Genomic DNA, 72,089 nt, shown 5'->3' with positions numbered 1-72,089 from the left:
TAAGGCGCGTCTGCATACGCGTTCGACCGGTAAAACCAGTCTACTTACTAGAGAGTTAATGTTAGACGGTTTCCACTAATGCCATAAGTTGAATGACAGTTTCTTTTTTACCACTTAATATCCATTAAGTAAGAGTTTAACCCTTTTTATTACAAGATTAATTATCTTGTTAATTACAAGATTATTGATCTTGTTTATGACAAACATTAAGATCTTGTTAATTACAAGATTAATATTCTTGTTTATGACAAAATTAAGAGGGTTGAATGAGTCTTGATGTATCTTATTATAAAATGAATATGGTTTATTCATTTGAAGTAGAGAGAAAGATACACAAAAGATTCATCTATGTTCCATGAAAATTTAGAGAAGAGAATTCTCTAAATTGTTTTTCACAACTTAACTTTTCTACTTTAAGAACACCATGTTACCCGGTGCTATCTCGGGCATGAGAGTCATCTCCGGCAGTACACACGTTGTTCCGGTTGTTGTACCCTGGGAGATAGAACCGTCTGAGAGGAGGCGCGGAATCTGTTTTAAGGGAAGCGTGTTGAACATGTGCCTCAACCAAAACCGTCAACGACATTTTGCTTGTCTTGCAGCGGAGTTTCGTACAAGAAGGTGCGGTTGCAGTTCTTCTAAAGACATCGACTTGAATCAAGTTTGGTACAATTATATTGTATTTATATTCGTTTATTTAGTTTTTGTAACCGGTACTGTACTAATCGTATTTCCCACAGATAACGAGAGTCTCGTTATTATATATTTTGTAATATATTTTAATAAAAAAGTGAACCTAGTTCCTACAATCTTAAAACAGACTTTCGTGAAGATTGTTGCTACAATCTTAAATCCCTTCTCTACGAGGATTTAGGTTCACGAAAGTTTAAAATATTAATTGGGATTTTTGTTAAAATCTTGAAAATATTTTTTGGGAAATATTTGTTTAGTACGATGAGTCGGGTTAATTTTGATGATTGGAGTACAATCTTTAATCCGAATACCGTGTTATAAAACCGTACAATATGATTCATGTTTTAGAATGAGTTTTGTTCGTCTTTAGATAAAACCGAACCATATACAAAATACTATGTATTTCAATAGGTTTTTGAAATACTAAATTTTCTAATGAGCGTAATAGAAAACTTTATTTTGCAACCCTTACAGATGTTTTTGTAACGTTTAATTTCTTAATAATAAGCTTTTAGTAACCATAATTGATATACTAATGTTGGTTTTTAAAAGTTTTAAATATTCATATTTTCTAATGGGCATATTAGAAAGTAATTATTTTAACAAGTTTTAATATTTTCTAACGAGCGTGTTAGAAACGTTGATGCTTGAAGAATAACAAGATTAAAACTTTTTATATCTCTAACGAGCATGTTAGAATTTTATAGAATAATAAGTTTTAATATCATCTTTTATATCTAATGAGAGTGTTAGATACGATGATTTTGTAGAACTAACTTGTTAAAAGACGATTAGATTTTCTACCGAGCGTGCTAGAAAATATACGTTTAGATTATCTAACAGCGGTTAGAAATGGTTTGAATATGATAAACCATTTATTAAAACGATGTGTATTCGTTTTATTTTCAAACAAGCGAGTTTGAAATTGTTTTATTTATTAAACTATTATAAGGTTTATTGTCTTGATTTGTAATCAAAACATAAATATATAGTTTAATATTAAAACACTTGCAAAAACGAGAAATGTTTTGAATGAATAAAACATGTCTTTGCGAATTATAAATGATTCGATACTTCCACGAGAAATATAACGTCTTGAACAATATAATAGTCTTGGAAAGACTATTTTGTGAAAAACAACTCGATGTTGTTATAGACATAATAAGTTGATTAACTATTTACAAGTAGTTAATTGTAAACAACTTTATATTTTGGACAACTTGTGATTATTCAAGTTTAGAGTTCCAAGATGAGGGAGTACCTAAAAATATGACACCGAACGATATAATTGCGTTTATTTCGGTCAAAGTTTTGAAGATAATAACACTTTGGCATTTGATGTTTAGACATCTTTAGTGTATCCGTTTTACTTTTATCCACTTTTATTTTATTATAAATGGGTTTATTTCACATAAACAAATGGTTTAAATATAATAAAAATAAATATTTATTTTGGACTACTAATGTCTAATAATTTGTCAAAAGGATACACATTTTGGTACTAAGTGTAAAAAAGTAATTTACACAAACACAATGAGCGGGTTGTGATCATGACTTATGTAATAAGTCACAATTCAAACATCAAATGCATAACGGCGTCGTAAGAAACGTGGTGAATGGTTTGAGATGAAATGCACGAAAACGAGATATGTCATCTAATGTTGAGAGCATAAACATGGAAATGCACATTTAAGTTTTAAAAGAATATAACATATAAAGAAATATAGGTTATTAGTGTAAATGATTTTAATAAATTTAGCAAAATTTATTAATGGAAATTTACAATAGTGATGGACTTGTAGATGCTTCTACCACCATCAATGTTGTTTAAACTATGTGGAGGCTTGGTCCTCAATTTGAGAGAGTATCCCAATACATGGTATTAATGAAACAACAACGTAAATGTATATATCACTATAGGTATACGTGAATGCTTTGTTATTGATAGTCAATCTAATTGGCTATATCTCAAGACTCAAGTGATTTTATAAGATTTGTAATCAAAGTGACTTAGATTAAGACTTATGTTTAAGTCTTTAGGAAGTCAATGGTGAAGCCTTGGAGATAAAAAGGCAAACGAATTATGATCCTAATGGATGAAGTTAACTATGGTTTTGAAGCCTTCCTAAAAACCGATGGATTTGGAATGGTGAAATAAAATTTCATTATTGTGTCTAAACTAAGAAACGAATGTTCGAAAGAGATAGTGCGTTATCTCTTAAGGCTGTGAAGAATCAGAATGATGCATCTTCTGTTCACATGCTAGAATATTGTGGTCTAAAGCATGCTAGACTAATACTTGTTAATTTATATGTTCGACGGAGATTAAATTAACTTTAAACATTCAAAGTATGTGATGACACAAGAACGAATTTTGTGCTAAAACAAAACTATAAAGATAACTTCATTTTAGTCCTAAATGATAGTTAATTAAAATGAAAGCAATGTGGGGGGAGGAACCATTTAAGAAACAAACCCTTTAGGGTATGAAGAAATGATAGTTGAGAAGTTTTCTCAAACTCGAAATGAAAGGGAGAACCTTTCATCACCCCATTTGGATGTTATCCAATTACACTTAAATGTGGGGGTGACTTGCATTTGAATGTAGAAATGGGAGTTGAGAAGTTTTCTCAAAATCGAAATGAAAGGAAGAACCTTTCATAGCCCCATTTGGATGCTATCCAATTACACTTAAATGTGGGAGTGACTTGCATATATAGCAAACGCATGACCAAGTGGAGTACACAATGGTTATGTGGAGTCAATCGAGTAGATTGGACTCGAATACCAATTGGTTAGATTCAAAATCTAGTAAGTTGTCAGTCATGACACACCAAAGGCATGGTGAAAACGTGTCTAGCCATGAATTGAGTTTCATGTCATTCTAAAGACAAGGTACATAACTGGATCCAGGTTGAGATCACGAGTTATAAGTCTTATGAATTGACTAAAAGGCAAAAGTGACTAGCGAGTCAAGAACATGTTAGAACAACTGATCTAAACTGAAAATTATTGTTGTTGACTTAGCGAAGTCAACAAATAATTTTGCATCCAACAACCAGTGGGTTGATAAGAGATCAAGTTGTGGAATGAGACTAAAGCCCATGGAAAAGGGACATGAGGGAACCTAACCTAGCTGACTGGAGATCCCAAGATCTAGGTTCAATAGGACAACTTAATCATGAACCGAAAGGTAATCACTGTGGGGGCATAGCTAATATATATATATATATATGTTTATGTATAAGCTAGTGTGTGTTCATATATCCCCCTAAAACTATAAGAGTGTTTAAATACGTCCTAGTCCATTCCTATAATATTCCGTGACATTGTTGTGAGGCTAAGCATAATATATGGCTAATTGAGTTTTGGAAATCATAGTAAGCCATAATGCTTTTAATGATTCAAAGGAATCACCTATGTGAGAGAGAAGCAGGGTCGCTTCGAATATCATTGTGGGGTGCACAATCCTAGAGCTCTCGCAGAACCAGGCTAGAGTTCCAGGACCATAATAGACACGATAGTGAGGGGATGGCCCAGCTATGGAAAGTATTGTGTGAATGTATATTGTCGTTTACACAAATGGGGGGTTGTTCAAGGACAGCACGTCTACAAACCCCTAGTAGATAAAGTATGCTTCACAAAGGAAGGTTCAAAGGCAAAACCTACCTATCCTGCAATACTCGACTGTCGAGGTTTTATCGGGGAATTTTTGGGAGTTTTAATCGATCTCCATTCATGTGGGGGATTGTTGGAAATTCATTGAAAATGAGTTTTTCACTAAATATTTTGGACATCAATAATATTTATATATGTGTTGTATAAATAATTATTTATGGGTTTGTGTTCAAACTATGTCCAAATAGAGCTAAGATGAATGAGATATCGAAGCTTGAAGTTGTATGTTTGGAACAAACAAAGATAAGAAAAATGGATTAAGATTTGTCACCTTGTCCCATATAGGTGGAATGACAAAACTTAAAGTGGTATATAAGGAGGAGCACTCCTTGAAGGCAAACACTAGTGGAGACCAAAGGGTGCATCGCACCCGCACATATGCGCGCGTGACATGTGCTATGTGCCCAATGTGGTGCACTTTGAACTTCGCACACCGCCTTTGTATTTTTGCCCATGAGCGCGTGGTGAGATACATGGCGGGTCCACTTATGGCGCACGTTTGGGTGGCGTAGGCGGATGCCATGGCATGGCACATGTCGATGCGACGCGAGCTCCTTGGGCGCATGACGCACACCGTTGGCTATGGCGAAGTATGCATAGTGGCATCCGTGTGGCGCGCGAGTATGGATGGCGCATAATCAGGTGGCGTCCTGGTATGCGTAGTGACTTCCAATTAGCGTGTGGCGCAAGAAGGTGTGTCTCCGCGGAAGCGTAGTGCAGGCTTAACTAAGGCGCGCCTGCATACGCATTCGACCGGTAAAACCAGTCTACTTACTAGAGAGTTAATGTTAGACGGTTTCCACTAGTGCCATAAGTTGAATGGCAGTTTCTTTTTTTTTTTCCACTTAACATCCATTAACAAAGAGTTTAACCCTTTTTATTACAAGATTAATTATCTTGTTAATTACAAGATTAATGATCTTGTTTATGACAAACATTAAGATCTTGTTAATTACAAGATTAATATTCTTGTTTATGACAAAATTAAGAGGGTTGAATGAGTCTTGATGTATCTTATTATAAAATGAATATGGTTTATTCATTTGAAGTAGAGAGAAAGATACACAAAAGATTCATCTATGTTCCATGAAAATTTAGAGAAGAGCATTCTCTAAATTGTTTTACACAACTTAACTTTTCTACTTTAAGAACGCCATGTTACCCGGTGCTATCTCGGGCATGAGAGTCATCTCCGACAGTACACACACTGTTCCGGTTGTTGTACCCTGGGAGACAGAACCGTCTGAGAGGAGGCGCGGAATCTGTTTTAAGGGAAGCGTGTTGAACACGTGCCTCAACCAAAACCGTCAACGATATTTTGCTTGTCTTGCGGCGGAGTTTCGTACAAGAAGGTGCGGTTGCAGTTCTTCTAAAGACATCGACTTGAATCAAGTTTGGTACAATTATATTGTATTAATATTCGTTTATTTAGCTTTTGTAACCGGTACTGTACTAGTCGTATTTCCCACAAATAACGAGAGTCTCGCTATTATATAATTTGTAATATATTTTAATAAAAAGTGAACCTAGTTTTTACATTATTCTCATTGAAAAACATCCAAAACGGAGAGAAGAACTGTTCCGTGATAGATAGAATAAACGATGCCGAAGTATCTGAAGAGAATTCTCTGATCGAACGTTAGGAACTGTCATAGTCTAGATCCACTGTCATAGAGATTCTAGAGGAGAAGTTCGCTTTGCGACTTAGGCCTTTGGGTTTAACCTAAGTTAACTCCACCTAAGTGATACATCAACTTTTTTTTTCCTCATTTCACTTTGTCCCAATCTAAGAAAATGGTTTAACATGTTAACACTTAACTCATTTAATGAACTTTAACATTGGGTTTTTGTCTAAAAAAGAAAATTATAATTAATTCAATCTTTTAACATTGGGTTAATAACAATAATAATTAATTAGATAGTATAGATATAGATATCGATGGTTATTATTTCTTATGATACAACTTATTTGAATATATGTTTCTTTTTAATCAATTACGTTTTTTATTCATAACGTTCAACTATTTTGACATTTTGTAATCATTAGTTTTCATGTTATGAATTTACATCGAGATAGATGGCAAATGAGCAACAAGCTGCACCACTACCCCTCTTTGAATAGTATAACTAAGTATTTTAAAAACTATATGCATAGATCTCGGGGCCATAACATTACTATGCATAACCTTTTGAACTCGACTAAGTTGGTCCACAGCCTCTGGCGGTAATAAATCAAAAGTATCAAATGCAAATAGGATAAACACGTACTGGTTGTCAAGGCACGCTTTCTCATGTTTGGTCACTTTGCCCGAAGCAACCTTTAAAGCACCTTGACCCACTGTGAAAGCACTACTCCCTAAACTCACAAGCGGTGAAACCGTTGTTAGATCCACACATACATGTTTTGACATTTGTTATAATTCGCCTGTGCCGGAGATGTTGGTGATAACTCTTATCGTATTGCTTCCTCTAACATTTGTTATTATACTTGGGTTTTAGGCATTGCTCAATGTTATCATTAATTATAGAGTTATACTTTGTTATTATATGGGGGTAGCCCAAGACTAAATAAAGTGACTAAACATGCAAGTGCTTAAAGGGTTAAACGGTTCAATGGTTGAAAAGCTGTGAAATGGGAAAAGCGAGGAGGGAACAGTAATCAATCACATCCGAGCTCGCTTCACCAACCCACGCTCGCAAAAGCAAAGCAGGTCTGCACAATACATGCTATTATCCAGGGGACAAAAGCCTTCAACCCCAAAAGGGGAAACCCTCCACTGCAAACAGGTTTTACTAGTCTTGTACATACTATTTGAGGAGATGTCTTCCCCTATAAGAAGACAGCTCATTCACCCCAAAAGACATTCTTCGATCAGTTGAGATTCCCTCATTTCTGGTCATTCGTGGAGTACTTGCTCACTCTCAAGTTACTCCTTATCACATCCACCACACACATTCTGTTTGCTTTCACTTCTGGATTCGAGCACGTCTTGGAGAAAGAACTCTCAGCAAACAACAATTACATACTAGTGAACCTCCTTCCACGTTTTGCAAACGTGGGGGGACCCCGCGACCTGCGTTAGGCAAGGTTAAACCCTTCAACCTCTTTGCCTAACCAACTCAGCTACCATCTTTGGTCTCGTGTTTGTTGCATCAACAAGTTGGCGCCCACCGTGGGGCTACGCCGCTATTTCTTCTCAAAAAAGACCTAGTAGTGTAGCTCTCTTCACTCAAAGTCACCATGTCTGAAAGTGGATCTCCGGGAGAAGTGAACCAGATCCCTAACACTTCCACCCCGGGTAGTGGCCAAGCTCATACGACTATAACAACACCTTTCTCGACTCCGGGGAGCACACCCGAGTTCCTTACCTTCAACACCCCAACCCCATCCAGATCCAGGGCTCCATCCCCCAATGTCGGTGTATCTAACACCCCGGCGCGTGTTGAACTTACCCCCGAGGGGGTCGCTAATAATTTCCTCGAGTTAAGGTCACTTCTTAACCAAAATGTGAGTAAAGAAAGGGAAAAGGGTATAAGGATTCGTTTAGATTATGACGAACCTGAGCCAACGCTGTCTCCCGGGCCAACCCTACCTCCTTTTACCACAAGAAGTGAGGCTGGTCCCAGCAACCCTCCAAACCCTCACCCTTATCTGTCCACTATGACAAACCCTACGGTACATCCTATCCTCTCTTCCCAACCAATTACTAGTGGTACTCCTCTGGGACATGAGCTAACGCTTGACCAGCTCCTACAGTCCCCGGTGACAAGCTATCCAGCTTCTTTAACAACCACATGGGAGCAAGCTCTGTCCGTGCTTCCTTTAGCACGAAGTGCTGTTACTAGCACCCCTCTTGGAATAAACTGCTCGGGTGGTCCAGGAAGCCTTCAAGGCTTCAACCTCATACCCAATATGATGTCCCAGATGATGGCCAACTTCCCGTGGCAACACTTCATTAATCAAGTGCTAGCCACTCAGGGGAATCACGGCAATAGTAACAACGTGGATACAAGGCCTGAAGAGGACTTGGCTAAACCCTATAAGCCAAGCAACCTCTCATGCTTCTAAAGGCAGATAGCCGATTATGATTTTCAATCAAAGATCAAGATGCCAACCCACATCAGGACGTATGATGGGACTGAAGATCCCGAGGACCATCTCCAGATCTTCACCGGTGCAGCTCGAATAGAAAAATGGTCAAACGCTGAATGTTGCCTAATGTTCATGCAGACTCTTGTTGGATCATCCAGAATCTGGTTCAACGACCTAGCTGCTCAAAGCATTCGAAGCTTTGATGATCTCAGCAGGGGTTTTCTGGCAAACTTCTCCCAGCAAAGGCGATATGTCAAAGACGCAACAGTAATCTTCCAGATAAAACAACGTGATGATGAAAGTCTTGAGCCTTCATTGAACGATATAAGAAGGAAGGTCTGACCTATGTAGGGGCAGATGAGAAAATGAGAGTGGCTGGCTTTATGAATGCTATAACCTCTAAGTACCTCACACGAGATTTCAACAAATCTCTGCCCAAAACCCTGGAAGAAGCCCTTGAAAGGGCCGAAGCTCACATTCGGGGAGAGGAAGCTGTAGACATCAAGGAACAAAGGAAAAGAGGGTTCGGCTGGCGAAGCAATAGCCCGGTTAGAAAAAGGGGAAACTTCAACTCCTACGACAGGCGCCTAAAGGGTTCAGACTCACGAAGGACTGAAGGTCGAAACCTTCCAAGCAGAGACAAAGGCACAAGTTTCACTCCCCTCACCAAGACCCCTCAGGAAATCCTGGCAACAGAAGAAGTTAAACAAAACTTTAGACCTCCCAGGCCTCTCCCCAAAAGCAGAAAAAATGAGAACTCCACACAATTCTGCGAGTTTCATGAAGAAAAGGGACACCACACCTGTCACACCCCCAAATTCCACCTGCGGATAACACCCGCTTCGAGGGCGTGACTGACCAGGATCCAGCCACCAATTATACTGACAACTTAAATTAATAACAAAAGTAATACTTACTAACCATAAGATTAGCAAATATCAAGTTCAGTGTTCAAAGTTTTAAGTTCAGAGTAAATGTAGCGGAAGCATAATTAACAGTTTTAAACAATGTTCATAAAGTAAGCATAATAAATGCCCAACACACGGGCAGACGACCACTACACATCCCAAGTAGCTGCTCCAGTCACTGGCCACCTGCAAAGCATGCAGTAAAGGGGTCAACAATAATGCTGAGTGAGTTCACTAGTTGTCCAGTTTTAATTTCCAAAAACTCGTTTCACCAGTTAATTTATCCGTTTATACATGCCATGGGGAGCTACCCCAAAAGTTAGCGACTAAACTGTTTTTCCAATACCGAACACTAGGTAACCGTTTGCGTTTCCGCAGGATGCCCCGATGTCAATGTTCTATCAGCATTGACGGATGCCTGAGTACATTAGTTCACGACCGATCCCATACCATGGCACGGTGTGAGGCTGGTAAGACCTAAATAGCGCTATCAACTAATAACCCGTTCGCCTGGCACCGGCGACTAATCGGTATTATGTAGTAGGGACTTGAGTGATAGAGTTGCGTTTAGTGCCGTTAGTTGCATTCCGTATAAACAGTAATTAACTAAAAAGGTCTCCCAATACAAGGGAAGGTATAGTAAGTTTGTTCCCAATAACTAGGGAAGGAATGTAGACGGTATCCCTTTACAAGGGGATACGGTTGTTTTAGTCTCGTGTCCCAAACCACCGGGACGCATGCTTTTAAGTTGTGAACTCACCTTGGGTTGCTCGGTATGATACGTTACTTGGTTAAGTATGTTGGTCACCACGTCCTAGCATGGTTACCAAGTATTGGGTCAAGTTGGGTACAAGTGAACACACTTAACATAAATGCAAACAACCACAGTAGCAGGTATATATATGCATCCCAGTCAACAGAAAGTCCAACATACAACAGTGGGGTTATTGGGCCTAAACAGTAACAGATACTCAAGCAGTCCAGTTAACAGATAATCCAACAAGTACGTTGGCCCAATAACAGCCCAGTCGAGACAGAGGTGACTCGCAACCAAGGTTGCGACTCGCAACCGAGGTCTCGGTTCGTCATGCTTTGGTTACGACTCGCAATCAGAGATTCCGACTCGCAACCGGCGGTTCCGACAAAGCAGTTGTGGTCACGACTCGCAACCGGTTCGATACGCGTTGATTACGACTCGCAACCAGGAGGTCTCGACAAATCCTGCTGTGGTTTCGAGTAGCAACCAAAGGTTGCGACTCGCAACCGTGATTACGTGCACATGAAACAGTTTCTAGAACCTGCAAAACAGTACTAGCCAATAGGATTTCATTTTCATGAGAATTATGTACTATACCCACTAAACATGTTTGTTTGTCTATTTTGTGTCTAAATCAGATCAAACAAGGCATATTCAAAATATTTAAGTGACATTCAAAGTGTTCTTACCATATTCAAACACATTCAAGAATTTCTTATGAACAATCAACCCCATTTATCATCAAACCAACCCCGAGATTATGCATAAAACCCTTCATTCCTTCACGTAACATCATCCGAATAGCAAGCCTCAATAATTAACATCATATGACATGTAAACAGATCAATTCGAGACACCTTATATTTAATCAACCATAATCATGACTAACCGTCCTATCTAAACATTCCGAACATAAACATGCTAATCGGTTATCTATTTAACACATTTTGACCCACACAAACATGGCGAACAAACATCATCCATACACAAGGATCATAGCAACACATAATATATATTTATCCTAGTGACCTTATTAACACATGAACATCTAGAAAGAGCTAAAACCACTAACCGGTTATAGTGTACCCAAAGGGTGTTCAAGAAAACAATGAGGTGGAGTCCCGGGTGATGAATTTGAGCCGATTCCGAAAGTGTTCTTGTAGCCGGTTGGATCCGAGAAGGAGAGGAGGAGAGGGTGATGTTAGAACCTTAGGGTTTTAGGGTTTAAGTGTGAGAGGAGGGTGTGAGAGTGTAGTGAGATGAGTGTTGTAAAAATGGTTAAGGGAGGGGTGGGTTGGTTTATATAAGGTTCCGAATTGGGCTAGTGGGGATTCCGGCTTGGGTTTCTCGGTCACAAAGCCCAAACCGGCCCATTGCTACTGTTCACTCGAGACCGTGGTCTCGAGTCGGGTTCTTAGAGGTCTCGGCCTACACATATATAACGCACACTCAATATATGTATATACATATCATACATACACACCAAGCAAGGATCACATAGAACATCAAAACAATACATAACTTTTTCATTTAATAGTATACGTACACACATGTTACATTGAAAGATTGTCCGGGAAATTCCAAAGTGTCACAACACCAACGATTGCTTCCAACTAAAAAAGAGAATTGAAGAGGCTGTTAAGTCAGGAGAACTCGCCCATTTGGTAAAAGGAGTTCGAGACAAGATGGCTGAAAGCAAAGGGAAGGAAGTCAATATGGTGTACTCTGATGAGAAGGTTCCTCACAAAAGGCAGCGGTTGAAAGCTTGGGAGCTTCAGTGTGTTTGCTTCCCCCCTACGAAGAAGAACCCGCTTCCCAGTCCCCTTGTGGTAGAAGCCACAGTGGGAACACTGCAAACATGTAAAGCATACATAGATACAGGGGCAGCCACTGAAATCATGTTCGAAAAGTTCTTCAACCGTTTAAGCAATGAAGAACGTTCAAGGCTTCAACCTTCCGGAGCCTCCATAAAGGGTATCGCCGATATACCCCTCAAGCCTCTGGGGCAGCTAACCCTTGATGTTCGTTTCAGCAAAGGATCGAAAGAGAGAACCCAATCATTAACCTTTGTGGTTATCAACATCCCCTCAAGTTATGACGTAATCATAGGGAGGCCCGGACAATGTGCATTTTACATGGCAGTGTCTGTTGGCCATGGCACAGTCAAATTCCCTACTGAAAGGGGGATAGCAACCCTTCAACCCTCGCAGGAAGCTTACATAATTGAGGGTGAAAGCTCGAACAGTGAGGAAGACAGGCAAGGGTTGGTCATAAACCCTAAATACCCTGAGCAACGAATAAGGGTCAACCCAAACCTTTCCCAGGAGACCCTTTCATACCTTGAAAAGCTGCTAACACATCACAGTGATGTATTCGCTTGGTGTCCTGAAGATATGACTGGGATCCCTCGGAACATTGCCGAGCACGAGTTAAGAATACCACCGGATGTCAAACCGGTGGTCCAAAAGAAAAGAAGCCTGGCACCCGAAAGAAGCCTGGCAGCTTGCCAAGAAGTTGAAAAACTTGTGTCGGCCGGCATTCTCCGAGAAGTCAAGTACCAATCATGGGTTGCAAACCCGGTTATGGTCAAGAAACCCGACAACTCTTGGAGAATGTGCATAGATTTTAAAGATCTTAACAAAGCTTGTCCCAAAGATTGTTACCCGCTACCGGAAATTGATCTCATGGTCGATTCCCTCACAGGATATTCGTTTAAATGCTTTCTTGATGCATACAAAGGGTATCACCAAATCCTCATGAAGAAGGAGGATGAAGAAAAGACAGCCTTTCACACAGACAAAGGTATCTTTTGTTATCAAAAGATGCCTTTTGGCCTCAAAAATGCAGGTGCCACCTATCAACGACTCGTCGACAAGGCCTTCGAAAACCAAATCGGCAAAAACATGGAGGCATACGTTGATGACTTGGTTATTAAAAGCAAGACGGAACACCAAATGCTTGACAATATTCAAGAAACTTTCAAGAACCTCAGAAAGGTAAACATGAAGCTCAATCCGGAGAAATGCTCGTTTGGATTTGAGGAAGGAAAATTCTTGGGTCACATCGTCGGAAAGCAAAGCATCAAGGCCAACCCTAACAAGGTAAAAGCTGTCCTCGAAGCTAAACCACCAAGAACCAAGAAAGAGGTTGAAAGCTTAAATGGGAAGCTTGCAGCCTTGAAGCGTTTTACCTCAAAATTGGCCGAAAGATCTCTGCCCTTCTACAAAACGCTCAAGAACTGCTCAGACAAGAAGGATTTCAAATGGACTGATGAAGCTGAAGAAGCTTTCAATCAAATGAAGCAGCACTTGGCCTCCCTACCAGATATTGCAGCACCAGAAACCGGGGAGGTAATATCGGTGTACCTTTCAATTGCTGACGAAGCCATCAGCGCAGTCCTCACCATTGAAAGAGACAAGGCTCAGGTACCCGTTTATTTTTTCAGCAAAACTCTAAAATTAGCTGAAACCAAATACCCTCCCCTCGAAAAACTTGCCCTAGCTCTGGTTCAAACAGCTAGAAGGCTTAGGAGGTACTTCCAAGCACATCCTATACAAGTGGGTGACCAACCTGTCAAGAATGTGCTTGAAAAACCTGAAAACTCTGGAAGGCTAGCAAAATGGGCAGTGGAACTAGGTGAACACAACATCACCTATGTCCCACGAAAAGCCATTAAAGCTCAGGTTCTGGCTGATTTCTTGGTAGAAGTCCCAAGCCAAACAGTTGACGAAGTAAACACCACAACCACTGAACCCTCCAACCCTGAAGCCTGTAAATTATTCACTGATGGGGCTTCAAGCGTTGAAGGGTCAGGAGCCGGTTTAGTTCTAATCAACCCTGAAGGGTTAGAATTTACATATGCCCTCCGTTTTAATTTTCAGACCACCAATAACGAGGCTAAATACGAGGCATTGATCGCTGGTTTAAGACTGTCCAACGAAATGAAAGTTCAGAAGCTTGAAGTGTTCACAGATTCATTGCTAGTCTCAAGCCAAGTTAACGACAGCTATATTGCTAAAGAACCCAACATGAGAAGATATAAAGAGAAGTCCAAGGAGTTAATGAACACCTTCCAAACATGCAGCATCAAGCAAATTCCAAGGTCTCAAAATAAAAAGGCCGATGCCTTGAGTAAATTAGCATCCCTCACCTTCGCCCACCTCACTAAAAAGGTGTTGGTTGAAGTGTTGAAGGCCCCATCGATCGATGAATTGGAAGTACAAGATGTGGTCACCGAGGAAGATCCAAATTGGATGACTCCCATCAAAAAATTCCTCCAAAGTAATGAACTACCCAATGATCAAATAGAAGCCGAAAGGGTTAAAATCAAAGCAAGACAATATGTGTTGCAAGGAGAAACCCTCTACAAAAAAGGTTACCTTGCCCCCTTGCTAAGATGTGTTGGTCCCGAACAAAGCAAGTATTTGATCAAGGAGATACATGAAGGAATATGCGGAGCTCATTTTGGAGCTAGGTCGGTGGTCGCAAAGCTCATGAACCTTGGATATTTCTCGCCGTCGATGCATCGTGACACCGTTGAACAATTAAAGAAATGTGATGCCTGTCAAATCCATGCCCCAATTCCAAGAAGTCCCAAACATGATCTTGTTCCAATAACCTCGGCATGGCCATTCCATAAATGGGGAATGGACATTGTTGGGCCATTCCCTCCAAGCAAAGGGGGAGTAAAATTCTTGTTAGTAGCAATCGACTACTTTAGCAAGTGGCCAGAGGTTAAACCCCTTACCAAGATCACAGGAAAACAAGTCATAGACTTCGTTTGGGAAAACATCATCTGCCGCTATGGGTTGCCAGGGGTAATTGTCACCGACAATGGAAAGCAATTTGCTGAGAAACCTTTCAGCCTTTGGTGCAAGGAATACAGGATCAACCAGATCTTTAGCTCAGTGGCTTACCCGCAGTCAAACGGCCAGGTCGAAAGAGCCAACCGAAGTATTGTGGAAGGCATCAAGACGAGATTGGGAAGATATGAAAGCAATTGGCTGGAAGAATTGCCTAGCTTTCTATGGGCAATTAGAACCACCGAAAAAAACAAGTCACAAGAAAACACCTTATAGTTTGGTATTTGGATCCGAGGCCGTAATCCCTGCTGAAATAGGAGTTGTAACCCAACGAATTGTCAACATGGATCCCGAAACAAATCAACATGAGACCATGTTGAACTTACAACTCCTAGAGGAAGCCCGAGATCAAGCGGCAATACAAGAAGTGTAGGTCCCTCGGAGGTTGAGGATAAACCTATTCCTTGTTATGTTTAACACACTAGCAAGTGCGGAATCCAAGCTAGAGTGCAAACCGGAGTTTAGATGAAAGCAAAGATTACAAAGAGAAAGAGTAGACAAGCAAAGTATCAAAGTTTTCTCTTGTATTTTAGTGGACACGGTTACAGCCCTTGACCAAACTGAAATGCTCTCTTACAAGACCTTGGGTTCACTCACAAAAGCTCTCCAAACTATCCGAATGACTAACTGTGAAGATGAAACCCACATGGGATATATATATATCCATATCAGACAACCATGCACGAAGGATAAGGTATTCTGGTCGAAGGATCATCTATCGACCAGAATTACCATCGAAAGATATCGAAGGATCCAAACATACCTCGAAGGATGGTACATCCTTCGAGGTCCATAAGTATCCATCGAAAGATCATCTTTCGAGGTCATCGAAGGATACAATCCATCCTTCGATGACATCCTTCGAATCATACAAGTTTTACACACTAAGTGTTGACTGTTTGGCCAAGTCAAACCAGGAGGATGGTTGACTTGGTCAAACACACATTCCAACACATAAACAACATTACAAAAGACATAAACACGACAAACAAAAGACATCATTTTATACATTACAAAATACAGACAAAGTACAGACACAAGTGCACCAACAAGAAGCCAAATACAAACAAAAGATGGAAGCCTACTACAACAAGAGGGTTAAGAATGAATGATTCAAACCAGGGGATCTAGTCCTCAGAAACAATGAAGCTAGCAAAAAGGAAAATCAAGGGAAGCTAGGCCGAAAATGGGAAGGTCCATATACCATCCTCGAAGCACACAAGGGCGGATCCTACAAGCTAGCAGACTCAGAAGGCAAAAGGCTTCCAAGGCATTGGAACGGAAAAACCCTGAGAAAATTCTATGTGTAGACAGAAAGTTTAGTTTGTATCAAAATGAAAACCTTTTGTAAAAAGCAGGTACTGCTTAAATGAATGAAGTTGATTTATCAAACTTGTCTTTCTATCCTAATATCAGGTTGAGAACCTAGCAAAAAACTCCATGGCAAGGGCCATGTAAGGGGATGAGCTCCCAGGCCATATCACTCAATAGGTTCAAGGGTTGAATGAACTTATATAAGGGGTGAGTTCCTAAATCAATACAACTCCATGTCTCATAGACAGGTTTGAACAGCCTACACCAATCGTTCCTTAAGTCTCAGAAATACAATCAACAAATAGGCTTACAAAATCAAGTAAATCACAAAGAAATAATGAAAAGGATAGATACTACGTCTTCTTGTTCATAAACACTAAGGCTAAGTGTCTGCAGCACTGAACCCTTTAAAGTGTAAAAAACAAAAGACAAAGTAAACTCAACAAAAGACAAGGCTAAGAAAGAATGATAATTGACAAAGGGAAAATAAGCAGGCCCATCAATAAAACATGCAAACCAAACCAAAAGCTATCAAGGCTTCAAGCCACCCAGATAATAAGCTCGAAACGTTGAAGGCTTCAACCCAAAAGCAGCTAACCAAAAGGCTTGAAGGGTTAAGAGCCTACTGAACAAATCAAGCAAAGCAAGTAAACAAACATAACACAAGTAACATAATAACCATCATACCATAACTAGGAAGGTCATAAGAGACCTTCAGAAAAGAGTTAAAGCAAGTTCTAGTAACTTGCAAGAGAAACTATTGTTCAAATGGCCATACAGGCCCAACAAACCACCAACAGGAACCTTAAGTGTTCCTGAAAACCTAATATTGTTTAAAACATTACAGACATAAAGTGTTTTGCTAAGAAAGCTACGAATAAATGTCAGATGGCAGAAGGCTTGGAACCTTCAGCTTTGGACTTCTTGGCTTTCTTAGACTTCTTGGCCTTAGCGCCATCACCACCACCAACCGCGGAGGCCTCTAAACCAACATCCTTTGAAGCATCAGGCAGACTGGAAAGGGTATCATCACTATCAAAATAAGATCTCTTCTTTGAAAGGGAGCCCAAAACCTCAGCACACACCTTTTCATTCAGACCCTCAGGTTTCATATCCTGTAAAACAGATAAAGGCTTACCAAAGCAAGAGGAAACCTGATGAACATAGGGATAGGTTAGCCTCTCCATTTGTTCAACTGAGCTCTTGAATACATCAGAAGAATCCGTGCGAAATAAGGGAGACTTTTCCAGAGCATGCCCAGCTTCATGCAGTTTATAACCAGCAACAAGACCTTGGTGTTTTCCCAAGTTGAGCAATTTTGTATACACTTCACCAAGAGCAGAATTAAACTCAGTAGAGTGAAGTAGGTAAGTGACAACCTGTTGAAAGCCCTGCTCAATCAACCACTGGTTATCGCTAGTGGCACGAGACACTGAAGCCTTCAAACTCTTTTTCTCCTCATCAAAGGCTTTCTGGGCAACAGACAAAGCCTCCCTGTCCGCCTTTAGCTTCAACCGATCAGCCTCAAAGTTCTTCTTAAAATCAGTCATTTCAATTTCATGCTGCCTGGATAAGCCTTCAACCTTCTTAGACCAAGCCTCCTCCTTCTCAGCAAAGCTGCTTATCTCCTTTCTCATTGACGCCATTGAAGACTTCATTTTATCTTTCTTTTTGGAAAAGTCTTCATACTCTCGCATCCTTTGGCGAAAACGAGCAACCCCCTGAGGAAGCATGGCTGCAAGGTTGCAAGTACTAAGAATCATCCGGGATAGCATCACATCATCGTCCATCTCAGAGATAGTCTTGTGAACCGAAGGAGGAGCAATATGACTAAGGGCCTCTTCACAGACAGAAGCATCCTTAAAGCTATCATCAACCTTCACCGACCAGCTTGGCACATAAACGGCATCAGGATTCAACCCTTCAACGTCCACACTCGAAGAACCTTGAACAGGTGTAGCAGCAACCTTTCTGGCCGAATCCTTTTTGTCACGAACAACTAACTTCCCTTCCCTTTCGGAACCCGCCTCAACACCTTGGTCCTCAGACTCTTCAATATCATCACTCAAATCCACCGGTTCAGTAGAGGTGGATTGAGGAGCAGCTTTCAAACGACGAGTAGATCGTCGAGTTGAAGCCTTGGGAGCAAGAGGCTTAGAGAAACCTTTCACAGTCGACACACTAACATACCCACCACCCTCAAACCTTTGCTCAGCAGTCCTAACAACAACATTCTCACCCGGAACAGATGGAGCATCCTCAACACAACGTCCGAAGTGTCATCACTCTTGATGAAATCCAAGGCAGACATAACTGCAAAGAACAAACGGACAAAACATGAGACAAAAATTTGAAAGATAAAAGAAAAAAGAAAACAAAAATGCATACCCGTGCCATCTCTCATCAGAACCGGATCCCGGTCAGCTTTTTCCCACAACTTACTAACCCCTAATAGAACCAGCAAATGCTCAGGAAAGGGACGAACCCTCGCAGGGCATTTACGAATACATTGCAGAAAAGCATCGTTTAAATCAGACTCAAGGGGTTCCGGTTCATTGAGAACAGCATCCGGGTGACGCCACACAGTTTTAAACGGAACAATAGTGTCTGAAACCCAGAAAAAACGATTCTTCCAAGTTCCAAGCGTGGTAACCATCGATGAAATAAGGCCAGAATCAACCTTAGATGCTTCAAAAGTAAACCAATCACCATTCTTGGCGAGTCGGAAAAAACGACGGAATAACAATAAAGAGGGATCATATCCGAGGGCACGACACAAAACCTCGAAGTGTAAAACCCTAGCCATGCCCTTCGGATGAATCTGACCAAAGGAAACCCGATAATACTCTAACAAATTCAAAACAAACAGAGAAAACGGATAGCAAAGGTTTGAAAATTCAAAGTGACGGCAATAAAGGGCGATGGAACCAGCCGGACATTTATCAATCGAAGCATCACACGCAGGAGCAGTAGGTGTAAATTCAGTCCCAATGCCATAATCTTTACAAAACAACTCTACTTCCTCTTGGGTTAACCGGGAAAAGGATCTTGCTAAATCCTTAAGGGCACCCATTTTTGAAAGAAAATTATGAAGCAAAAGTAAAGCAAAGGATGAACAAACACTAACCTTGAAAGAAAGGGGAGAGATTTGCAGAAAACACTTGATGCAAAATGAAACGGCAGTAAAGGAAAATATAAAACGAGTTAATATAGGGGCAAAAAAGTAATTAATGTCTTCTGCAAAACCGCCACCCTATCTACTGCCATACATCAATCAAATCAACTATCAATCATTTAAAATTCAAATTCAAATATTAACTGCCTTTAGCCTTTCAACCCATCAAGCAACGAGCCATTGAAACCTTCAAGCAATAACACACATGCATAAAAGTCAGAAGTCTTTGAGTATACTACCCAAAAGCCTCTGACTTGGGGGGGCTGATGACGGGGGTAGCCCAAGACTAAATAAAGTGACTAAACATGCAAGTGCTTAAAGGGTTAAATGGTTCAATGGTTGAAAAGCTGTGAAATGGGAAAAGCGAGGAGGGAACAGTAATCAATCACATCCGAGCTCGCTTCACCAACCCACGCTCGCAAAAGGAAAGCAGGTCTGCACAATACATGCTATTATCCAGGGGACAAAAGCCTTCAACCCCAAAAGGGGAAACCCTCCACTGCAAACAGGTTTTACAAGTCTTGTACATACTATTTGAGGAGATGTCTTCCCCTATAAGAAGACAGCTCATTCACCCCAAAAGACATTCTTCGATCAGTTGAGATTCCCTCATTTCTGGTCATTCGTGAAGTACTTGCTCACTCTCAAGTTACTCCTTATCACATCCACCACACACATTCTATTTGCTTTCGCTTCTGGATTCGAGCACGTCTCGAAGAAAGAACTCTCAGCAAACAACAATTACATACTAGTGAACCTCCTTCCACGTTTTGCAAACGTAGGGGGACCCCGCGACCTGCGTTAGGCAAGGTTAAACCCTTCAACCTCTTTGCCATATGAACATATTTCATATTTAATTTACATGAGTGTATTTGATCGGTGGAGGAACTAAAATAGAAATTCAAAAAAGGTATTTAATTGTGCTCCAAATTTAGGAAAATGAGACAAAATTACCAAAAGAATCACCCTAACATCCATGCTTTCGACATAACCACAACTTGTCAACAAAAATGTAATTTTTTTAACGGCCAACAGAATCAATTCCGAGTATTATTGGGGCACCCACTGGATCAAATGGAGTACTCCAAGAGTAACTCGAGTCCACCACCAATTCTGGGAAAACCCAGTAACACACTCTCCCGTACGCACGACGGTGAAATTAGCGGTAAAACTCATTTGCCTCAAGGATCGAACACAGGTTTCTCTGGGTCTCCTATCATTGCCCACCAATGTCTCACTCTGTATCAATCGTCTAGCTACTCTATTGATGACGTTTGAAGGTCAAAGTAACATAAATTTGATATCCTTTGATACCCTGTAAATAAAAAGGGTTACTAGTCGAAGATTAAACGAGCCTTTTATAATTACACCCAGTGAAATGTTAATATAATTATGATCGCTATATGAAATTTAAAAACATGTATTTTGTATGATTTTGTTGTGAATATTTAAATAATTTCAAAGACATAAAGTATAACGTAAAAAGACGTTCACAATAAATTACTAACCTTCTCGTAATCAATCAATGTTAATAAATAATGGTAATTAATATATATTATTATTAATATATATTAATATTAATATTAATATTAATATTAATATTAATATTAATATTAATATTAATATTAATATTAATATTAATATTAATATTAATATTAATATTAATATTAATATTAATATTAATATTAATATTAATTAATTAATAAACCAAACGAAATGAACAGTGATTTTCATATATTATAATAATATATTAATATAATAATAATAATAATAATAATAATAATAATAATAATAATAATAATAATAATAATAATAATAATAATAATAATAATAATAATAATAATAATAATAATAATAATAATGGTAGAGGATCCTGTAAAAAGTGATCAAAGTGTGAGAAGTGTATTATAACACTATATATAATACTATATAACATCATATAAACATCGTATACACCATATAATACCATATAACACTATGTAACACTTTATATCATTATATATCAAATATAACACTATAGTTTGTCTGATAGCATGTCTATGATAGATGTATAGTGTTATATTTGTTATCCAATAATAATAATAATAATAATAATAATAATAATAATAATAATAATAATAATATCAATAATAATAATAATAATAATAATAATAATAATAATAATAATAATAGTAATTTTCTTTACTATCTAAGTTGGATAAGTTTGGTGTTAACCAATACTGGTATCGAAAATACCGGTACGATCCGGTTCATTATCGGTACATGAAGGTAAAAATCAGTATATGAAGACAAAAATGGGTAGCGAACCGGTATTAGGAATACCAAAAGTCGGTACCGAATTGGTAGTTAGGATCCTTCGGTTCAGGAAATTGGTACTGGTACCCAGTTATTTGATCATCTCTGATCACGGGTTTCATACGAACAACATCATTAACATACAACTTTTTTAGTTGATTTTCTTTCGATTATTTTTTACTTTTTTTTTTACATTTTCTTTTCATTCTTGTTAGTGGTTCCGTGTACAACGCGCTCGTAGTGATTTCAAAACACATGTAAACACGGACTAAATAACAAAAGAAGTTCGCCGCAACGCGGCTAGGGTGATAAACCTAGTTTTATAAATATAACATAGTTTATTTCCAATAGCACACAACTAGCCATTTAAGACAGGAAAAGATGATCACTAAACTAGTGACCAAATAATCGGTCCTAAGTTCAGCAAATGGCTTACAACTGAAATCACAATGGTCATAAATTTACAAACAAACCAATCCATCAAAAAAAAATTGGAGATGAACCAAATTTCGGTCGCAAAACAACTGTATAATTTGGTGACGGTCACAAAGTAATCATGGAAAAAGAAAAAAATTATAAAAGTTATGTATTGATACTAACACTATGTGGATTTGATTTTTAAATTTAAACTGAAATTGAAAATCATTTTCTAAGTTAGTATATTTTTAATGGCTTAAATTACACAAAATTTGTCTTTAGGGGGCTCCAACCCTTCAATTAAGAGGAGCAAGGTTCCCTTCTTGTGGCGTGACAAGAATCTTGGTTTAAGTTCCTGATTTTCTCTTTTTATGAATTACCAAAATACTCTCCATAGTACTAAATGAAAAAATATGTCTTTACGGGACATGATGATAGCATGGTCGTAAAGTGTCTCCTCTTTATTCCACAAGTCCAGAGTCTAAATCTTGCAAGCTTCATGTATCAATGCTACAAACGAGTCGAACAAACATGAACAAGGCCATGTTCGTGTTCGTGTTCGTTCATTAAGGAATGAACTTGCTCATTAACTATTCACAACCGCTTACCAAACGAGATTTCTTGTTCGTGTTCGTTCATTACGGAAATGAATGTATTCATGAACTCTTTACGAACATTACCGAACGTAAACGACTGCAACCGAACACAGGAAAGCAAACAAATTCATGAACATACATGAAAACAACCGAGCGGTTTATGCACACAAACAAATACAAACGAACATATATAATATTACTAGAGTTTCAAAATTTTCAAAAAACTAAAATCAATAAAACAAAAATGTAACATATACAAATCTTTAAGTGAATAAAAAGAAATGAACATATATGAGCGAACATAAATGAACATATTACCGAACATAATTAAACACCCTATCGAACGTTCACCAACGCTCAAATCCTTTGTTCATGTTCAAGAGGATTTTCCTCTTGTGGAGTGACTTAAGTTCAAATCTTGGAGTGGGGAGTAATTTAGGAGTGTAACCTTTGCTGTTAAAAAAAGAGATTGAAGCATGAAATTAAAAGTTTTCATGTTATTCTGTAATCAAGATTTATCGCAATTACTTGAGCATTAAAAGTAACAGTTTTACAATGGAATCCTGGCAGCCATATTTGATACAGGCCAGAAAGACATCTGTAATTGCTTTGCACTCGTAGTAAACTTTAAAATTTGGAATGTTTTTTCTTTATTTCGAATGACATTGTGTTTTTAGCGTATGTTTCCTTATATGTAATGAATTTACATTTTTGTTATGATATTGTATTTTACCATGTTCCTCTCCCTAGCCTGGCCTGACCAGAACCGAACGATAACCGACCCGAAAATTTTAACGTTAGGTTGTGAAAAATTAGAACACTGAATAAAAGGACCCCGTTGGAGAAAAACCATGTGTCCGCCACTGACTGAAGCACAAATCACCATTAGCTTGATTTATTGAATTCAGATGTGTATGCAAATCCGTTTCACTACATTGATTTATTTAAGTTTGTTGAACGAGTATTTCATTCACTTGTCTTTCTAACGAATTATTCTTGCCAGATTGTATGTTTTTAGGTTGAGTAAATTACGATTTTGGCCCCTGTGGTTGTATATCACTTTTACCTTATTAGCTCAAAATACAATTTTTTAACATCTATGTCCTCAATATCTCTGTAACTAACTATTTTGGCTCCTACGTCTAACTCAACCCATAACCTAGATTAATTAAATATCACATGCTTCTCATATGATAGGCAAATGAGTAACTTCACCTATTCGCATTAATAGGAAAAGAAAAAAAATTGCACCTTTCAGTCACATTTCAAAGTCAAATAGTTAACCTCCATCATTAAAATTAATAAAAAAAAATGAGTTAAATGTCATTTTAGTCCCTTTGATTTGGATTATTTTTGATAGTTTAACCCAAAGGTTTTATTTTTTGTCTGTGAGTCCAAAAGGTTTCATCATTGCCATTTAAGTCCACTGAGTTAACTTCATCATTTTTTTATGTTAATAAGAACGGCAATTTGGTCATTTTATATGTACCTCTGTTAACTATAAGGGCAATTTGGCCATATAAAATGACCGGATTGCCCTTTTTGTTAACAGAAAAAATGGATGAAGTTAACCCAGTGAACTAAAATAACAATAGTGAAATCCTTTTGGATACACAGGAAAAAAATAAAGCCTTTAGACTAAACTGGCAAAATGAAACCACAGGGACTAAAATGACATTTAACTCATGAATTCTAAAACTAATCTATTATCTAATACTAATAAAAGAATACTTCAAATGCCACATGGCATATTCATCTTTAATTCATTTATAATATATAATAATTAATATCTAATTCTAATTTATGATAATTCATTAATAATATATAATAATTAATATCTATTTCTAATGATTAAAAAATATACATAAATAATCTATAATATTTAAAACTATGATTTTAGTACTTCATAAAATAAAATAGTTTAAATTACAAAAGAAAAAAAATAAAAATTGTTATCCATATATGAGATTATCTATAAAATCAATATATGAGTTTTTCTAACATATAAATAAAAGCTAAAAAAAAGTAACTAACCAAAGGACTATCTCGCAATAATACTAACATTTTATTGAACTCGGTTTTAAAATGGTAGACAGAGAGAACTTAATGTTTTGAAGTTTTATAGATTAGATAATATTAAGATTTGTCGCTATATTGATTTATGATGTGTTTTCAATTTAATAGAGCTAAGAAATATATTAATTTCATTTTATACTCATTTGTGACATATTCAATTAACCTTTAACAATGAAAAGTTTTATTCATCATCTATAAACATTTAACTTATATCATAACTTTACAAATACTATTTATTAATTAAATTCGCATAACAATTATTAGTAAAAACAAATCTAATTTACGTCATACCAAAAAATTGGCTTTTTACCAATAAAGAGAAAAAGAACAACTTAAATAAGGAATTTTGTAAACAGAATTGAGGTCTTAGAGATTTATTTTGAATAAAAGTTATATTTAAAAGATACACAATGATAAAAATTATTATTATTTATAAATTGTTATATGTAACGTAATACATATTTTCATTAATATATAAATTTGTTTATTACGTGTTTTTACGTATTCAACTTTTGTAATACACGACTATTATGGTATTTTCAGTATTACTAATTAAGATGGGTCAGTTTTTATGATAAAATCTAGTTAGTTGTATGAACCATTATATGGTAATGGAAATTCGTATATATAAAGTTTCGTTACTAATTAACATAGGCCGTTAGTAATATAAAGTTTTTTAAAGATTATATAACTATATCATTTATATTGTACAAACTCGTGTAATACGCGGGTCTATAAACTAGTATATAATAAATGAATACATTTAGGTGATGTGGAAGCTTGTGGTTCAATCTCACAAGGTTTTTGGGCGGGAAAACATGTGAGCAAATTGGGAGGCGGGATTCGTTTCTAAATTGGGTCGGAATAACTGGATCGTATATATTGTCTTTTCCAAACAACATTACTTTACAACCTCACTTTTCTAAACCCTAGCCTCCCTCTCATTCATCGTTGTACTGGATCCATCATTGTCTTCTCCAAAGGATTCACCAAACAGGTAAAAATTCTTTAAATATAGATTCATGTTTGATAATGTCGATTCCTATTTGATGTTCTCTATCATATGTTCATCTTTTAATTTATTTATTTTTTCAGTTTATTCCTTCTGATTTCACTGAGTATTTGATATGTTTTTTCTCTTTTGTCTTAGAAATTATATTGGTATATATCACTGATTATACCGGTATCGTGATAACAAGCGATAATTTGAACCAATATTGTTCCTTGGGTCAGGCGATTGATATCTTCAGTCGAGTCACTGTTCGTTTGCTCTCTGGTATTCTTTATCCTCTTTTCGATTTCACCATTGTTTTGTATTCGTTAGGTTAATTTCATCACAAACCAGATTGTTTTTTTGTAACACCTCGTAAAATCATACCCAATAAAATAAAGACACGTGTCATGTAAGGCAAACGTGTTATAAACCCGGAACAAGATAAAAGATGTATGGTATGATTTAAAAGTGTCGACATGTTAGTTAATACCTCTGAGTGACCTTTTTATAAATCTCAAACCTTAATATATTTTATAAACATCTGATATGTATATATATATATTCGAATCCGGTTATTTTGATAATGTATAATTCAAATTTGCATAAGAAATGGATCCTATGTTTCATACGACAAATTCCTTTCAAAAACCTTCATCAATAAAGTCCAAGGATGTGTAAGTGCATGGCAACACTTTTAAGAGCATGCAAAATTCTGATTCATGGTCCCCTCCTTCTAATAAAGGCATAGGATTCGAAGTTGTAGAGAATGCATGGTTAAACCTAAGAGTTCACAAAATTTTGTCTTCTGATGGAGGCTTACGGACTGCAAAAAGACTATCATACGGTTCGTAAGGTGGCAAAGCTGGGCGGATATAATTAAAAAGCGGATACGGACCGCAAAGCCAAGGGCTTACAGTCCGCAAGGTTGTAACTGGGCATCTCAGATCAGGGTCGGTTGCGGACCGTATAATTTTGGACTTACGGTCCGTAAGAGGTGCATACGGACCGCAAAGGATATTGCTTACGGTCCGTAGGCTGTCGCTGGCAGCAGAAAATGGACAGATGCCTGTTCAGCCTGTTACACCGCCTTTTTTGCAGGTTTTCGAAATACAGGTGCATGGCCAATGGTTTTACATGCATAAGGACATATGGGATGATCAGGGAACTTTTGTAGACTTGGGTGTAATGATCTTGTGCAATTTGGGTTCTTATATAAAGAGTTGAAGTTGCAACCATGGGACTTGCTCATTCAAACTCACTTCAAGGACTTCTCTGGAGCTTCTCTGGTCTTCAACAAGTTTCCTTAGGATCCATAATCCTGCTTAGGACCTTTGTAAGTGTCTTTAACTTCCTAATTTCAGTTTTAATTAGCTTAATGACCATAAGTCAAACTTATCGTAATTAAGGTTTGACTTCGTGATTAATCACTAATGGTCCAGTCATTAGCCAAATTGAAAGTAGTTAAAAGTTGGTAATTGGTAATAAACCCCTAAGAGGGCACCTACTGATTATCACCCTAACTTGCTCAAATGTCAGGTCAAACCTAATACTAAAAAGTCAACAGAAAGCTAATTTTCAAATAAACACATAATTAGCAATGTAGAAGCTATGAAACCTGTTTTATCACTTGTATAACTGGGTAATTAATGTAAGAACATGTCTAAGCATGTTCAACCCGACAATTTCAAGTTTAAGATCGGTTCGCAACCGAAAGTCGCAAAAGTTGACTATTGCTTTGACTTTCAGTTCTGACCCGATTTAGATTATTTTAGAAATGCCTTAGAGCTCTTTTAGGACCAGGTTATAGGTTAGTATAACCCTCTGAGGTTATACAACTTGGTTCCTTAGTTATCCGATTCATTTGCATGTTTCCGTTATATGCCTAAATGTTGACTATTATGCCCTTTTGACCTTAAAACGATATTTTTGAAAATGTGAAAGAATAGAAACCTTTATTACTGATTTATAAACTTGTCCTAAAAATTTGACATCAGTTAGAGGTCTATATTAGGAGTTATGCTCAATAGCGTAAATTAAAAGCTTTTTATTAATTAAACGGCATTATTAGTATATAGCCTATCTAAACCCAAATTTTGACACCAAACCTTTTACCCACTGATGTAATATAATATTTTGTGATTTTTAAAGATTTTTATTTATTTTTAGGCTGAGCATAACATAGGGTTCTAGCTTTGATTCGATAATTGTCGGTTATACCCTTTTCTTGAATAAAATGAGTTTTACATAACATTTTAATACCAAACCTTTTGCTACTTATTTTTTTATGATAAATAAAATATTTTAAGCCTTCTGTAATGATAAAAATATCAGCTTTTCTTATAAAACCCGGAAATCGCTTAAAACCGCCTTTTTACGCGTTTCAAACGCATAGTATGTATTAAAACTATTTTAAATATGTAAGACTTAATACCTACTGATGTTTTTAGTAAATTTTATACTTTAACAGTAAGCAAAAGTTTTAAACTCAGATTTCCAGATTTGACCTTTAGACCTTATGTGAAATTACCAAAATGCCCCTTCGGTGCATAGTTTAGTTATAAGCAATAAATTTCACATATATGTAATACCCTACTGATATAACTTACTAAACTAAGTATTTTTACTAATCAAATCAGACTTGAACCTCATATTAATAATTAATCTCTTTTATAACCTTTAAAATGACCAAAATACCCCTTCGGGGCTAAATTTGAGTTTAAATTCGTTTTGGGCATAATGGAAGGTATCTTACTGATATCACAACATATTTAAGGCATATTAAGTTAGGAAACTTGTATATGACTCTTATGGTTACCCGTGGTGCATTTTTCGCGTTTGGTTCGGTTTATGTAACTAGTTCGCATAAATTGACCAGAACGGGTCAAACCTTATCATTTTTGTCTCAAAATCCAGAATGAGTTTAGTGTACCCATATTATACAAGTCTTTAAACTTGTCGGGTTTAAAACACATTGTATTCCGGTCTTTGCTTAATCGTGCGTTTGAACCGTATAGCTTCCTTTAAAATTAACCGGTCTAAGTTTAGGCTTAATTAATACCCGTTAGGAATCTAATAGATTATTAAAAACCTTCGTTCCAGATTAGGAGCCCAGTAAAAGCTACTTGCACTAGCTGATTGTGATATATATTTGCTTAGGTAAATACTTCTAACTTATTTTCCCTTATATGGGCTTGGGGTACGGTGTATAAAATACCGCTTGGTCGGGCATTGAATTTTTAATCATATGAAGGTTAATTTATTGAAATGGCCTGTTTAAACTGTTTTGTTTGCTTAAAGCCTTTGGGGGGGGGGTTAATGGCCATGTCCCGGATATCCTTGGCATCATTTATTGAAATGGCCACGACCTAAGCACGGGGTGTAGGCATACACCTGCCGGTGCGTATATAAAAAGATATAACCGCCGTTCGAGAATAACTCACCGCGGGATTATATTATGTGGTGTGTCAGTTAATCTTTAACCCGGTATTCAGCCCGGGCTACTGAACGTATAACGAACATGTAATTCTTTTACAAATTTATATATAAATAATTATCGCAAGTTATAAAAGATATTTTGTGCCTCGTGCATTCAAATCAATTTTCTAAACATTTTCAAAATGAGTCAGTTAATTGTATTTACCAGTGTAAACTGATGTATTTTCCAAAAAGGCTAAGTGCAGGTACTAATCGGAATAGGCTGGCCTCTCCTAGCATCAATAAAAGAGTCTTGCGAGCTTAGATGCCTTTAAATCTGTTGAACAATGTTTCCTTTTAATTTTGATCCGCCTGTGGATATTTTACAACCGTTTTGTAATACTTAATATTACTCTCCATCGGTTTGTAATGAAATTTATCTTTTGCTTCCGCTGTGCATTAAATTGTGTTGTTTGACTATGACGATATCAACTACGTCACGATACTCCCCACCGGACCCACCGGTAATACGTGGAAATATATGGGTGTGACAGGTTGGTATCACAGCCAAAATGAGTGAATTAAATACTAGCCTTTTGTGTTTAATCTCAATGACGCAGTTTGCACATTCCTCAACTTTCGAGTCTAGACAAAGAACTTAGGACTAATCCTAATTTGTTTTATTTTGCTCTTTATATTTTCCTTTGTTGTTCTCTTTATTTTGTTAACAGGATTAAATATGCCGCCAAGATTCAGGAGAGGAAGAGGAAATGCACCAATCACAGGCCACAACCATGAAGCCGGGCCTTCTCACAGGCGAACCCCATCGGTCACCATGAGCACAAGTCCCCAGGAAGACTGGAGGACATATCTGGAGCCAGCGAGGCGATCCGTCTAGCTAAGTTCGTCACCCTCCTACCACCATTCCTTTGGGCCGCAGTCGGAGAACGAGCGCCACAACTCACATCCTTCCTTCATCCCTCTCCGGCGCTCAAACTCACACCACTCCTTCAATGACCCAACACCCTATTTCCAGAGCCGGTTCAACCCGGCCAACCAGGTGTAGGAACCAATGGGTTTTAACCCATTGGGACCCAAAGACCACCTCTCCGACGACCATGTCATGGACATGGACGAAGACACCGATCCCGCTGAGCCACCGTCCGGAACACTTACTCACCCCATCGAGATATCGGATGGGTCGTCCTTTCATGGGTCACCTTATCGTGGTCCAGATAGCTACGAGGTGAGCTTTGCCCAATATGACTGGGTATTTACTCCTTCTTACCACTCATCTCTGCATCAGCAGCAGGATCCTTCCGAGGATTCGCGTTTTGTGGCAGTCACTCCACTGCACCACCGCCGCCAGTTCAGCAGCCGCCTCCGGAGCCACCGAGGCAGAGAAGATCAAACGCACGGATGTCCGTGCGAGGGGGAGTCCGTATCAGCACCCCTCAACCTTCGAGTGGCAACCACTACCCGCCACTTTATGAAGACCTGCAGATGGGAGGGCCTTCAAACCCCGTCTCTGAGGTGGACTCTGCGCCTATCGTGCCGCCACCAATGGGTTATGATAACCCAATTCCTGCATACGCCGGTTCAGCGGCGTACAACCCTTTTGAGCAGCCGACCCATACCAACTACAACTATGCTGATGTTGACCCATACCTGGTAGCGTCAAACTACAATGCTCTTCATCCTGAAGGGCCCTATGGAGGTCCTTGGACGACTGGATACCCGACCTATGGGTATCAATACCCGCCACCACCTCAACCTCTGCAGCCGCAGCAGCCTCAGCCACCGCAGATCCAGCCGCCACAACAGCAGGAGATTCTCCAAAGGTTGAGCCAGGTGGAACGGGAGGTCCAAGAAGAGCGTAGGCACAACCGAGGTTTTCTCAAGGGTTTAGCAAGTCTAATCAAGGGGAAGTGCAAGAAAAGGAATTTTTGAAGATTCCTTATTTATTTTATTTGTATTGTAATCTCCTTCTTTTAAATCAAGTCCCTGCGTGGACATCTATTTCTGTATTCAGTCCCTGCGAGGACTTGTATTTCTGTTTAGCCCCTGCGTGGGCATGTCTTTTTGTTAAGTCCCGTTTAGGGCATTATTGTATTATTTTTATTTAAATTATGGAATGTGTTAAATTTTAATTATCATTGCATGCATATAATATGTAAAATAAAAATAAAATGCCATTCCTTTTAAAAATAAATCTGCCATTATTTATTAAATAAATCTTAAAGGCAAAGCCTAGTCCATATGTCATATTAAGACAAGGGCCATGATGGTAGTTCCTTATTAAGATTCAAATTCTTGTTAACATCTGAAAACATGTTAACACTCCCGGCAAAATGTGATTCGATAAAATCACATAAGTCATCCTTATAATGGACCATTCCAATTCCTTTTGATATTATATTAAACATCCAGTAGTGATGTAATGCCTGCGGTCCATATTCATTGTCATATAAGACAAAAGACAGTTGTGGTCTATGGCTCCCTGTCAAGAAAGGTAATGAACTACGTTCAAACCTTAATGCTTTGATTCTATAAATCATAGCTTAAAATTTTAAGATTTGTCCTTGTGACCTGCCCTTTTGTGCCATTATAAAATATTAATAAACTATGACTAAGGATAATTACAATGAAATCCTGCATGTATATGCTTAACAAATTAACCTATATGATTTCTTAAATACCATGGTTAATAAATCATCAAGATTGATAAAACTGTTATAGACTTCTGAATAAATCATTATCATTTACCTTATGTAGCAATCAAGCTACATGCCTGGGTCAGACGAAGTCAATAGTCACCCCAGAGAGAATCATGACACTTCCAGAGTCAATGTAGCAGGAGCGGAAATGCAAGCATTGATAGATAATGCTGTTACACGAGCTCTGGACAGACAGTTCAATGAAACCAGCGGTACCCACGTCAGGACGCAATCTGTACCACACTCAAAACCACCCTCAAGGACTCATAGCGCTCACAATAATGATTCCCATCACTCATCAAACCAGAGGAGTGTTCCATCTAGGAAAGTTGTGCTAAATCAAGAACCACGTGATAAGGGTTGCTCCTATAAGTATTTCGTTTCCTGCAAACCCAGCGATTTCACTGGGGAAAAGGAGCTATTGACTGCATGACATGGTTAGATGAGATGGATACCGTGGTTGATATTAGTGGTTGCGCTGATAAGGATGTTGTGAAGTTTGTATCTCAGTCATTCAAGGGAGAGGCACTTGCTTGGTGGAGGTCTCTAATCCAAGCTACTGGAAAGATCCCATTGTACAATCTGTCTTGGGATCAGTTTGTGACGTTGATCAAGGAAAATTACTGCCCTCAGCATGAGGTTTAAAAGACTGAGGCTGATTTCTTGTCATTGGTTATGAAGAACCTGGATTGTCAAGCCTACCCTACGAGCTTCAACACAATGTCTCGATTAGTTCCATATTTGGTGACACCGGAACCCAAGCGGATAGCTCGTTTCATTGGGGGTTTAGCCCCAGAGATCAAGGCTAGTCTGAAGGCCTCTCGGCCAGCTAATTTTAGGTCTGCAGCTGATATATCATTATCCCTTACTCGGGACGCGGTCAGACAGAGATCGCTTAGAAACTCTGATGTTGAGAAGAGGAAGCGTGAGGATGATAACTCGCATCGTTCAGACAAGAAACACAAGGGGAACTCTAACCGCAAGAAGAGTTCCGGGTTTAAAAGGGAGGATCAACAGTCGGGTGATAAGCCCAAGTGTAAAATCTGTAAGAAGCGCCATTTGGGGAGGTGCAGATATGAATCAAAATCCCAATCACAGCCCAAGGCTTGTGGGATTTGTAAGTCAAGTGAGCACAAGACGTTAGACTGCAAGAAGATAAAGGATACGACGTGCTACAACTGCAACGAGAAAGGGCACATCAAGTCTAACTGCCCAAAATATGCAAAGAAGGCTGAAGATGGGAAAAAGACCAATGCTAGGGTCTTTCAGATGAATGCACAAGAAGCGATCCAGAATGACAATGTGATAACAGGTACCTTCCTTATTAATGATGTTTATGCAAGGGTATTATTTGATTCTGGAGCAGATAAGTCATTTGTTGATGATAAGTTTTGTAAGTTGTTAAATCTGCCTGTTAGAACCCTAAGCATAAAGTATGAAGTAGAACTAGCCGATGGTACTATAGAAACTGCTTCAACCGTATTAGTGGGGTGTTTCATATCCATTAGGAACCACTCTTTACCGTTGCCCTTGCTTCCTTTGAAATTAGCTGGTTTCTACATAGTAATAGGCATGGATTGGTTATCTCACAACCAAGCTCAGATTGTTTGTGACAAGAAACAAGTGGTGATCAAGACTCCGTATGGTGAGCCACTTACTATACAGGGAGATACTCAGTATGGATTGCCCAAGCAAGTGTCTATGCTTAAGGCGTCTAGGTGTATGAAGAAGGGTTGTGTCATCTACATGGCACAAGTGTCTATTGATGAGCCAAAGCCCAAGATTGAAGACATCCCCATCGTTTCTGAATATCCGGAAGTTTTCCCTGAAGAATTACCTAGTTTACCACCAGATAGGCAAGTAGAATTCAGAATTGCCATCATTCCTGGAGCAGCACCTATTGCAAGAGCACCTTACAGGTTAGCACCGACAGAGATGATTTGTTAATGACTCAACTAGATGATTTGTTGGCAAAAGGATTTATTCGTCCTAGTTCATCTCCTTGGGGAGCACCCATCCTGTTTGTGAAGAAGAAGGATGGATCGATGCGTCTATGCATCGATTATCGCGAGCTTAACAAGGTTACAATCAAGAATAGATATCCATTGCCCAGGATCGACGATCTGTTCGATCAATTGCAAGGGGCAACTTACTTCTCTAAGATCGATCTAAGGTCAGGCTACCATCAGTTGAAGGTTAGAAATGAAGATGTGCACTAGACTGCATTTAGGACTCGCTATGGTCACTACGAGTTCTTAGTGATACCTTTTGGGCTCACTAATGCACCAGCAACGTAGATCTCATGAACCGTGTCTGCAAGCCATACTTGGATAAATTTGTTATCGTCTTCATTGATGACATTCTGATTTATTCAAAGAGTCAAGCTGACCATGAGAAGCACCTTCGATGTATTCTGGAACTACTTCAGCAGGAAAAGCTCTACACCAAGTTTTCAAAGTGTGAATTCTGGCTTCGTGAAGTCCAATTCCTTGGACATGTGGTTAGTGAGCATGGTATCCAGGTGGATCCCGCAAAGATTGAAGCTATCATGAATTGGCAAGAGCCGAAGACGCCCACAGTGTTTCGTAGCTTCTTGGGTTTGGCAGGATACTATAGGAGATTTATTGAAAACTTCTCAAGGATTGCAGCACCCCTAACTTCATTAACTCGCAAGAATATCAAGTTTGATTGGGGTCCTAAGCAGCAAGAAGCCTTTGACATTCTCAAGCAGAAGTTGAGCAATGCACCAGTGTTGACATTGCCAGAAGGTATTGAAGAATTCATAGTTTACTGCGACGCATCACACACTGGTATGGTGTGTGTGCTCATGCAGAAGGGCAAGGTCATTGCCTATGCTTCCCGACAACTAAAAGTGCACGAGAAGAATTACACCACCCACGATTTGGAATTGGGTGCCGTTGTGTTTGCACTGAAACTTTGGAGGCATTATTTGTATGGTACCAAGTGTGTGATCTATTCAGATCACAAGAGCCTTCAACATCTGTTTAATCAGAAGGACTTAAACATGAGACATCGACGATGGATGGAAACCTTAAATGACTATGATTGTGAAATCCGATACCATCCAGGCAAGGCGAATGTAGTCGCTGATGCCTTAAGTAGGAAGGAAAGGGTGAAGCCCATAAGAATCAATGCTAAGAGCATCGAATTAAAGAACAGTTTAAATGAAAGATTATTACGCGCAGAAGGAAGCTGTATTAGAAGCTAACTATCCAAATGAAAAACTGGGAGTCACTGCAGAACAGTTGTCAGGCAAGGATGGGATCCTAAGATTGAATGGACGAATATGGGTTCCAATCTCTGGAGGACTTAGGGAAGTGATCCTCCAGGAAGCCCATAGTCCCAAGTATTCTGTTCATCCTGGAAGTGACAAGATGTGCCAGGATTTGAAGGCGAATTATTGGTGGATAGGCTTGAAGAAGTCTATAGCCACTTATGTGGCCAAATGTCTGACATGTGCTCAAGTTAAGGCAGAACACCAAAAGCCGTCAGGTTTGCTACAACAGCCTGAACTACCCACCTTGAAGTGGGAGATGGTGACTATGGACTTTGTCACCAAATTACCAAAGACAAAGCGAGGAAATGATACTATTTTGGTGATAGTGGATAGACTGACTAAGTCAGCCCACTTCCTACCTATTAAGGAAACACATAGCTTAGATAAGTTAGCTCAGCTGTACGTGGATGAGATTGTATCTCTCCACGGGGTGCCAGTATCTATCATTTCTGATAGGGATACAAGGTATACATCGCACTTCTGGAAAATTTTTCAGCAATCCCTAGGCACTCGATTGAACTTCAGCATAGCATATCATCCTCAGACGGATGGCCAAAGCGAGCGGACAATTCAAACGCTGGAAGATATGTTAAGGGCTTGTGTTATTGATCTAGGTGGAAGTTGGGATGATCATCTTCCACTGATCGAGTTTTCGTACAATAATAGCTATCACTCCAGTATCCAAGCTGCACCATTTGAAGCTTTATATGGAATAAAGTGCAGAACGCCTGTTTGCTGGGCAGAAGTTGGAGATGTCCAACTAACAGGACCTGATATAGTCCTGGAGACGAAAGATAAGATTGTGCAGATATGAGACCGTCTCAAAGCTGCGAGGGATAGGCAGAAAAGCTACGCAGATAAAAGGCGTAAACCTCTAAAGTTTGAGGTAGGTGACAAAGTCTTACTGAAAGTGTCACCCTGGAAAGGAGTAATGCGATTTGGTAAGAAAGGCAAGTTAAGCCCAAGATACATAGGACCATTCGAGATTATCGAATGTGTCAGAACAGTGGCTTACAAGTTAAATTTGCCTGAAGAGCTCAGTGGTATTCATAATGTATTCCACATCTGCAAATGTCTAGCTGATGAATCACTAGTCGTACCCCATACAGATGTGCACATAGATGAGAGCTTGAAATTTGTTGTGACAACTCGAACTTTAGAACCCGTCTTTGCAACGTATGTAACGTGGGTGACCTTAATTGACCTATCGAATGATATGACGTTACGATATGTCATTATGTGAATTTACGGAAATGAATGATTACATGAATGTTATATGATTATGTGAGCATTATAAATTGAGTGATTATATGATTATGTATACGTTGTGTGCATTGTGTAAATGTGTGTATGTATAAATAACTCGAACCGTACAACACTCACACTAGTACAAGCCCTTTTGGGCCGTGACCTTTGTAGTCGGACTCTAGGGCGGCCCAAGTGAGGGTCCGGCCTATCCACCTTACACGTTTAACAAATGGGAATGTGATAACCCTTTGGCATTTTTACAGAAACATATACACACACAAAACCCTAGGCTTCCTCTCTCGTTGCTTGGAACCCGACGGCACACACATTCTTTCTAACCGAAGACTATCGTTCGGATCACCTTTCCTGCCATTAATTGGTTAGTATGTTTGATTGTGTACATGATTGTTGATGATGTTAATTAATATTGATGTCTTGAAAATCGGCTCACATGCGCGTGATTGATGTCTTGAATCCTTTATGATTTTCAGTCATTGTTTACATACCCACATGTAATTGTCAGTATGTCATGTGCTTATTATATGAATTCTTAGATCACAGTGCATATTCAACTAAATATATGATAGCCCTATTATTCATGTGATTGAATGATTAATATGGATGGAGGATCACGTGAACTGCCGATCTTGATATTGATGTGTACTATTGATATTGATAATTCATATGCTACATATTATTATGGTCCAATCACAAATTGCTCTTATTAAATATTGGCATGACATTGATGTTTGACTAAAGATCACAAATCCTATGAACCTGATTGGGCCGCACCATTTAATGTATTATATAGAAATTGAGGTGGTGATTTAAATTAAATGCCCACTGTTTCGATTAGAATGATTCATGTGGAGTCCTGAATAATGCAACCAAGGGATAAACATCAATCGAAAGTGGCGGCCATGTGATCAATTATGTTACCAGTGCATGTGCAAATTAATATAATAATACTTGATAAGTTGTCGGCCATTGTTGTTGACTTCGATGATGATCATGTTTGGTTGTTTATAATTCTGATGCCAGATGCTCATTTAGGGTTGTGTGGTAACTGCCTTTTTGCATGAAAACTGATTGTAACCGAAAGATACTTGCCACTCGAAAGATAGTTGTTGTTACTTGCTACTCGAAAGATAGTTGTTGGGACCGAAGGATAGCTTTGACCGAAAGATGTTAGTTATACGAAACATAGTTGTGAACCGAAAGATAACTGTTTGACGAAAGATAACACATGAACCGAAAGGTAGATGTGCGTCGAAAGATAAGGGTGGATTCGAAAGATATTGTAGGTTATGAACATGCTTTGAATAATGGAACATATGTTTGATTTATTTGGCATGCCATGCTTGGTGATGAGTGTTAATAATTGTATTCGTGCACGCTGATGATTTAATGTGAAATAATACGTGTTGTGCCGATATGCAAACTGACTGTTATGTGAACATTAAATTGCATGCGTATCATTGCGAACATGAACTGATTTGTTATACGTGCATACAATAGGACGTGATTAATTACTTGTGAGTGCATAACCTAGCATACCGAGCAAACCAAGGTGAGTTCACACTCCTACTAAGGCATGGGATTCCCGGGTCGTGGGAACGGGTTAAAGGTTATCATTGATTATGAACGTACATATGTTTTTCCTAGACTATCACCTATCATGGTCCTCGGATGTCAGGACGGTTCCGTAGGTTGGGATAACACCTACGTGGTCACATGCCAATTACTATCCTCGGTACAAAGGATACGCACGTAAAACCTACGTGTACGCATTACTTACTTCTATTCCGTAGGTTGGGATAACACCTACGTGGTCACATGCCAATTACTATCCTCGTTACAAAGGATACGCACGTAAAACCTATGTGTACGCATTACTTACTTCTATCCTCGGTTATGAAGGATACGTGCGTAAAACCTACGCACACCTTATACGCGCTACTGTTCTCGGACGAAGAACAGGGATAATACGAATAGTCTAGTGGTCACATAACATGGGAAGCCCCCACTTGTATAACTTACTATTGGCCCAGTAGAGCCACCCGTTACTTACTGTTACGCATTTACTTACTGTGAACTCGCTCAACTAGTTTGTTGATCATTCTGTTACATGCCTTGCAGATCGTTAGGTACTTGGAGCTTGCACTGGAGAAGCGGGTCGTTGTGGGCAAGGATCGTGGTCTCTACGTTGAACTATTATGACATTTAAAACTATTAACTACTGTTGGTTTATTTACTATGCTTCCGCTACACTTTGAAACTATGGTTATGTTTTGAACACCTATCGTATTGAATGGATGGTTTACATTTATTTTACTTAATATTAATTACATGTTCAATATGATTGGTGGCTTGATCCTGGTCAGTCACGCTCCCAAGCGGTGATACTCCGCGTGTGGATTTTGGGGGTGTGACAGATTGGTATCAGAGCCATTGGTTATAGAGAACTTGGTTTTAATATGGAAAAACGTTTTTATTAAAACCAGACTATAACCAGAACAGTGCTCTCAACGATCCACAACGACGCTTCGCTCCACGTGCAAGACTCAACTTCCTAGGTAATAATGTTTATGTTTATTGCCTACATGCTAGAATTTGCATAGAACTTTGCTCGTAGTATGCTTACATTACCTTGCTCACAACTTGTCATTGCATGAGAACACATACGTGCTTACACTCTTCTGTCATCGCACTACTCGTGAACCATTCTTACTTATGCTACCTTTACTGTTAGATCATGTCTGGACGTGTTGACATGACTCAAGCCCAGTTGACGGCTCTCATTAACGAACAAGTTGCTGCGGCACTTGCAGCCGCACAAGCAGGAGGTATAACCTGCTATTCCAGACCTATTCTAGGATGTTAGATCCTACTCTCGTGACCCAACTCTCGCGCTTAACCTTGACCTATCTTTCTCGCGCAACGGGTCGGAACGCATAGCAACATGCCTGCACATTCAAGAACTTCATGGACTGTCGTCCAAACACATTCAGTGGCCCAGAAGGAGCAGTTGGACTACTCCATTGGTTTGGGAAGCTCGAGTCGGTATTCGAGATGTGTGAATGCCCTGAGGCTCGCAGGGTCAAGTACGCCACTGGTACTTTGGAAGAAATCGCGCTAATCTGGTGGAACGCGCAAGTACGGATACTAGGGTTGGCAACTGCTAACGCCACCCCATGAAACGAATTCAAAGAACGCATTAAAAGGGAACACTGCACGCGTTATGACATCCACAAGTTGGAAGTGGAGCTTTACCATTTGAAAATGACGGGGTCAGGAATTGATGCTTATACGAAACGGACGAACGAATTGGCCATCTTGTGTCCAACCATGGTGGACCCTCCAAGCAAGCATATCGAATTGTATCACAAGGGTCTAGCCTCAGAAATTCAGAGCTATGCTACATCGGCTAACCTCGACAACATTCAAGACATTCAGTGTCTTGCTTATCGCCTCACGGATCAGGCAGTGGAACAGAACAGGCTGCCTAGTTGTATCAGCGCTATTACTACCGCTACCACTCCTGCTACTCCCGCTACTCCTAGTGACAGCAAGCGGAAATGGGATGGGTATTCCAGCAAGGGTTCAGCTACCGTTCAGTCTCAAGCACAGCAGCAGCGCAAGAATAGTGATCACCAGAGCCGAGTCAGCCAACTTCTGGTGGTCAGGGGCAGGGTGGATATCGGGGAATTCACCCAATGTGTAACTAATGCAACAGACACCACGGTGGTTAGTGCAACGAGGGACGTTTCCAGAGGTGTCTCAAGATGGGCCATGAAGCTAAGGATTCAGGAGTCCACGGCCTGCAAATCGGAATCGTCAGCAGCAACAGCAAGCAGAAATCCCATGCAAAGAAAAGAAGTTGGAAGACCATCCAGCTGTACGCGACTTTCCTCAGGTGTTTCCTAAAGATTTACCTGGTCTACCGCCTCATCGTCAGGTCGAATTTCAAATCGAGCTCGCTCCAGAAGCAGCACCCATAGCTCGAGCACCGTATCGCTTAGCTCCATCAGAATCGGAAGAACTATTGACGCAACTACAAGAACTCTTGGATACCAATTATCTGTGAAAAAGAAGGATGGCACCTTCAGGATGTGAAATTGATTACCGTGAACTGAACAAGATCACAGTGAAGAACCGTTATCCTCTTCCACGCATTGACGACTTATTCGCCCAGTTGTAAGGGTCGAGTTACTACTCCAAGGTTGATCTACAGGCTGATTATCATCAGCTGAGGGTCCGGGATGAGGACGTCTCCAAGACAGCTTTCAGAGCTCGCCTGCAGTTTTTCATGGATCTTATGAACAGGGTGTGCAAACCCTATCTCGACAAGTTCGTCATTGTTTTCATCGACGACATTCTGATTTACTCCAAGAGTCAGGAGGAACACAAGCAGCACTTACGTCTTATCTTGGAACTTCTTCGAAAGGAGCAACTGTACGCAAAGTTTTCAAAATGCGACTTCTGGCTTCGTGAAGTCCACTTCTTAGGCCATGTGGTAAACAAGGATGGGATTCATGTCGATCCATCCAAGGTTGATTCGATCAGAAACTAGCCAGCACCACGTACACCGACAGAAATACGCCAATTCTTGGGTTTGGCGGGTTACTACAGGCGATTTATTAAAGACTTCTCAAAGATCGCGCAACCACTTACTATGCTAACACAGAAAGGTGTCGTTTACAGATGGGGTAATACGCAAGAGACCGCTTTTCAGTACTTAAAGGATAGGCTTTGCAGCGCACCTATTCTCTCATTGCCAGAGGGCACGGATGACTTCGTGGTTTATTGTGACGCATCGATACAGGGGCTGGGTTGTGTATTGATGCAGCGGGATAAAGTTATTGCCTACGCTTCGCGGCAACTCAAGGTTCATGAACGGAACTACACGACGCACGATTTAGAACTGGGAGCTGTTGTTTTCGCGCTTAAGATATGGCGACACTACCTGTACGGTACCAGGTGCACGATTTACACCGATCACAGGAGTCTCGAGCATATTCTTAAGCAAAAGGATTTGAATATGCGTCAACGGAGATGGGTTGAACTTCTAAACGACTATGAATGCGCCATCAAGTATCATCCAGGCAAGGCCAATGTTGTGGCTGATGCCCTTAGCCGAAAAGACACTCTACCTAAGCGCGTGCGAGCGCTACAGCTTACGATTCAGTCCAGTCTTCCTGCACAGATACGAGCTGCTCAGTTAGAAGCACTGAAACCCGAAAACGTCAAAGCTGAAGCCTTACGCGGCTCAAGGCAACGCATGGAACAAAAGGAAGACGGCGCCTACTATGTAACGGGGCGTATTTGGGTCCCACTTTATGGCGGTTTACGCGAACTTGTAATGGATGAAGCTCACAAGTCTCGCTATTCGGTACATCCAGGGTCGGATAAAATGTACCACGACATCAGCACTACTTATTGGTGGCCTAGTTTGAAGGCTCACATCGCTACGTACGTTGGAAAATGCTTAACCTGTGCGAGAGTTAAGGTTGAATATCAGAAACCAGCTGGTCTACTTCAGCAGCCTAAGATACCGCAATGGAAATGGGAAGAAATTTCCATGGATTTTGTTACAGGTCTACCTAGATCTCAGCGTGGGAACTATACAATATGGGTCATAGTTGATCGACTCACCAAGTCTGCACACTTCCTGCCGATCAAGGAAACGGACAAGTTCTCCACTCTCGCAGACGTCTATCTTAAAGAAGTTGTTTCGAGGCACGGAGTGCCCACCTCTATTATTTCGGATCGCGATGCACGATTCACGTCAGAGCTATGGCAAGCAATGCATAAATCTTTCGGCTCACGATTAGACATGAGCACAGCATATCATCCTCAGACGGATGGGCAGTCTGAACGAACAATCCAAACTCTTGAAGACATGCTTCGGGCATGCGTTATAGACTTCGGCAACGGCTGGGAAAAGCACCTCCCTTTAGTGGAGTTTTCATACAATAACAGCTATCATACCAGCATTCAAGCCGCTCCATTCGAGGCATTGTACGGACGTAAATGCCGGTCACCTCTCTGTTGGGCAGAGGTGGGGGATAGTCAAATTACAGGTCCAGAGATTGTAGTGGACGCCACAGAAAAGATTGCGCAGATACGACAACGCATGGCGGCAGCACGCGACCGTCAGAAAGCCTACGCGGACAAGCGTAGAAAGCCATTGGAATTTGAGGTCGGGGATCGGGTTTTATTGAAAGTTTCACCCTGGAAGGGTGTGGTTCGATTTGGTAAAAGAGGCAAACTGAATCCGCGGTACGTCGGACCATTCGAAATCTTAGAAAAGATTGGCAAAGTAGCCTACAGACTAAACCTACCAGCTGAACTCGGTGCAGTTCACAACGTATTTCATGTGTCGAATCTGAAGAAATGCCTATCAGATGAGACCCTTATAGTTCCTTTTAAGGAACTCACTATCGACGAGCGGTTGCAGTTCGTCGAGGAACCAGTTGAAATCACGGACCGGGACGTTAAGGTCCTCAACACAAGAGAATTCCTCTTGTTCGAGTTCGTTGGAACTCCCAGCGTGGCCCAGAGTATACCTGGGAACGCGAAGACCAGATGAAAGAAAAGTACCCCCAGCTATTCGAAACCAATGCATCCACTTCTGAGGCTGAAGCTACTACTACTGAATTTCGGGACGAAATTCCAAATCAACGGGGGGATGATGTGACACCCCAGGAAAACTAGTGAACGATGTAACTTACCTAGCTTCCTCAGTGAGTGCGTACCAAATTTCGGGACGAAATTTCTTTCAAGTTGGGGATAATGTGACAACTCGAACTTTAGAACCCGTCTTTGCAACGTATGTAACGTGGGTGACCTTAATTGACCTATCGAATGATATGACGTTACAATATGTGATTATGTGAATTTACGGAAATGAATGATTACATGAATGTTATATGATTATGTGAGCATTATAAATTGAGTGATTATATGATTATGTATACGTTGTGTGCATTGTGTAAATGTGTGTATGTATAAATAACTCGAACCGTACAACACTCACACTAGTACAAGCCCTTTTGGGCCGTGACCTTTGTAGTCGGACTCTAGGGCGGCCCAAGTGAGGGTCCGGCCTATCCACCTTACACGTTTAACAAATGGGAATGTGATAACCCTTTGGCATTTTTACAGAAACATATACACACACAAAACCCTAGGCTTCCTCTCTCGTTGCTTGGAACCCGACGGCACACACATTCTTTCTAACCGAAGACTATCGTTCGGATCACCTTTCCTGCCATTAATTGGTTAGTATGTTTGATTGTGTACATGATTGTTGATGATGTTAATTAATATTGATGTCTTGAAAATCGGCTCACATGCGCGTGATTGATGTCTTGAATCCTTTATGATTTTCAGTCATTGTTTACATACCCACATGTAATTGTCAGTATGTCATGTGCTTATTATATGAATTCTTAGATCACAGTGCATATTCAACTAAATATATGATAGCCCTATTATTCATGTGATTGAATGATTAATATGGATGGAGGATCACGTGAACTGCCGATCTTGATATTGATGTGTACTATTGATATTGATAATTCATATGCTACATATTATTATGGTCCAATCACAAATTGCTCTTATTAAATATTGGCATGACATTGATGTTTGACTAAAGATCACAAATCCTATGAACCTGATTGGGCCGCACCATTTAATGTATTATATAGAAATTGAGGTGGTGATTTAAATTAAATGCCCACTGTTTCGATTAGAATGATTCATGTGGAGTCCTGAATAATGCAACCAAGGGATAAACATCAATCGAAAGTGGCGGCCATGTGATCAATTATGTTACCAGTGCATGTGCAAATTAATATAATAATACTTGATAAGTTGTCGGCCATTGTTGTTGACTTCGATGATGATCATGTTTGGTTGTTTATAATTCTGATGCCAGATGCTCATTTAGGGTTGTGTGGTAACTGCCTTTTTGCATGAAAACTGATTGTAACCGAAAGATACTTGCCACTCGAAAGATAGTTGTTGTTACTTGCTACTCGAAAGATAGTTGTTGGGACCGAAGGATAGCTTTGACCGAAAGATGTTAGTTATACGAAACATAGTTGTGAACCGAAAGATAACTGTTTGACGAAAGATAACACATGAACCGAAAGGTAGATGTGCGTCGAAAGATAAGGGTGGATTCGAAAGATATTGTAGGTTATGAACATGCTTTGAATAATGGAACATATGTTTGATTTATTTGGCATGCCATGCTTGGTGATGAGTGTTAATAATTGTATTCGTGCACGCTGATGATTTAATGTGAAATAATACGTGTTGTGCCGATATGCAAACTGACTGTTATGTGAACATTAAATTGCATGCGTATCATTGCGAACATGAACTGATTTGTTATACGTGCATACAATAGGACGTGATTAATTACTTGTGAGTGCATAACCTAGCATACCGAGCAAACCAAGGTGAGTTCACACTCCTACTAAGGCATGGGATTCCCGGGTCGTGGGAACGGGTTAAAGGTTATCATTGATTATGAACGTACATATGTTTTTCCTAGACTATCACCTATCATGGTCCTCGGATGTCAGGACGGTTCCGTAGGTTGGGATAACACCTACGTGGTCACATGCCAATTACTATCCTCGGTACAAAGGATACGCACGTAAAACCTACGTGTACGCATTACTTACTTCTATTCCGTAGGTTGGGATAACACCTACGTGGTCACATGCCAATTACTATCCTCGTTACAAAGGATACGCACGTAAAACCTACGTGTACGCATTACTTACTTCTATCCTCGGTTATGAAGGATACGTGCGTAAAACCTACGCACACCTTATACGCGCTACTGTTCTCGGACGAAGAACAGGGATAATACGAATAGTCTAGTGGTCACATAACATGGGAAGCCCCCACTTGTATAACTTACTATTGGCCCAGTAGAGCCACCCGTTACTTACTGTTACGCATTTACTTACTGTGAACTCGCTCAACTAGTTTGTTGATCATTCTGTTACATGCCTTGCAGATCGTTAGGTACTTGGAGCTTGCACTGGAGAAGCGGGTCGTTGTGGGCAAGGATCGTGGTCTCTACGTTGAACTATTATGACATTTAAAACTATTAACTACTGTTGGTTTATTTACTATGCTTCCGCTACACTTTGAAACTATGGTTATGTTTTGAACACCTATCGTATTGAATGGATGGTTTACATTTATTTTACTTAATATTAATTACATGTTCAATATGATTGGTGGCTTGATCCTGGTCAGTCACGCTCCCAAGCGGTGATACTCCGCGTGTGGATTTTGGGGGTGTGACATTTGTTGAGAAACCTTTGTCGATCGAGGATCGACAAGTTAGGAAGCTTCGAAGGAAGCACGTGCCAATTGTAAAGGTCGAATGGGATGCCCGTAGAGGTCCCGAATACACGTGGGAGGTAGAGTCCACAATGAAAGAAAAGTACCCTCATTTATTTCAGTAAATCTCGAGGTCGAGATTTCTTTTAAGGGGGTGAGGATGTAACACCTCGTAAAATCATACCCAATAAAATAAAGACACGTGTCATGTAAGGTAAACGTGTTATAAACCCGGAACAAGTTAAAAGATGTATGTTAGGATTTGAAAGTGTCGATATGTTAATTAATACCTCTGAGTGACCTTTTTATAAATCCCAAACCTTAATATATTTTATAAACATCTGATATATATATTCGATCCGGTTATTTTGACAATGTATAATTCAAATTTGCAAAAGAAATGGATCCTATGTTTCATACGACAAATTCCCTTCAAAAACCTTCATCAATAAAATCCAAGGATGCGTAAGTGCATGGCAACACTTTCAAGAGCATGCAAAAGTCTTATTCATGGTCCCCTCCTGCTAATAAAGGCATATGATTCGAAGTTGTAGAGAATGCATGGTTAAACCTAAGAGTTCACAAAATTGTGTCTTCTGATGGAGGCTTACGGACCGCAAAGAGACTATCATACGATCCGTAAGGTGGCAAAGCTGGGCGGATATAATAAAAAAGCGAATACGGACAGCAAAGCCAATGGCTTACAGTCCGCAAGGTTGTAGCTGGGCATCTTTGATCAGGGTCGGTTGCGGATCGTATAATTTTGGACTTACGGTCCGTAAGTGGTGCATACGGACCACAAAGGATATTGCTTACAGTCCGTAAGGCTGTCACTGGCAGTAGAAAATGGATAGATGCCTGTTCAGCCTGTTACACCGCCTTTCTTGCATGGTTTTCGAAATACAGGTGCATGGCCAATGGTTTTACACGCATAGGGACTCATGGGATGATCAGGGAACTTTTGTAGACTTGGGTGTGATGATCTTGTGCAATTTGGGTTCTTATATAAAGAGTTGAAGTTGCAACCATGGGTCTTGCTCATTCAAACTCACTTCAAGGACTTCTCTGGAGCTTCTCTGGTCTTCAACAAGTTTCCTTAGGATCCATAATCGTGCTTAGGACCTTTGTAAGTGTCCTTAACTTCCTAATTTCAGTTTTAATTAGCTTAATGACCATAAGTCAAACTTATCGTAATTAAGGATTGACTTCGTGATTAATCGATAATGGTCCAGTCAATAGTCAAATTGAAAGTAGTTAAAAGTTGGTAATTCTGTAGGTAATAAACCCCTAATAGGGCACCTACTGATTATCAACCTAACTTGGTCAAATGTCGGGTCAAACCTAATACTAAAAAGTCAACAGAAAACTGATTTTCTAATAAACACATAATTAGCAATGTAGAAGCTATGAAACCTGTTTTATCACTTGTATAACTTGGTAATTAATGTAAGAACATGTATAAGCATGTTCAACCCGACAATTTCAAGTTTAGGAACGGTTCGCAACCGAAAGTCACCAAACTTGACTATTGCTTTGACTTTCAGTTCTGACCCGATTTAGATTATTTTAGAAATGCCTTAGAGCTCTTTTAGGACCAGGTTATAGGTGAGTATAACCCTTTGAGGTTATACAACTTGGTTCCTTAGTTATCCGATTCATTTGCATGTTTCCATTATATGCCTAAATGTTGACTATTATGCCCTTTTGACCTTAAAACGATATTTTTGAAAATGTGAAAGAATAGAAACCTTTATTACTGATTTATAAAGTTGTCCTAAAAATTTGACATCAGTTAGAGGTCTAGATTAGGAGTTATGCTCAATAGCGTAAATTAAAAGCTTTTTATTAATTAAACGGCATTATTAGTATATAGCCTATCTAAACCCAAATTTTGACACCAACCTTTTACTCCATGATGTAATATAATATTTTTGGATTTTAAAGATTTTTATTTATTATTAGGCTGAGCATAACATAGGGTTCTAGCTTTGATTCGGTAATTGTCGGTTATACCCTTTTCTTGAATGAAATGAGTTTTACATAACATTTTGATACCAAACCTTTTGCTACTGATTTTTATATGATAAATAAAATATTTTAAGCCTTCTGGAATGAAAAAAAATATCAGCTTTTCTTATAAAACCCGGAAATCGCTTAAAATCGTACGCGTTTTAAACGCATAGTATGTAATAAAACTATTTTAAATATGTAAGACTTAATACCTACTGATGTTTTCAGTAAATTTTATACTTTAACAGTAAGCAAAAGTTTTTAACTCAGATTTCCAAATTTGACCTTTAGACCTTATGTGAAATTACCAAAATGCCCCTTCGGTGCATAGTTTAGTTATAAACAATAAATTTCACATATATGTAATACCCTTCTGATATAACTTACTAAACTAAGTATTTTTACTGATCAAATCAGACCTCAACCTCAGATTAATAATTAATCTCTTTTATAACCTTTAAAATGACCAAAATACCCCTTCGGGGCTAAATTTGAGTTAAAATTCGTTTTGGGCATAATGGAAGGTATCTTACTGATATCACAACATATTTAAGGCATATTAACTTAGGAAACCTGTATATGACTCTTATGGTTACCCGTTATGCATTTTTCGCATTTGGTTCGGTTTATGTAACTAGTTTGCATAAATTGACCGTAACGGGTCAAACCTTATCATTTTTGTCTCAAAATCCAGAATGTGTTTAGTCTACCCATATTATACAAGTATTTAAACTTGTCGGGTCTAAAATACATTCTATTCCGGTCTTCGCTTAATCGTGCATTTGAATCGTATAGCTTCCTTTAAAACTAACCGGTCTAAGTTTAGGCTTAATTAAGACCTGTTAGGAATCTAATAGGTTATTAAAAACCTTCGTTCCAGATTAGGAGCCCAGTAAAAGCTCCTTGCACTCACTGATTGTGATATATACTTGCTCAGGTAAATACTTTTAACTCATTTTCCCTTATACGGGCTTGGGGTACGGTGTATAAAATACCGCTTGGTCGGGCATTGAATTTTTAATCATATGAAGGTTAATTTATTGAAATGACCCGTTTAAAAACTGTTTTGTTTGCTTAAAGCCTTTGGGGGGTTAAGGACCATGTCCCGGATATCCTTGGCATCATTTATTGAAATGACCACAACCTAAGCACGGGGTGTAGGCATATACCTGCCGGTGCGTATATAAAAAGATATAACCGCCGTTCTAGAATAACTCGCTGCGGGATTATATTATGTGGTGTGTCAATTAATCTTTAACCCGGTATTCAGCCCAGGCTACTGAACGTATAACGAACATGTAATTCTTTTACAAGTTTAAATATAAATAATTATCCCAAGTTATAAAAGATATTTTGTGCCTCGTGCATTCAAATCAGTTTTCTAAACATTTTTGAAATGAGTCAGTTAATTGTATTTACAAGTGTAAACTGACGTATTTTCCAAAAAGGCTAAGTGCAGGTACTAATCGGAATAGGCTGGCATCTCCTAGCATCAATAAAAGAGTCTTGTGAGCTTAAATGCCTTTAAATCTGTTCAACAATGTTTACTTTTAATTTTGATCCGCCTGTGGATCTTTTACAACCGTTTTGTAATACTTAATATTACTCTCCATCGGTTTGGAATGAAATTTATCTTTTGCTTCCGCTGTGCATTAAATTGTGTTGTTTGACTATGACGATATCAACTACGTCACGATACTCCCCACCGGGCCCACCGATAACACGTGGAAATATCGGGGTGTGACATTTTTGTTTCTATTTCGGTTGTGTTGTGTAGGCCGTAGATCTGGTTTCAATGGTTTCTGGAATACACTGGTACATTGTTTAAAAATGATTGGTTTTTAGGATTTTATGGTGGGGATGTTTTGTATAGAGAAGATGGTAATCTTGTGTTCTTTTTTATTTCTTTTTAGTTTGTTTATCTTAGGACTTGCAATTATGCATTTATTTTGAATATTATTGTTACTGCATTTAAGTGCAAACTGGTTTTGAAGATGATTGAGAATTAATGTTCAGTAAGAATAGTCTTAAGAGTGCTTAGTGAGTGTTGAATGATTAAAGGCGCCGATGTGTGGTAAATCCAAGATTTTAGGCCAAATTTATATTGTTTGTTTGTTTGTCTCTAAAATGTAGTTAAAACTATGTGCAAGGTTAGTGTTTTAGTCATTAAGAAGGTGAAAATATGAATCAATGAGTGAGCAGTGGTGGTGGCCATAGTTCTTTGAGATACTTGTTTGGTAGTGATGAAGCACCAAATCCATCCTAAAAGGCTAAACAATTTGCTCCATCTGAAACACCAGCAGCAAATAATGTGACAGCTGCAAAAACCGATGTTACTAAGCATATTCCTGTTGATATTCATGGTAATCCTTCAAACAATTACTTTAGAGCTGATGGTCAAAATACTGGGAACTTCATTACGTTAAGTCACTTTTTATTGATAATCTAACTAAGTCACTTTCAAACAATTACTTTTGTGATATAGGTACCGGGTTTGGGATTTGTATACAAATTCTTCTTTCAGACTACGTAACTAACGACTTAAATCAATTCTTGAAGATGATCCTTACATCCAATTGGTTTTACAGGTAATGACTCAAACCGCCTATCCAACCCGAACTCAATTACCGAATCCAACCCGAAGCCACCAGGAAACCTAAGTAAACATTCTACCTACCCGAATCCAACCTGTACCCACCAGGAAACCTATACAATGATTATAGTTTGCGTTTGTGTTAGCTATATTTGTGGTTTTATAAAAATGCTTATGGTTTTTAGATTGAAGTTTGCAGTTTTTGCCTGCTAATTTTTATTGCTTTCTTTTGTATACATTTGATTTTATGTTATTTACGGTTGTTTTTTATGAAATTGCTTATGTTTCTAGGTGTGAAGCTTACATATTTTGGTTTAGAATGTTGCTAATTGGAATTATTGCATCTATGTAATAAGTAGCATAGGTTATTTTCATAAAGGTTTGCTGTTTGTAGCTATTTTGTTGGTAGTCTTGAGGAACATTTATCTTCTCTAATTCCATGCTTTGTATAGGCTTACGATAGATGGAGTGTTGGCTCTTTGAAAAACTATAATATATTTTTGAGTAAATTACAAGTTTTGTCCTTTATGTTTGTCCCAAGTTTCAGGCGCTGTTCTTTACCTTTAAAATTGATGAGTTTTGTCCTTAACGTTTCAAAATCCTGCACGCTATGTCCTTTAGGCCTAACTTTGTTAGAATTTTCTGTTAAGTATAGTCATGTACCTTGCACACAACGGTATTCTTGTCATTTTACTCACCCAAGGACTATTGTGTAAAACAATTTATACTAAGGGACTAATGTGTAAAAACCATTTATATATAAAAAAACCCATTTATATCTCTTCCCTCACTCTATCTCTCTTCACCTGTCACCACCATATGCCGCCACCACCACCATATGCCGCCGCCACCACCACATGCCGTTGTCGCCACCACCACCGCCCTCATGTACACCACCATATGCTGTCATCACCGCCATCTTCACCACCACAACCATTTTCTAACCTTCAAAATCTGTTTTATATCAATTTAAACATGTTTACAATAATCAATGAGTATCCTTAAGACCTAAACTGCCGGAGCACATAGGCTAATGTCAGTAATCAGTATGCTTTACTTGATTAGAACACTATCAATACACTTTTGTGATATTTGATTTAATGATGTAGCAAATACATTGTTTGATCAGTTCATATTGAAGGATATAGACACTGTAGTTGTTTAACATATACATCTATAGCGTTTATCGACATTTCAAGCCATTTAATTGACACTGTAATTTCAATAAAACCATCATACTACCACCACCATCAACCCGCCACCGTCTTCGACATCACCACCCTCACCGGAACCCTAACCCCAACCTTGCAAACAACCCAAATCAACAACCACCACCGCTAAACCCACCACCTCCATCCACCATCCACCATCACAAAAGCTAAAATAAAGGAGGATTATTCTCGGATTAAAAACTAAGATCTTACAAGTTCCGAGTATCCAAGTATTGATGAGAAAGGTGAACTCCGGCGAAATTCGAACTCCGGCTAACACGTAGAGAATTCCGGCGAAGCATGTATTTTCTGGTGAGGTCAGAAGATAACACGCATAGAATTCCGGCGAAGTAGTCTCCTGCCATCACCACTTGCAATCGCCTAACTCCACCTCAATTGGACCACTGCCCGCCGCACCCATCGCCGCCTCTAACGCACCTCAATCGTACACCTACCACCGCTAAACCCACCATCAGCATCGCACCCACCACCATACACCTCCCACCACCGCTATACCCGTCATCACCAACGCACCCACCACCGCTAAACCTAATATTTTTTTGTTGTAATTTGATCTTGTTCGGGTAATTAGGGCTTAGAACAGATTAGGGTTTGATCTTTTGTTTCTTATCTGAACAAATTACATACAAATTACATAGGTATAATTCTAGAGAGAGGGTAGGGAGCGTTTTGGAGAGAGAGAGAGAGAGAGGGGAGAGAGAGTTAGAGAGAGAAAGAGAATGCAGGAATGAAATTTTATTTTATATCTTTATTTTTTTTATTTTTACACAATTACACCCTTGTTATAAGTTATTTATAAAATAAACCCTAGGGAGTCAAAATGACAAAAGTGCCCTCATGTGCATGGCACATGACCAACTTTAACAAAAAAATCTAACTGGGTTTGGACTAAAGGACATAGCGTGCAAGATTTTGAAACGTTAAGGACAAAACTCGTCAATTTTAAAGGTAAAGGACAACGCCTGAAATTTAGGACAAACATAAAGGACAAAACTTGTAATTTACTCCTTTTAGTAAATTATCGGTAGAGAAGTAGAGATGACAATATATTAAGATAGACGTAACATTAACTAGAAGTAGCGTTAGTTATAAGTGCATTCAACCGGATATAAGGACATTCAAGGGAACAAATTTTGATGTAAAGAGCCCCTCTTTTCTAGTGGTGCATTATTGTTTCATTTTATTTAGTTGTTCAGAAACATCTCAGTTGAGTATCTATATGAATGATAGTTTTAAGAGGATAACCTCTAAAATACTAGCAAATACGATGGGCCATTGAGGTTGGGTAACGGGTCAAAGTGGGTTGACGTGATGTTACAATTTGGGTGACGTTTAAACCATGTGGCATTGAAGTGTTACTGATTTAACCTTTTCAATTTCAACTATGTAATATGCCAAATTGTTTGTTTGATTGAAATTATGTATTAATCGTATCAATTAATATAAATAACTTGCTTTGAACGTTTACAAGGTTTGTAGTTGTATTTAAGTATACGGCAAATTGATTTATTAAATATATATATATATATATGTGTGTGTGTGTGTGTGTGTGTGTATGTGTGTGTGTGTGTATGTTGGTAGCTCTATATATATTTGGATCCATGATGGCCCGTGGTCAAACCTATGGTAATGCTATATGGAGGGTATAATCTTGATGTTTTGGGTCAGTTATGAGCAATGGGTCGTGGAGCTGAATTCATTGGGTCATGTTTGATTTGGGTAAATTTGAATTTCAAAATGATAATTTACTTTTTCTATTTTTAGTACTCAATTACTATTAAGTACTTTCCTTATATTATATTTTTAGTGCTCAATTACCATTAAATACTTTCATGATATTTAATTTTATCTCTATTACGGTTAGACTCATTTTTAGTTTTAGAATAATGATTTATTTATTATTTATTCGTTAATTAACATTTAAAACTTTCGGTATTTTAAATTTTATGTTTATTACGGTTTCACTCAATTCGAATTTAAAAAATGCGAATTACATTTTAGTAGTTAATTGTCATTCATTTCTTTCCGAATGGACTATATTTTATGTTTAGTACGGTTTGACTAAATTAAAATCTCAAAATTATGATTTTATATTTTATATTGGTTAACGTGTGATGATGTGACTCAATTTTTGTAAAAAACGAATATAATAATGTTTAATATATCATAGAATATTAATATATTTTATTTTTAGTTTAATCATACAATTTATTTTATTCATATGAAAATATTATTTCTAAATTATGAACATCACAATTTTATTTAAATCATATATATTATGACACCAAATTATTTCTACATAATAATTATAAATAATAATGAAAACAAGTGTTTGATTGTTTTACAAAGAGAGGTTTTTGATAGCTTATGATGTAGACTATTGAATTTCAAATTAATTGTTTGTTCGTACTTTTATGTTCAACCGTTACAAGTATATTGTTATCTATATTTTTATTTTCTATTTCGTTACACTTTATTGTTTAGTTATTATTTTAAACACGGTAAAATATTTTAACGATGTTGTAGTCATGACAAATTGTTACAATGTATGCGATTAAGAATAGCAGTTGAGCCTCTACATTTAGATTATCGATTCTCCAAAATTAATTTATTTAAAACCCTTACCGTCAAGTTTATGCATCAACAAAAATAAAAATAATATAAGTTACTTTCTCTAGCCCGGGAAGCAATCCCGGGTGATAACCTAGTTCAAATATATACAATGCACGTGAAAACGGAGGAAACTAAGAAGAATTCATCGGACTTACAGTCACCGTAACCGCCTACGATGGAACCGCCGTAACTGCCACCGGAGAAATAACTATAGAAAACGAAACATCAGAAATAGGCAGAGACTAATTATTAACAGACGGAGGTGGCAGCTTTAACAACCCGACTTTTTAAAGTTAAAGTTCATGTCAAAGTCAAAGGAAGAAAAGATTGCTAATCAGATTTGTCATTTCTGACTTAATTATTACTTGTACTCTCCGACCTCGATAACCGATATTTTGGTTTGCGCTATTTTATACTACGATTTGTAATGTGTGAAGTTACAATACGATAAACGCAATTAAACGCTATTTTACTTAACGTTATCTCATCGCTATCGCATCGCAACTCGAATCGCATTTATTGGATATTGTTCTATGTGTGTGTGTTATAATGTGTTTTACTTATGTTAAAGGTGTTATTCGCAAACGCAATCGCAACTCTATCGCAACGCAATCTCATCACAAACTGGAAACGTAAGTTTACTTTTTATGTCTTTTAGGAGTTATGTTATTTGTGTAACTATTGTTTAATACTATCGCATCGCTTACTCGCAACTCGCTTAAACGCAATGAAACGCTCAACGCACGAAACGAAAGTCGGGAAACAAACTCGCGAAAACCCTCCGATCAAACGACCATTCGGTCGAATGGCCATCCGATCGGATGGCCATCCGATCGGATGGCCATCCGATCGAACGACCGTCTGACCCATCAACCTTGCACCGCCTCTTCTCCTCTTCACCTATAAATACCCCTCCTGTGACATCACTGTGACAACTCCCTCCGACCCACGCACTCTCAGGCTATTTTCACTCGATTCCTCGCGATTCTTGTAAGTTTTCACTGTAAATCTTGTACTTCTATCATCATTACGTACTTACTCATCATCTTCTCCATCAAATCACAACTTTTCACCATGAAATCACTGGATTCGGGCTGTTCTAGGGTGACGTCATCATGGAGTTCTTATGAACATTGAAGTGTGACCTCATCTCATTAAGAACGGATCAGATCTGATAGATTTCTACACGTTTTTACACCGATTTCAGCTGAATCTAAACTTTTAAAAGCTATTTCAAACTTTTCTTCAACATCTTTTACTTTTCACTCAAAACCGTTAGAATATGGACTCGTTCGGGTTCTCTACCCATTCTCTAGTGGAGAACCGATCTGAGAATGGACTTCCATCAAAGAGACGACCGATTCGCGGGTTGAATGTAAGACTCCGTCAAGAACAGTTGGTTCTGATCGAACGAGGTGATTCCCAACCGACCGAACGGGCTGGACTTGATGTGATTTCCATTGTTTAACACGTTGTCACACCGTCTCGGCCAAACCGTAAACTTTTCAACTGAAATGTTTTCCCAAAGTTTCAAATAAACACTTGCTTGATCGAATTGTCGTCCGATCGGACCACCATCCGATACAACGACTATCCGGTCAGGTGACAACCCTTTTTACAAGTTCAACACTTAATCAATTTTTGCGAGATTTAAGGAATGTCAGTTTCCAACCGAATAGTCATCCGATCGGATGATCGTCCGATCGAATGACTATCCGGACAGGGGACTTAATTCTTTGTAACTTTCCACTTAAACAAATTGCCATCCGATCGAACGGCCATTCGTCCGGATGACCATCCAATCAAATGATATAACAACCCTAAAGAAAACCGACATCCTCGAATTATTTTTGACACCCTAAAAATATTTAAAATATCCCAAATATGTCTTAAAATACCCCCCATACGTAAAAAACAGGCCACGAATACCTTTTATATATTTAAAATTAATTAAAAACGGAATTTTTGGGTTCAAGTGGGTCGTGTAAGCCATCCTCGAACCCTTACGTGGGCTGCGACAACTTAAAGGTCCAGCAAACCCCGGTGTTGACACGTGTCATGCAACGTGTTGACCCTAGTCACGACCCGGATCACCTATGGCCTAGTCCACCTACTAGGCGGGCCGCGTAGCCCCTTGGCTACTCTTTCGCGGGCCGTGAGAAGGCTTAAATCAGGCCCTATATAAAGGAGGCATCGGATCTTCAGTCTACTTGCTCATTTCTTTTCTTTCTCCAAATTCTGAAGTATAGGCATTATACTCGGGTATAATACCCCCCTAAATAACGAGGTTTTGCTCCGTTGTAAGTATCATAACCCCTGGATACGTATTAGATACTCTGCCCGATTGATCTAGGGTTCCGTAACGGCTGTCGTGGTTCTGCCCGACGTAGTCGTTGGAATGCCGTCTCGGGGAGGGTATTACTAATGTTAAAATGGGTTATTATACTAACACGTGTGTATTTGTGTAATTTATAGATAATTCCCAGGAAACCCTTACAGAAAATCTAAGACAGCAAGGTGAGTAATCCTTCTTTTTTTTGTGTAAACCTTTTAGTGAGTAATCTCCTTTTTGCAAATTGTTTTTACAAAACCTCACTTAATTAAATATATATTAAACAGTTATTGAGTATTTGTAAGTATACAATTATCATCGGTATGTTGGGGGTTTTGTATACAAAATTTGTTACTGGAGGGGTAACATTCCACAAGTCAGGTCTGACAGTACCGTGGGTGGTAATTGGTATAACTTGGAAACAAATATAATTGCGAGATCGCCCTCAATACTGTACAATGGTTTTTATTAAAACTTGATTGAACTGGGATTCACTCACCAGTATTTCCCACTGACAAAATGTTTTTAAACACATTTCAGGTAACAATATGTGAAAGCCAAATAGAAGCCAGCAGGACAGCACTGAAGGCTTGGAAAAGTGGCAATAAAGTTGCCTAAAATAAAATAGATGTTTTTATGAAATAATAATAGGATTTATTCATATGAAATTGCGTGTACTGAAAACTTGGGTTTTATCCCATGTGTTTAATATTATGAAAGTGTGGTATTTTACTCTGATCAAATATTTCCTAACTACGGTCCTGATAAAAATTCTGCTGCCAAATTAGACAATAACAGGATACCACCGAAACTGGCCGCGGCCCCCCGTTCTCGTAATTGTACAGGGGGACGGGGGTTGTGACAGAAGGTGGTATCAGAGCTAAGCCACTGATTCAGCCACATAAGTGTTCTGCTGACACCATAATTCAAAATGTTAGGAAATAAATTACAGAAATACGTGCATAATTGTATTTTATTGTTATGTGTTATTTGACTATTTGTTAGTTTACAGTATGAGCGACCAAGGACCATCTGACGCATACCGTCAATTGTCTGGTTCGCCTAGAAGCGAAGGTGTCTCTTCTTAGCCTACCCTCTCGGGGTACTCTGCTCATACGGAAGAAGGAATATTCGTATTTAAGGCTCAATCTGAAGAGGCATTTCCTCAGAAAAAGAGGGGATGGTTCAGTAGGGGAGCACACGAGCGTAGGTAACGTAGGAAAATGTTGCATGAACAGAGAGTGTTAGCAGCAGCTAAAAGAGAAATCGATGCCCATACCCAAGATATGCTTAATAGAAGCCTAGCCAATTTCCATATCTTAGTAACCACTGCAGCTGACCCTAACCTGGAGCAAATGTTAGCACCTCAACCCCTACCACTACTCCCTAACCAACCTATGGAGATAGAAAACCCTGAAAATCAAGTTGAAATGCATGATTTTAACCCGGAAGAAATACCTAGGGTACCAGCACCCAATCCCTCAAACCCAAATTACGACCCGTGGTGGGACAATAATAGGGACTATGTGCAATGTTACCCCATCCATGAAGATTTGCCCATGCCCAATCTAGGAGCCTACCCAAGTTTGGACCCTCTAGATCCCTATTATGATAACGATGCATTCATTAGGGATATTCTAGAAAATCCTTACCCATACCAGGCCCCTATATCTCCATACCAGAATCCCGCACCCCAGATTCTGAACCCAGTCCTAGAACCTGCACTCCCAATGAGTGCAGAAAACGTACAAGAACTTAGGACATTTGGTGAGGAAATCTTAGAGAATAGTGAAAGGATGAGACAGGGGTGAATCCATATCCGTAGAAATGATGGTGGAGAAAGTTATAATGATAATAATATAATATAATAATATATAATTTGTGTGTTTGAAAAAAAAACTATGAATGTCTACTACTAGTAGTGTAACTTTAAATTTCAGTCGGTATTGTAATTGTAATTCCAGTACTAGTGTGTAATAGATGCATATTATAAGAAAGAGTAAAAGTCGCAATGCTCGATGTTTTTGATCAACCTGTGTGTTGTGTGATTGGTTGTATTAAATATTATTCTGTAATATTAATATGTGGTAAATGTTTAAAATTCAGATGGACAACGCAGTGAACCAGGAAAACCAAAACGATAATATCCAGAATGACAATAACCCAAATAATAAGAATCCGAACAACAATCACAATGGAAACCAAGTGGATAATAGTGTTATCCAATACATAGTGGCACAAGGAATCATAGATGCAATGCCATTTATTATTCAAACTGTTAAGGAAACTGATAATAAAAGTAAACATAGCAGTAAGCGACTAACTGAGCCTGAACACAGCGTGAACAATGGACCCTTACTTCAAGCGCCCATTCCCAAAAGAAGAAGAACCATACCTCATGGTTGTTCTTATAAAGAATTCTGGTCTTGTAAACCAATAGAATTCTCGGGCAATGAAGGACCCATTGCAACTCTACGCTGGATAGAAAAGACTGAGGCTGTTTTAAAAATAAGCAAGTGTGCTGAAGAAGATAAGATAATGTTTGCCTCAAATCTGTTTAAAAACTCAGCCTTAGAATGGTGGAACACTACCTTCCATTCAAGGGGAAGTGATAGGGTATACAACATGGAATGGGAGGAATTTAAAAATATAGTAGAACGGAAATTCTGCCCTCCTAATGAAAAGGAACAGATAGTGAATAAGTTTCTGAATCTTAGAATGACCGGGGTAGATAGTAAGGGTTATACTACCACATTCTTTGAATATGCTAGAATAGTACCAACCCTTGCATCACCTGAGCCAGTATTAATCTCCCTTTACATCTGGGGCTTGATCGGGGAGATTAGGCATGTAGTCAAGGCAGCTAGACGTCAAACCATAGAAGAAGCGGTAGAACTAGCAAACACCTTGACAGATGAGTTAGTGCGTACAAGAGAAGAAGACCAGAGGAGAAACCTAGCCCAAAGGCTTACTCAAGAATTCCGTTATGGGAAATCAAACCTTAGGAACATAGGTTCTACCTCTGCACCCTACTGCAAGATCTGCAAGAAGAAGCATTCGGGAAAATGCTCCACTCACTGCAATTTCTGCAAGGCACCAGGACACAAGGAAGAAAATTGCAGGAGGAAATCTAGTAATGGACTGTGCTTCAACTGTGGAGAAAAAGGCCATATGAAGCCAAATTGTCCGAAATTAGCTCCACCTGCGAACAACAAGAACACTAAAAATGCTAGAGCATTTGTTCTGCCTGCAGATGAAGCCAAGATGATTCCGGACGTGATAGCCGGTACGTTTTTAGTTAATGATGTTTTTGCTAAAGTATTATTTGACTCTGGTGCAAACCAAAGTTTTATTAATACTTCATTTTGCAAACTTTTAAATCAATCATTAACTAAACTCCCACAAGAATGTCTAGTAGAGACAGCAAATGGAGAAACCATTAGGATTTCTGAAATCTTGCAGGTGGCAAGAATAGAAATTCTAAATCAAAATTTATTGCAAATCTTTACCCAATGAATCTGGCAGGATTTGACATTGTATTAGGAATGGATTGGTTAATAGCCAACAAAGCCAGTATTTTATGTGATCAAAAGTCAATTCAAGTAAATTCACCAAGGGGTGAAAAGATCACAATTAAAGGAGATAAGCCATCTAGATCCACAAAATTCATCTCTGTGATGAAAACTGCAAGTTATATAAGAAAAGGATCTATAGTGTATTTGATTTCTATAATCACTAACACTAAAGGAAAACAACTAAAAGGCATTCCAATAGTGTCTCAGTTTTCTGATGTATTTCCAGAAGAGTTGCCAAGGTTACCGCTTGACAGGGAAGTTGAATTTAGAATCCATCTGCTACCAGGGACAGCACCGATTCCCAAAGCACCTTACCGTTTGGCACCCGCCGAAATGCAGGAACTGAAGAAACAGTTAGAAGAATTATTGAAGAAAGGATTCATACAGCCAAGCTCATCGCCATGGGGAGCACCGATACTGTTCGTCAAAAAGAAGGACGGATCAATGCGTATGTGCATTGACTACCGTGAATTAAACAAGGTCACAATTAAGAATTGGTACCCATTACCAAGGATTGATGATCTGTTTGATCAACTTCAAGGAGCTTGATTTTTCTCTAAAATCGATTTAAGATCAGGATATCTCAATTAAAGGTACAGGAAGATGACATTCCTAAAACCGCATTCAGAACAAGGTATGGCCATTATGAATTTACTGTCATGCCATTTGGTTTAACCAATGCCCCAGCCGCATTTATGGACATGATGAACCGAATATGTAAGCCATATTTGGATAAATTCATAATTGTTTTTATTGATGATATTCTCATTTATTCTAAAAGTAAAGAGGATCATGCAAAGCATTTGCACGCACTTCTTAGTTTATTAAGAAAGGAAAAGCTTTACGCTAAGTTTTCAAAGTGCGAGTTTTGGTTAGAACAAGTGTAGTTTCCTGGACACTTGGTTGATCATGAAGGAATTCATGTGGATCCTACAAAAATCGAGGCAATTACCAAATGGAAAACCCCTGAGTCACCAACCGAGGTTAGAAGTTTCTTAGGATTGGCTAGTTATTATAGAATATTTATTCGAGATTTTTCTAGAATAGCCATTCCTATAACTAAGTTAACCTGTAAATCTGTTAAGTTTGAATGGGGACCAAAACAGGAAGAAGCCTATAGAAGTCTTAAGCAAAGACTAACCCATGCACCCATATTAGCATTACCAGAAGGAACTGAAGACTTTGTAGTCTATTGTGACGCTTCTAAATTAGGTTATGGATGTCTGTTGATGCAACGTCAAAAGGTTATAGCTTACGCATCTAGACAACTTAAGAATCATGAAGAAAATTATTCAACCCATGATTTGGAATTAGGAGCTATAATTTTTGCCCTTAAGATTTGGAGACATTACCTTTATGGTAGTAAGTTTACCATATTCACAGATCATAAGAGTTTAAGGTATGTTTTTGGACGAAAAGAGCTAAACATGTGTTGGTGCACTACATCTGTCGACTTCGTCTTGGATCGAGTCTTAGATTGCATTGTATAGATTAGGGCACGTTTTACGAGAAAATAGGAGAATGTATGTGTTTTAGTGGGTGATTTCGTTCATAGGGACAATGAGATTTCGCTTATATGGTCATGTAGGGGTTTCACTCATGTGACATGTTCACTGGGGCGAAATCACCAAGCCTATATAAAGGGTCACATAGGCGAAATCACATATCAAGACTCTTGTATTCCATACCGAAGTGCTGCCGGTGTGAAGATTGAGCTGTAATCGTTGTCATATCAATACAATCCGTAGTTCAAGTGAAGAATCAGCTGTTTCTAGCTTTGTTTCTTGTTATTCCGCACCTGAAACAGAGTAGAACACCTCTGAACGACTCATTCGGGTCAAATCACGATCCTACAAGTGGTATCAGAGCTCAGGAGGAGGAGTTCTACAGAAATTAGCTGGAATTCATCGAGATTTCTTACTTCTACACCTTCTTTCATCATTTCAGGAAATTTTACCGGTCAAAATTCGCTCAAAATTTTACAGATCATAGATAATTAGACATAGATAAATCCCTGAGAGTTTGAGACCTAAATTCAAAGTAAAAATGGACAAAATTGACCTCGGACTTGATTTCGCTCATACGGACATTTCATGATTTCGCTTATATGTCATCTTAATTTCGCTCCAAGATCATCCAAACAGCTTGATTTCGCTCATATGTCCAACACAAAACCCTAATTTCGCTCTTGTGACATCTTGATTTCGCTTTTGTGAACCACAAAACCCTAATTTCGCTCTTGTGACATCTTGATTTCGCTTTTGTGAACCACAAAACCCTAATTTCGCTATTGAGTACATCAGATTTCGCTCCAGTGTCACATAAATTGGTGATTTCGCTCAAAAGGACACCCAGTATACCTGATTTCGCTTTTAAGTCACTGATCTTGAATAACGTGCTAAGTCATCATGGATACCGAGTTCTATAACGCGTTTGCAACACCGTCTGGTCCAGATCTATTGTTCAAGCCATGAGTTTAGAAAATGAGACAGGAACCACCCAAAAGCCCCCGAAATTGATGAGTATCGAAGAATACTACGGGTGGAAAGACAGATTCGAGAACTGGGTTCAGGCAAATCATCTCAGGTCTTGGGAATGCATACTGAAGAAATATGTGCTGCCTCGAACAGATTTGCAGGTTCTTAAAGAGTTATCAGAGTTCACAGATCAAGAGCGTGTTATGTATAAAGCAGAAAAGATGATGATCAGTCTGCTTCAACAAGCTATCAAGGAAGACATCTTCATTCTGCTACAACATGACAAAACTGCAAAATCAATCTGGGATGCACTGAAAGTTAAATTTGAGGGTAGTGAGAACATGATAAAGAGCAAGAAGGCGTTGCTCAAGAAAGAGTTTGATTTGTTCAGCAGCCTACCGGGAGAAGATACGAAGAAGCTGATTGAACGTTACTGCCACCTAGTGCGATCAATGTCAATGTTGAGTATTACTAAAGATCGTGAAGAGTGGGTAGACAAACTTGCTGATGCATTACCGCAGAAAGAGTGGGGAACGTATTTGATGATTCTAAAGAATACGGATGTTTATGATGGGTTAACTATCTCTCAGTTCATTGAAAAGATCGAGAGTCAGGATTTGGAACAACAGAAGATCGCCAGGATGAACAGTCCTAGTGGTCAACAGGACGTAAAGATGTACTATAAGGGTAGTATTTCGGTTCCTGAAGCTGAGAGAAGTCCGAAAATCCAAACTGCATTTAGTGCTGGGGATTCTACAGAAAAGGTTGATCAGAGTTCAACTAAAAGCAGCAGTGGATTCTCATCATTTACGAGTGTCAGTCCTAAAGAGTCAAACACGAGTTTTCATTCTCAGAGCACTAAAACTGGAAATGGTTTTGTGATTCAATGCAACATCGCTCTAAATGTTCCAGAAGGTCAAAGTTTCTCAGAAGACACTGCTAAAGACCACATGGCTCTACTTCGTTCTGTGTTGTTATCTTATGAGGGTCTAGTTGCTGGTCGGATCGGAAATCCTATGCTCACCAAAGAGGATTACGATCAAATAGACGCCGAAGAGATGGAATTGATGGATATCAAATGGTGTCTAGCGAGTGTTCTTAGGCGTGCTGAAAAGTTCAAGACAATTACTGGGAGAAATGACTTTCTTGATGCTCATGTATCTACTTTAGGTTTTGATAAATCTAAAGTTACTTGTTTTCGATGCAGGGAGAAAGGCCATTTCAAGCGAGAGTGCAAGAACAGGGAAGCTAGTGGTGCTCAGAATCCGTTTGGAAAAGATGATTACTACCGGAAAGCCATTTATCAGCAGGTTGGTCAATCACAAGATTCACAGACGGCTCATGGTAGGAAGATTGAGGATTCTAAGAGAGCATGTTTGGTAGACTTCAACTGGAACAACTACATATCACCTGAAAACAAAGCATGTATAATCGATCAAGATGATGAAAGACTACCTGAAGGCTTTAGCTGGGATATGTTTGTTGATGAAAAGGGAGAATTCAAAGCTTTCATTGCAAAGATTGTTAGAGAGCCAGACATGTTTGCCACCTGGATGAAGTCTATTGGTGAGACAGTGAAAAGTGTGGAAGAACAGTCTGTTGCATCTGATGAAAGCTCAGAAAGTGCTGATGAAGGTTCACAGAGTTCAGAAGAGAGTGTACATAATGATGTTAGCTCAGAAAAAGAAGTTGTTTTTGATCAAACACCGTCAGATTCTGGTTTATCAGATGCTAGTTCTGAAAAATCTATATAGTTTGATCAGTCACCAACTGATGATAGCAGTAGTGATGATGAGGAGGAAAAACATATTAATATTGCAAAATCTCATCTTTCTCCTGAAAGTTTTCATTTTTATTTTGCAGACCGCATGGAGAAACTGAAGGAGAAACGAGCTGCTAAAGAACAACAACAAATGAAAATTGAAGATGTTGTTCAGAGTGAGAATAATGAAAGTGTTGTTGAGAAGATTGTTGAGAGTGAGCAAGTGAAAGAAGAAGAAAAGGTGATTGAGACAGAAAAGGTGGTTGAAGTAGTTAAAACAATCGAAGTTGAAAAGATTGTTGCAGTTGTCAAGCCTTGTGAAAAATGTCTTGAAGCTTGCAAAGAATGTGCAGCAAAAGATGATATAATTGCTGAGTATGAGAAGAAGAAGGAGCAGTTATTGTTCAACCTTAATTATGTGAAAGAATCTTATGATGTCTTGAACAAAACAGTAACTGGTCTCTAAAAGACAAATTCAGAAAGAGAACAGGCACTGACAATGATGAATGCTGTGATGATGACAAAACAGAAAGCAATTAACTTCTACATTGAAGAGAGTGCTAAATGGAAGCAAGAGTTGGAGACAGAGAAAATCGAGAATGAGAGAATTAGACGTTTATTACAAAGTTATTCTAGTTCTGATTATCTCATTGATCGTATTTACCCAACTGTTGCAGGTATGGAAGCTTTTCAAGATGACAAGCCGAAGAAAAAGGATACTGGTAAGAAACCGACTGTTAGCTACAACAAGTGTCCGCCTCCAATTTGGGAAGGGTATTCTCCTAGAAAACCAAACAAGGAGCAACTTGAAAAAGCAGTCAATATAAAGCTAAAAACCGACACAACTGATGAATTACCAGAAAACATTGACATCACATTTACCTCGTCTGACACTGATCATGAGTCTGAGTTAATCAAAAAGGTGGTCGATCAGGTGTTGGATACTGATGAGGAGTCCGAGTCAAATTCTGAGTCTAGAGGGTCAAATTCGTCAGTCAACAGTCAAAAGTCGTCGGTTAAACGGTCTTATAGCAAAGAATTTTTGTTATCAAATGCAAATTTGGATGATGAAACATTTGAAGTCGCATACACTTTAAATGATTCTGACTAATTATACTCTGACAAAGAGTTTCCAATAAGAAGTGTTCATTTTGACATGATCAAAAAGGTTTTCAAAATGACAGAAATTAATATTTCTGAAATAAAAGATTTAAATCTTACTGGAAAACCTAAAAAGTACACTTCAAGAGTTCAACAACGGTTAAACAAAAAAAAGGGTTACAATTCTGGTTCTGGTTTTCAAAAGAAATCAAACCAAAATCATAGCTACAAAAAGAAAGGTCTTGGCTTTGTTCCACCAGAAAATCATAAAAATGAGAAAAATTCTAAAACAAAAACAGAATTTGTGGCAGGTGGGAGTTCAGAAGAAGAACAGAAGAAACTGTTCTGGAGACAGTCAAACCAGGAGTTTCTTGCTAAGAAGAGAAAGAATGGAACTGAAGTGTCATATCCAAGAGAAACTCGAACTTGTTACAGATGCAATGAAGTTGGTCACATTGCATGGAACTGTCAGAAAAACGCCAAAACAAAACAGGGAGTTTCTCAGAAATTGAAAGAAAAGGTTGTTGATGTTGAACCACCAACCGACAGACTTAAAATTTTTGAAAATTCAACATATGAGGTTGGTGAATGTTCTAAAAGGAAATTTTATAAAATGAAAGAGAATGACAACCAAGTGTGGGTTGTTAAACAAGTGGATATGAATGTCGGCGATGAATCTTGTAACACCTCGAAATTTTGTGTCCAATAATGTGTTAACACGTGTCATGAGTTTACACGTGGCATTAAATATTAAATAAAGGACTAAAGTTGACAAACCTTGAATGTATGTAAATTCGAGGGTTGAAAATGTCAACGAGGGATAATTATACTGTATAGTAACCCTAAATGATGCCCGTACCTTCAAACGAATAAATCATGGATCGTACGGAGCGAAATGTGGAAGAAAGTGAGAGATTACAAACTACGGGGGTCAAATGTGTCAACATGTTTAAATTATACCTCTGAGTGACCCTTTGACGAACCCGAGACTTTGTAACAGTTAAATACGCTCACTAGAATATACGATATAAATTCCGCGAAGTTCCGTTCTAAAACGAGAAAGTAATGATCAAACTCGTATGCGAGGGGTTAAAAGCGTCAACAATAAAAGTTAAGGCTTTTCGGATAGTAATTAAACTAACTGAGGGCTTAACGGCACGGGTAAAAGTCACGAGGCCCTTATTTGTAATAAATCGAGGGCCAAATCGCAAAGTTACCCCTTCGAAACCGAAAGGTCAGGCTAATCATGACAAAAGATTTGGAAATCTTGATTTACAGGCCTGAGGCGGGCCGCGTTAAAGATCTGGGTAACTTAATGAGGGCCGCGAGCCATCTGTAGATACGGTTCCTGACATTAGGATTCAGGCGGCCCGCGTCCATGTTGCCTGATCCTTAATGCGGGCCGCGTGAAAGTCACAGATGCAGAAAAATGTTTTAACTTTCCTGTTCAGCCTTCTAAACGTCATGAAATGCATTTAAAACCTTCCAAGTGACCCCTAAACAATCCCTAAGCATTAGGGACACATGTTAATGAGTTGTGGTCAGTGGTAGAGTTGTGTGTCAACTTCTTATGGTGAGAAATGGACTATGTAAAGGCCATGATGTGCAACCCATTGTTCACACCTTCATCTGCATTCTTGGATCACTTCTGGAGCTCAAACCTTCTCTCAAGTGGTCACATTTTGTGCATAGGACTTCAGTAAGTGTTCTACTCCTTTCTTATTTGATTTATCACTTAGTTTTAGCTTAGAAGTCATACTGTCATAACTAACGATTGACTTTACGATAAATCACAAATAGTCCAGTGGTTTGTCGAATCAAAGGTAGTTATATGTTGGTAATCATGTGGGCTTTAAACCCCTAAAAGGGCACCCTCTGACTCCCACTCTAAGTAGTCCGAATGTCGAGTCAAACGTGCTTAGAAAAAGTCAACAGAAATGCTATTTTGCGATTTTATGCATAATCAGTAACGTAGATGATGTGTAACCTGTTTTAACACTCATATAACATGATAACAAGTATATTTATTAGTCTAAGCTTGTTTGATCCGACCATTTACTGTTTTGACCCGGTTCGGAGCCGAAAGTCGCAAAACTTTGACTTTTGCTTTGACTTCAGTTCTGACCCGTTAAAGTATGATTTAGACATACCTTAGGACTCTCTTAGGACCAGGTTACATGATGGTATAACCCTCTGTGACCTGTTCATTGTTTGTCCGAGTCTTTTACACCTTTCCGTTAAATGCTTAAAAGTTGACCGTAACGCCCTTTTAATTTAAAACGAGAATTTCGGACATGTGAAAGGACCATAACCTTAGTTACTGATTTCTAAGCATGTCCCTAAAATTTCACGTCAATCCGAGGTCCAGAATAGGAGTTATGCTAAATAGCGCAAATTACGGAAACTTTAGTAATTAAATAGCGCAATTAGCATAACGCCTATCTAAACCCAGATTTCGACACCAAACCTTTTACACACTAATGTAAAATAATATTTTGGGATTTTTAAAGATTTTTAATTATTTTTAACCTGCTCATAACCTTCGGTTATGGCATCGGTTCGGTAAATACCGAATATACCCTTTTCGGACATAACTTGAGTTCTACAAGGTCTTTTGACCCGATTCCAGTTGCTACTGATTTTAAATAATAAATAAAGTATTTTGGACTTTATAAACTGTTCGGGAAACTCAAATTTCCTGTAGAACTCAGAAACCTCTTTATAAATCTTTAGAATGACCGAAATACCCCTACGGGGCATAAAATGGATTTAAACTCGTTACGGGCATTATGGAAGGTATCCTACGTATACCACAACCTCTTTAAGGCATATTGACTTAGGAATCTTGTGTAGGACTCTTACGGTTAACCGATACGCCTTTTGCGCGCACGGTTCGGCTTATGTAACTAGTTTACATAAACTAGCCGACACGGGTCAAACCTTATTGTTTTGACCTCAAAATCCAGAGTGTGGTTATATTACTCATATAAAACAAGTCTTCAAACTTGTAGGGTCCAAATCACATTCCATTCCCGGTTTTCGCCTTTCACGCGATTAAACCATATTTATCCTTTGAAACTGACCGGTCTAAGCTAAGGCTAAATTAAAGACCCGTTAGGATTTTAATAGGTTATTATAAACCTTCGTTCCAGATTAGGAGCCCAGTAAAAGTACTTCCATTTGCTGTATTTGATTGATACTTTGCTCAGGTAAATACTCTTAACTTATTTCCCTATACGGGCTTGGGATACGGTACTATAAAAGTACTGCTTGGTCGGGTATGTAGTCATTTAAATCGGATTGTGATTAATGTATTTACATAACCCGCTTTGTTCTGTATTATTTGATGTATGGCCCTTGGGGTTAAATGACCATGTCCCGAATATCCTTGGCATCATTTTACGAAATGGCCACGACCTAAGCACGGGGTGTAGGCGTACACCTAACAGATGCATTATGTAAAAACTGGTAATCCACTAAAGGAATCTACCTTGTGGGCATTATACCGGTGGCGTGTCAGATAACTTAAACCGGCTCTTCTAAGCGATACTAATGGACGGCAAATAAGTAAATCTGTATACAAGATTATATACAAATAATTGTCCCAAGTTATAAAGATATTTTTGCCGAAATGCATTCAAATCAATTTACAAACTCTTTTCAAAACGAGTCAGTTGAGTTGTATTTACCAGTGTAAACGTATTTTCCAAAAAGGTTAAGTGAAGGTGCTAGACATAATAGGCTGGCTACTCCAGACATCATTACTCAAGTCTCGCAAGCTCTAGATGTCAAAGTCTGTTGAACTATTGTTTCTGTTTTTTTTTTTATCGACCCGCCTGTGGATATTTTTACTCTCCGTTGTAATACTGGATATTACTTATATTCGGATTGTAATATATTTTACCTTTTGCTTCCGTTGTGCATTCATGTAATTGTGTTGTTTGACTATTATGTTGCCAACCACGTCACGGTAATCCCCCACCGGGCCCACCGGTGAGACACGTGGAAATCGGGGTGTGACAGGTTGGTATCAGAGCCAACACTGAGTGAATTAAACACTAGCCTTTGTGTTTAATCTCAGTTACGCAATTTCACATTCTTGAGTCTAGACAAGAACATAGGACGAATTCCATTTCGTTTCATTACTTCCTTGTTATTTTTCTGATTAGCCCTTGCATGGGCAAGTCATGTTCTTAAGAAGTCCCGTTTAGGGCAACCATATACTTGTTTTAAAATTTTTAAAAAGGAACGACTATGTTAAGATATCATTCCTATATTATATAAGATCTACCATTATAATAAGATGGCAAAATCTAAAAAGGACAAGACCTAGCTCATTTGTTATTTTAAAATCGGGCCAAGACGGTGGTTCCATAATTAGATTCAGATCCTCGTTAACATTCCAATTAAGGATTGTTCTACGTTAATTATTAAAAAGAATCTAAAGAGTAAAACCTAGCCTGAATGTCATTATAGACATGGCCAAGATGGTAGAACCTATCTAAGAGATTCAAAATTTTGTTGAATATCTGAAAGCATATTAACATGCTTGACAAAGTGTGATACGATAAAAATCACATAAGTCATTTTTAAAAAGGGTTGTTCTAAATCCCCTTATCTATATAATCATCCCTTATGGATGAAGTGCCCACGGGCTATGACTAACGTCCTCCGAGACTAAAGACAGTGGTAGCTTATGACTCCCTGTCAAGAAAAGCTATTAAACTTTGATTCGAACCTTAATGCCTCGATTCTCTGAAATCATGGCTTGTAAATTAAACTTGTCTACGTGACTAGGCCTTTTGTGCTATTATTAACTTATAATTTAAGATTATGATAAAGATCCTGAACAATTTTATCCTTAACAAATTAACCAAAATGTGTATTAAAAGCATGGTTAATAAATCGTTTAAGAACGATAGTACTGAAAGGGCTTATAAATAAACTGTGTCCTTATCTTCTTTTGTAGCAACTAAGACTACATGGCTGACTCTGACGAGATAAACAGACATCCTTTGGAAAACCACGATGATAATGATAGGGTTAATATAACCAAAGGAGAGCTCCGTTCACTGATTAACACAGCTGTATCTAAAGCTGTAGAAGAACAACTTAAGGAGTATAGTGAGACGCATAGTCGAGCCTCATCTGTACCCCGCTCTAAATTTGTCCCTAAAACTCATTCAGAGCCTCATAACAAGCCGCCCTCTAAAAATGAAGGACCAAAGAAGGATGACGATCGTCATTCATCAAATGAACACAGTGTCCCATCCAAGAAGCCAGTGTTCGATAATGAACCACATACCAAGTCTTGTACCTATAAGTACTTTGTTTCCTGTAAACCTCGAGATTTCACTGGGGAAAAGGGAGCAGTAGATTGTATGACCTGGTTGGATGAAATGGACACGGTGGTGGACATCAGCGGTTGTGCTGAAAGGGATGTAGTAAAGTATGTATCCCAATCATTCAAAGGAGAGGCACTGGCATGGTGGAGGTCTCTCATTCAAGCTACTGGGAAGATCCCGCTCTACAACATGACATGGGAGCAGTTTGTTACTCTCATTATGGAGAACTACTGCCCTCAACATGAGGTCGAAAGAATTGAATCTGACTTCTCGATGACAAACTTAGATTGTCAAGCTTACCTCACCAGTTTCAATACCCTGTCTAGACTGGTTCCTTACCTAGTAACACCAGAGCCCAAGCGAATTGCTCGCTTCATTGGGGGTTTAGCCCCAGAAATCAAGGCCAGTGTTAAGGCTTCAAGACCTGCTACGTTTAGGTCAACAGCTGATCTCTCCTTATCCCTTACTTTAGATGCGGTCAGGTTGAGATCGCTAAAGAAATCTGAAGAAAGTAAGAGGAAGCTTGAGGATGATAACTCACGAGGGTCAGAGAAGAAGCGCAAGGGAAACACTGATTCTAAGAAGTTTGGGTCTGGAAGGAACAGTCAGCAAACAGAGGAAAAACCAAAGTGCATGAATTTCCAGAGACGCCACTTTGGAAAATGCGGACTTGAATCCAATTCTAATTCAGGAGCACCTGCATGTGGGATATGCAAGTCTAAAGAGCACAAGTTGATAGAGTGCAAGAAGATAAAAGATGCCACATGCTACAACTGCAATGAGAAAGGGCATATCAAAACCAACTGCCCTAAGTATGCCAAGAAACCTGAAGAGGTCAAGAAGACAAATGCTAGAGTCTTTCGATTGGATGCCAAAGAAGAGATTCTAGACGATAACGTGATCACAGGTACCTTCCTTGTAAATGATGTCTTTGCAAGAGTACTTTTTGATTCAGGCGCTGATAAGTCTTTCGTAGATCATAAATTTTGCAAATTGCTAAATATGCCTGTCAAAACCTTAAATGTGAATTATGAGGTAGAGCTAGCAGATGGCACCATAGAAACCGTCTCCACTGTGTTAGATGGATGTGTGATATCCATTAAGAACCACTCTTTTCCTCTATCTCTACTTCCCTTTAA

At 38.8% G+C, this 72,089-nt stretch overlaps 1 protein-coding gene across 1 annotated transcript; it reads left to right on the top strand.

Annotated features, from left to right (window-relative positions):
- The first annotated feature begins 32,709 nt into the window (after positions 1-32,709).
- On the top strand, positions 32,710-49,929 carry LOC118490093. The gene is made up of 3 exons (XM_035987304.1): positions 32,710-33,249; positions 49,698-49,735; positions 49,848-49,929. Exons 1-3 carry the CDS (start codon positions 32,710-32,712, stop codon positions 49,927-49,929), a joined length of 660 nt encoding a protein of 219 aa, XP_035843197.1.
- The last annotated feature ends 22,160 nt before the right edge of the window (positions 49,930-72,089 follow it).

This window comes from Helianthus annuus, chromosome 1, assembly GCF_002127325.2.
Source record: "Helianthus annuus cultivar XRQ/B chromosome 1, HanXRQr2.0-SUNRISE, whole genome shotgun sequence".
NCBI classification, from domain to species: domain Eukaryota; kingdom Viridiplantae; phylum Streptophyta; class Magnoliopsida; order Asterales; family Asteraceae; genus Helianthus; species Helianthus annuus.
Note: the sequence above shows the minus strand (reverse complement) of the source record. Positions and strands in the feature narration are given on the sequence as shown.

Bases quoted from the DNA above. Each gene is read 5' to 3' on its own strand.
- LOC118490093 (XM_035987304.1), top strand. From the start codon at position 32,710: ATGTCTCGATTAGTTCCATATTTGGTGACACCGGAACCCAAGCGGATA. The intron at 33,250-49,697 runs GTCTTTCAGATG...TGTGTTGTGTAG, and splicing joins GGAAAAAGACCAATGCTAGG to GCCGTAGATCTGGTTTCAAT. The intron at 49,736-49,847 runs GTACATTGTTTA...TGTTTATCTTAG, and splicing joins ATGGTTTCTGGAATACACTG to GACTTGCAATTATGCATTTA.